This window comes from Pseudophryne corroboree, chromosome 8 (genome assembly GCF_028390025.1).
Source record: "Pseudophryne corroboree isolate aPseCor3 chromosome 8, aPseCor3.hap2, whole genome shotgun sequence".
NCBI lineage: Eukaryota > Metazoa > Chordata > Amphibia > Anura > Myobatrachidae > Pseudophryne > Pseudophryne corroboree.
The window spans coordinates 423467561-423539649 of NC_086451.1; the positions used below are offsets into that span (position 1 = coordinate 423467561).

At 45.2% G+C, this 72089-nt stretch overlaps 1 protein-coding gene across 1 annotated transcript; it reads right to left on the bottom strand.

The window, feature by feature from the left end:
* Positions 1-25274: 25274 nt before the first annotated feature.
* On the bottom strand, positions 25275-26332 carry LOC134947893 (3-galactosyl-N-acetylglucosaminide 4-alpha-L-fucosyltransferase FUT3-like). Its single transcript, XM_063935725.1, has one exon. It carries the CDS (start codon positions 26239-26241, stop codon positions 25297-25299), a length of 945 nt encoding a protein of 314 aa, XP_063791795.1. The 5' UTR covers positions 26242-26332; the 3' UTR covers positions 25275-25296.
* Positions 26333-72089: the final 45757 nt, after the last annotated feature.

A 72089-nucleotide genomic window follows, 5' to 3' on the forward strand; every position in this document is an offset into this window, starting at 1 on the left:
GAAGACCCCAGCGAGGACCCCTGGCGGCTGGAGTACGGCGAGGACCCGAGAAGACCCCAGCGTAGAGATGACGGCGCGGACCGGAGCCTGCTGCACGGAGAAAAGCGACCTGCGGCTGGAGACCAGTGAGAGGACGGCGCGGACCCGCGGCTGGAGACCAGCGAGAGGACGGCGGGGACCGGAGCAGAAGAGGACATCGCCGGCAGAAGGAATGAAGAAGCGGAGCATCGGAGGTGGCAGAAGCGCCGCAGCAGGTGGTGAGACCCTGATCGCCCTTCCGCTGCCATACTCTGCCCCTGTTGTGCCCTCCGCTGCAAAAACTCTGCTAATAGGGGACATAGTATTTAAAAAAGGGTGTAGACACCCCCAAGATCCCCTGTGTCCGATATTTAACCCCTTCCGCTGCATGAACTCTGCATTTGGGGAACATATTTACTAAGTGGGTAGGTTGCCCTTCATGAGTGCCCCGGTGAGACAATTAATAATAAAAGGGGTGGGCTCCCCTCATCACAGTACCCCCGCAAGTTTAGATAATTAGGAGTTGCGCTCCCCTCATTTGTATGTGCCCGGCTTAACCCCTTCTGCTGCAAAGACTCTGTAATCTGGGGGCAATATATTGTATTCCAGGGGAAGAGGCTCCCCACTAGTGCTGTGCCCCGCATATTTGTTTTGGGAATGTTGTAAAAGGGGGTAGACTGCCCTTATATATTTGTGAATGTATTTATCTGCTATTAAGGAATGCTGGTACTGATAGGTCTTTTTATGCAAGCTCCGCCCAGCAGTGTGAAAGCTAATGTTAATGCATTTATCTGCTATTAAGGAATGCTGGTACTGATAGTTCTTTTTATGCAAGCTCCGCCCAGCAGTGTAAAAGCTAATGTTAATGCATTTGTCTGCTATTAAGGAATGCTGGTACTGATAGTTCTTTTTATGCAAGCTCCGCCCAGCAGTGTAAAAGCTAATGTTAATGCATTTGTCTGCTATTAAGGAATGCTGGTACTGATAGTTCTTTTTATGCAAGCTCCGCCCAGCAGTGTGAAAGCTAATGTTAATGCATTTATCTGCTATTAAGGAATGCTGGTACTGATAGTTATTTTATTGCAAGCTCCGCCCAGCAGTGTGAAAGCTAATGTTAATGCATTTATCTGCTATTAAGGAATGCTGGTACTGATAGTTCTTTTATTGCAAGTTCCGCCAAGCAGTGTGAAAGCTAATGTTAATGCATTTATCTGCTATTAAGGAATGCTGGTACTGATAGTTCTTTTTATGCAAGCTCCGCCCAGCAGTGTGAAAGCTAATGTTAATGCATTTATCTGCTATTAAGGAATGCTGGTACTGATAGTTCTTTTTATGCAAGCTCCGCCCAGCAGTGTGAAAGCTAATGTTAATGCATTTATCTGCTATTAAGGAATGCTGGTACTGATAGTTCTTTTATTGCAAGTTCCGCCAAGCAGTGTGAAAGCTAATGTTAATGCATTTATCTGCTATTAAGGAATGCTGGTACTGATAGTTCTTTTTATGCAAGCTCCGCCCAGCAGTGTGAAAGCTAATGTTAATGCATTTATCTGCTATTAAGGAATGCTGGTACTGATAGTTCTTTTATTGCAAGTTCCGCCAAGCAGTGTGAAGGCTAATGTTAATGCATTTATCTGCTATTAAGGAATGCTGGTACTGATAGTTCTTTTTATGCAAGCTCCGCCCAGCAGTGTGAAAGCTAATGTTAATGCATTTATCTGCTATTAAGGAATGCTGGTACTGATAGTTATTTTTATGCAAGCTCCGCCCAGCAGTGTGAAAGCTAATGTTAATGCATTTATCTGCTATTAAGGAATGCTGGTACTGATAGTTCTTTTTATGCAAGCTCCGCCCAGCAGTGTGAAAGCTAATGTTAATGCATTTGTCTGCTATTAAGGAATGCTGGTACTGATAGTTCTTTTTTATGCAAGCTCCGCCCAGCAGTGTGAAAGCTAATGTTAATGCATTTATCTGCTATTAAGGAATGCTAGTACTGATAGTTCTTTTATTGCAAGTTCCGCCCAGCAGTGTGAAAGCTAATGTTAATGCATTTATCTGCTATTAAGGAATGCTGGTACTGATAGTTCTTTTTATGCAAGCTCCGCCCAGCAGTGTGAAAGCTAATGTTAATGCATTTATCTGCTATTAAGGAATGCTGGTACTGATAGTTCTTTTTTTTATGCAAGCTCCGCCCAGCAGTGTGAAAGCTAATGTTAATGCATTTATCCGCTACTAAGGAACGCTGGTTACCTGAGACTGTTGTTTACAAGCCATAACCAGCCTGCTTTAATTGTGCACAAGTTACCTGCTTACCTGCTACTTGTATTGATAACGCTGGTTACCTGAGACTGTCGTTTAATAGCCATAACCAGCCTGCTTTAATCGTGCACAAGTTCCTGCTTACCTGCTACCTGTATTGCTGACGCTGGTTACCTGAGACTGTCGTTTAATAGCCATAACCAGCCTGCTTTAATCGTGCACAAGTTCCTGCTTACCTGCTACCTGTATTGCTGACGCTGGTTACCTGAGACTGTTGTTTAGTAGCCATAACCAGCCTGCTTTAATTGTGCACAAGTTACCTGCTGACCTGCTACTTGTATTGCTAACGCTGGTTACCTGAGACTGTCGTTTAATAGCCATAACCAGCCGGCTTTAAACGTGCACAAGTTCCTGCTTACCTGCTACCTGTATTGCTGACGCTGGTTACCTGAGACTGTTGTTTAGTAGCCATAACCAGCCTGCTTTAATTGTGCACAAGTTCCTGCTTACCTGCTACCTGTATTGCTAACGCTGGTTACCTGAGACTGTCGTTTAATAGCCATAACCAGCCTGCTTTAATCGTGCACAAGTTCCTGCTTACCTGCTACTTGTATTGCTAACGCTGGTTACCTGAGACTGTCGTTTAATAGCCATAACCAGCCTGCTTTAATCGTGCACAAGTTCCTGCTTACCTGCTACCTGTATTGCTGACGCTGGTTACCTGAGACTGTTGTTTAGTAGCCATAACCAGCCTGCTTTAATTGTGCACAAGTTACCTGCTGACCTGCTACTTGTATTGCTAACGCTGGTTACCTAAGACTGTCGTTTAATAGCCATAACCAGCCTGCTTTAATCGTGCACAAGTTCCTGCTTACCTGCTACTTGTATTGCTGACGCTGGTTACCTGAGACTGTTGTTTAGTAGCCATAACCAGCCTGCTTTAATTGTGCACAAGTTACCTGCTTACCTGCTACTTGTATTGCTAACGCTGGTTACCTGAGACTGTCGTTTAATAGCCATAACCAGCCTGCTTTAATCGTGCACAAGTTCCTGCTTACCTGCTACCTGTATTGCTGACGCTGGTTACCTGAGACTATTATTTAGAAGCCATAACCAGCCTGCTTCAATTGTGCACCAGTTACTTGCTTACCTGCTACCTGTATTGCTAACGCTGGTTACTTGAGACTGTTATTTAGAAGCCATAACCAGCCTGCTTCAATTGTGCGCCAGTTTCCTGTTTACCTGCCACTTGTAAATTTTGTTAGGATAATAAAATGGAGTTGGATACTATATTATGTTTGTGTTGTCATTGTGTCTGAGAGGTAAAGCAGGTCTGCCGCTCTGATCACCCGAACCAGACTCACACTAGCACCCCACAATTTAGTTCAAGTTTTCGGCACCGTAAATGTCGTGTTTGTTTGTGGGTGGACATTACATAAATTTTGGCGTCACGAACAGGATCAGAGAATCGCAGGCGGGCCTGTGCTCCAGACACAATGACTTGTTTGCCAACAGAGCTGTACCCAGTTCAAGGCTTATGTTAACCGATGTATAATGTTAAAGTGTATACGTGAGGACACGTATAATTTTAGGGGGGAAGAATGTAATACCCTGAAGCTATTGCACCATGGAGATCCCCTTGTGATTTTTTTTTTGTTTACATTGTGGAACTACAAGCCCCAGAGTAGATCGTGGGCTGAACTTTATGTGACCCTGTCAGATTGGGACAGGGATTTTGCCGCCAATTCTCTGGTCCTGTCACCTCTTACCCAGCAACATAAAAAGTCTGGGAAACATGTCCCCAGCTGATTGGGTCCCCTGGGTTGTAGGGCAGAGTGACCAGGGGGTGGTCTGTTGCTGGGGCCCTGGGAGCCAGTCATAATAGAGGAGAGGGGAGGTGGAGGAGCACCAGGACCCTTAAAAGAAGCCTCACAGCACAGGAGAAGGAGACCTGGAGGAATGGGAATATGTACCTGGGGAAGTGGAGCCATGTAGTGTCCAGAGCCTGAAGACTGGAGTATGCAGCGCTGGGAGGATCGCTGCCAGAGGAGTCCTGGAGGAATGGGAAGATTACCTGGGGAAGGTGTCGCCATGTAGCCCCAGGAGCCGCCTGCCAGTGTGTGAGGACAGTCTGTGCAGAGAAGAATCCGAGGGGAGAACCAGCGACCGGAGCACCAGTGCCAGAAGAATGCCGGAGACCCTGCCTGAGGAGAAGAGCTGGCCGCGTCAGTGCCAGCGGGGATGGAGTGCGGAGAAGAGCCGCCGCTGCTGAGAGACTGGAGCGCTGGGCCGGAGGAACCGCAGCCCGTCCAGCAGAGCAGTGATGACATCCGTCCCCTGGATTCCAAGGAGCGGCAGATGAGAAGCGCGCAGGCACCGCGAAGGACGACCCCGGGAAGAAGACCCCAGCGAGGACCCCTGGCGGCTGGAGTACGGCGAGGACCCGAGAAGACCCCAGCGTAGAGATGACGGCGCGGACCGGAGCCTGCTGCACGGAGAAAAGCGACCTGCGGCTGGAGACCAGTGAGAGGACGGCGCGGACCCGCGGCTGGAGACCAGCGAGAGGACGGCGGGGACCGGAGCAGAAGAGGACATCGCCGGCAGAAGGAATGAAGAAGCGGAGCATCGGAGGTGGCAGAAGCGCCGCAGCAGGTGGTGAGACCCTGATCGCCCTTCCGCTGCCATACTCTGCCCCTGTTGTGCCCTCCGCTGCAAAAACTCTGCTAATAGGGGACATAGTATTTAAAAAAGGGTGTAGACACCCCCAAGATCCCCTGTGTCCGATATTTAACCCCTTCCGCTGCATGAACTCTGCATTTGGGGAACATATTTACTAAGTGGGTAGGTTGCCCTTCATGAGTGCCCCGGTGAGACAATTAATAATAAAAGGGGTGGGCTCCCCTCATCACAGTACCCCCGCAAGTTTAGATAATTAGGAGTTGCGCTCCCCTCATTTGTATGTGCCCGGCTTAACCCCTTCTGCTGCAAAGACTCTGTAATCTGGGGGCAATATATTGTATTCCAGGGGAAGAGGCTCCCCACTAGTGCTGTGCCCCGCATATTTGTTTTGGGAATGTTGTAAAAGGGGGTAGACTGCCCTTATATATTTGTGAATGTATTTATCTGCTATTAAGGAATGCTGGTACTGATAGGTCTTTTTATGCAAGCTCCGCCCAGCAGTGTGAAAGCTAATGTTAATGCATTTATCTGCTATTAAGGAATGCTGGTACTGATAGTTCTTTTTATGCAAGCTCCGCCCAGCAGTGTAAAAGCTAATGTTAATGCATTTGTCTGCTATTAAGGAATGCTGGTACTGATAGTTCTTTTTATGCAAGCTCCGCCCAGCAGTGTAAAAGCTAATGTTAATGCATTTGTCTGCTATTAAGGAATGCTGGTACTGATAGTTCTTTTTATGCAAGCTCCGCCCAGCAGTGTGAAAGCTAATGTTAATGCATTTATCTGCTATTAAGGAATGCTGGTACTGATAGTTATTTTATTGCAAGCTCCGCCCAGCAGTGTGAAAGCTAATGTTAATGCATTTATCTGCTATTAAGGAATGCTGGTACTGATAGTTCTTTTATTGCAAGTTCCGCCAAGCAGTGTGAAAGCTAATGTTAATGCATTTATCTGCTATTAAGGAATGCTGGTACTGATAGTTCTTTTTATGCAAGCTCCGCCCAGCAGTATGAAAGCTAATGTTAATGCATTTATCTGCTATTAAGGAATGCTGGTACTGATAGTTCTTTTTATGCAAGCTCCGCCCAGCAGTGTGAAAGCTAATGTTAATGCATTTATCTGCTATTAAGGAATGCTGGTACTGATAGTTCTTTTTATGCAAGCTCCGCCCAGCAGTGTGAAAGCTAATGTTAATGCATTTATCTGCTATTAAGGAATGCTGGTACTGATAGTTCTTTTATTGCAAGTTCCGCCCAGCAGTGTGAAAGCTAATGTTAATGCATTTATCTGCTATTAAGGAATGCTGGTACTGATAGTTCTTTTTATGCAAGCTCCGCCCAGCAGTGTGAAAGCTAATGTTAATGCATTTATCTGCTATTAAGGAATGCTGGTACTGATAGTTCTTTTATTGCAAGTTCCGCCAAGCAGTGTGAAGGCTAATGTTAATGCATTTATCTGCTATTAAGGAATGCTGGTACTGATAGTTCTTTTTATGCAAGCTCCGCCCAGCAGTGTGAAAGCTAATGTTAATGCATTTATCTGCTATTAAGGAATGCTGGTACTGATAGTTATTTTTATGCAAGCTCCGCCCAGCAGTGTGAAAGCTAATGTTAATGCATTTATCTGCTATTAAGGAATGCTGGTACTGATAGTTCTTTTTATGCAAGCTCCGCCCAGCAGTGTGAAAGCTAATGTTAATGCATTTGTCTGCTATTAAGGAATGCTGGTACTGATAGTTCTTTTTTATGCAAGCTCCGCCCAGCAGTGTGAAAGCTAATGTTAATGCATTTATCTGCTATTAAGGAATGCTGGTACTGATAGTTCTTTTATTGCAAGTTCCGCCCAGCAGTGTGAAAGCTAATGTTAATGCATTTATCTGCTATTAAGGAATGCTGGTACTGATAGTTCTTTTTATGCAAGCTCCGCCCAGCAGTGTGAAAGCTAATGTTAATGCATTTATCTGCTATTAAGGAATGCTGGTACTGATAGTTCTTTTTTTTATGCAAGCTCCGCCCAGCAGTGTGAAAGCTAATGTTAATGCATTTATCCGCTACTAAGGAGCGCTGGTTACCTGAGACTGTTGTTTACAAGCCATAACCAGCCTGCTTTAATTGTGCACAAGTTACCTGCTTACCTGCTACTTGTATTGATAACGCTGGTTACCTGAGACTGTCGTTTAATAGCCATAACCAGCCTGCTTTAATCGTGCACAAGTTCCTGCTTACCTGCTACCTTTATTGCTGACGCTGGTTACCTGAGACTGTCGTTTAATAGCCATAACCAGCCTGCTTTAATCGTGCACAAGTTCCTGCTTACCTGCTACCTGTATTGCTGACGCTGGTTACCTGAGACTGTTGTTTAGTAGCCATAACCAGCCTGCTTTAATTGTGCACAAGTTACCTGCTGACCTGCTACTTGTATTGCTAACGCTGGTTACCTGAGACTGTCGTTTAATAGCCATAACCAGCCGGCTTTAATCGTGCACAAGTTCCTGCTTACCTGCTACCTGTATTGCTGACGCTGGTTACCTGAGACTGTTGTTTAGTAGCCATAACCAGCCTGCTTTAATTGTGCACAAGTTCCTGCTTACCTGCTACCTGTATTGCTAACGCTGGTTACCTGAGACTGTCGTTTAATAGCCATAACCAGCCTGCTTTAATCGTGCACAAGTTCCTGCTTACCTGCCACTTGTATTGCTAACGCTGGTTACCTGAGACTGTCGTTTAATAGCCATAACCAGCCTGCTTTAATCGTGCACAAGTTCCTGCTTACCTGCTACCTGTATTGCTGACGCTGGTTACCTGAGACTGTTGTTTAGTAGCCATAACCAGCCTGCTTTAATTGTGCACAAGTTACCTGCTGACCTGCTACTTGTATTGCTAACGCTGGTTACCTGAGACTGTCGTTTAATAGCCATAACCAGCCTGCTTTAATCGTGCACAAGTTCCTGCTTACCTGCTACCTGTATTGCTGACGCTGGTTACCTGAGACTGTTGTTTAGTAGCCATAACCAGCCTGCTTTAATTGTGCACAAGTTACCTGCTTACCTGCTACTTGTATTGCTAACGCTGGTTACCTGAGACTGTCGTTTAATAGCCATAACCAGCCTGCTTTAATCGTGCACAAGTTCCTGCTTACCTGCTACCTGTATTGCTGACGCTGGTTACCTGAGACTATTATTTAGAAGCCATCACCAGCCTGCTTCAATTGTGCACCAGTTACTTGCTTACCTGCTACCTGTATTGCTAACGCTGGTTACTTGAGACTGTTATTTAGAAGCCATAACCAGCCTGCTTCAATTGTGCGCCAGTTTCCTGTTTACCTGCCACTTGTAAATTTTGTTAGGATAATAAAATGGAGTTGGATACTATATTATGTTTGTGTTGTCATTGTGTCTGAGAGGTAAAGCAGGTCTGCCGCTCTGATCACCCGAACCTGACTCACACTAGCACCCCACAATTTAGTTCAAGTTTTCGGCACCGTAAATGTCGTGTTTGTTTGTGGGTGGACATTACATATGGTTAAGAAATATAAGAAATACGTATAAAAATACTAAAAACAAACTTTTTTTCTTCCCCCCCCCAAAAGTATTATAATATTGACCCTTTAGAAAGTTAATAGAGGTGGAATACATATTTTAATAATCAGATGTCTAAAATGGTCAACATATGTTATTTAGGATATTTCATATTCCTATTAAGTTAATTGAAGTGAGTAAACGAATATGCAGATATGCAGTACGTGAATGTGAGACGGTCCGTATTGCTAATATTGGTGCACGTTACGAGTCCTGTGTTGGTATATATTATAATAGTGAGTGGACAGAAATTAATAATATTAAAAATATTAAAAATGCTGACTGCAGATACATGCCGGCTCGGAGTATATTACCTTCCTTAGGCCTCCATTGATACCCGTTCTATACAGTACCTGATCTTCCCAGGTGGTCCCCCTTACTGGTACTGATCAGGCCCACGCTGCTTGGCTTCCAAGATCGGATGTATTTGTGCATTTCCAGCGAGTTTTGACTGTACCGACGTTGTGCCTTAATAGGTAATCACTCTGTACTGTGTTACTAATCTATATTTAGAAAGTCTTAGATGTGATATAGTTATGTGAGTATATATGCAGTGAATTATAATGCTTCTGCAGTGAGGCTAGTGGGGTGGGTAAGGGGAGGGAGTGAGGTTTAGGTGGGGAGTGGGGGAACGGGAGGGGGGGGGGAGTGGGGGGGGGATTTGTGAGGGGGGGGTAGGGGACTTGCAGTGGGGTGAGAAATGTGGGAGAAAAATACTGGTGGGGATTACCGTACAGAGGAGAGAGACAAATCAGGAATAAATTACCGTATATTATAAAAAGGGGGCGATCTCGTAATTATCATTGAAGCCTTTTGGTTGCAGTGTCTGTAGTTCGAAAATCCAGAACATCTCTCGACGTGAGAGTTTGTTAGCAAGATCTCCTCCTCTGTCTCCTAGTTTCACCAGTTCGATGGCCTTAAAAGTCAGGGCTTCCGGGTTGGAATTATGTGCAAAAATTAAGTGTTTGGAGACCGCATGACTCTCCACCTTATTCTTAATGTTTCTCACGTGCTCTTGTATCCTTAGCTTCAAAGGTCTCTTCGTCTTTCCTATGTACTGTTTACCGCATTCGCATTCCAGAAGGTATATGACCGATTGGGTGTTGCAATTCATATAATCTTTAATTTTGTGGTCCTTCTTCTTTCCACTGTCCGTGAATGTTTTTCTGTTGGGATGTAGCTATCTGCATATGTTGCATCGTCCACATTTGTAGGAACCTACACATTTAAGCCTTGTGTGGTCATTCTCTTTGTTTGTCTTCAGCATACTAGGGGCTAGTAGATCCTTCAAGTTGCGTGATTTTTTTAAAACTATTTCGGGTTGAGGAGGGAGGATTTCTTTAAGAATGGGGTCCATAAGCAATATTCTCCAATGATTTCTAAATGATTCTCGGATACATTTCTCATGCTGGTTAAAGGTAGTTATGAATGCTGTAGAATCTTTAGTTTTCTTTCTTGTTTTATCTCCTATATAATAGCCCAGATCTGTGACTTTGTGCTTCATTTGCTAACACTGGGCGGAGTCAAAACACTGGGCGGAGTTAGTCAAATGAGTCACAGATCTGGGGAAATCTATAGGAGACTTGGAGCAGGATCAGATGTATGGGCATGGCACAGGCAGGGCTGCATACCTCCCAGCTTTCTTCAGGCAGGAGGGACACACGCACAGCAAAAAGGGGGCATGGCTAATGGGAAAGGGGGCGTGGCTTCGCGGGTGGACCCGCGATCACGAGCCACGCCCCTGTTTTCATCAGTGAGAGGGCATGCCCAGCGCTCTGTGAGCTGCTGGCATGCCCCAGCGGCGGATTATGAGTCCGGGGGGCCCAGGGCACTTGAGACAGGAACCCTATCTCATTGCTGTGCCTGCTGTGGGTTTGGGAGCGTGGCCTAATTGCGACCCTCGTGGCCACGCCCCCTTATGCAAATTCCGGAATTATTTTTTTTAATGGGATTTTGGCCCCTCAGCTAGGGGTAAATCCAGAGGGGGTGGTTGCTGCCCCCTACACACCCACACATGCAGAAGAAAGCAGGGAAGCTGCTCCCTCCCTGCTACACCACAGACCTGCCAACACGCAGCAGTGTGCTGACTGTAGCACAATGCTGCTGCTGTTACTGGGACAGAGCTACTCCAGCAGGGGGGCCCCCTAAAACTGTGGGGCCCGTGGTACGTACCCCCTGGGCCCCCCCCTTAATCCTGTTCTGCTGCCGGACTCCCCTCTTAATCCGTACCCCCTGATGCCTCCTCTCCCTCTGTCTCCACTAAATAGATGCGCACAGCGTCTATTCACCGCTGCTCTGCTAAGCAGAACAGCAAGTACAGGAGCTTCCCAACTGCCCCCCCCCACCGCGGGACACTGCGGGTGGGACAGTGGGACAGACCCGAAAAAATGGGACTGTCCCGCGAAAATCGGGATAGTTGGGAGGTATGGGGGTGTGTGAGGGGGTATGCCATACAGACAGACGGGCACCGGCTCACTGTGTACTTGACCCCCCACATCAGCATACTCAGCAGGGTCTCTCTGACGCGGAGGAGCGTCACTTTCTGGCACACTCCACGCTTCTTAGCTGCAGTTTTGTGGGGCACCTGCCGCTGTGCAGGTTCCATACTGCCTCTGTTATCTTCAGCCCCGGCAACCCCACCGCTAGCTGCAGCGCTGCCGCCAGCAGTGAGGTACGCCCAGCTCCTTCACACACTTTAGCAGGCGGGCAGCGCTGCAGAAGTCCTCGCTGCTTGCAGGCTCCGACCCCCTCCTCCCTCCAGCCGCAGCATCTCCTGGGGGCTAACCAGTCACTCCCAGTCTCCCCTTACCACAGTGCCCGGCAGCCGCGAGGTCCGCGCCGCGTGCATGCTATGACCCCCTCCTCCCTCCAGCCGCAGCATCTCCTGGGGGCTAACCAGTCACTCCCAGTCTCCCCTTACCACAGTGCCCGGCAGCCGCGCGAGGTCCGCGGTGTGTGACTGAGGAGTGGGGAGAGGGATGCGGGCAGGCAGAGGAAGCAGGACTCCAGCCTGAGAGAGTCAGCCATGCCAAGTCTCCACCAGCAGCAGATCCCAACAGGTTGGAGTGGAACAGCAGCAGCCAGCAGCAGTGACTCTGGTAAGACACATCTGTCTGTCACCACTGTTTTGTCCCTAATACCAATCTCTCCCGTGCCCTGTGTTCTGTCATGTCCCTGTCACCCCTGGCCTTGCCCTGTCACCCTTATCCTGGCCCTATCACCCCTATCCTGGCCCTGTCACCCTTATCCTGGCCCTGTCGCCCCTATCCTGGCCCTGTCACCCCTATCCTGGTCCTGCCGCCCCTACCCTGACCCTGTCACCCCTATCCTGTCCCTGTCATTTCTGTCCTGGCCCGTCACCCCTGTTCTGGCCCTGTCACCCCTGTCCTGGCCCCGTCACCCCTGTCCTGGCCCCGTCACCCCTGTTCTGACCCTGTCACCCCTGTCCTGGCCCTGTTACTGCATACCCTCCAACTACCTTTTTGGCAGGCACAGTACCCGCAGCGCCTCCAGACCCCTCCCCAATGCACCACACCTCCGCACCTTCCCCTCCACCACATGCGACACTCCACCCCTCCCCCACACTCTGTGCCTCCAGACCCCCTACACCACCAGCGGCTCCCACTCCCCCACCCCTCCACCACCCACAGCACCTCCAGACCCCCTCCACCATCCACCCCCCATATATGTCTCCCCCCACACATGCCCCCCTCCACCCACAGCATCTGCAGACACCCTCCTCCATTCGCGGCCCCCCCTCACCCACCCACGGCACCTCCGCACCTGCCCCTCCACCACCTGCAGCGCCTCCGGACCCCCTTCCCCGTCCGCCGCACCACCCGCACCTGCCTCTCCCCCACCACGGTGCCTCCGGACCCCCTACCCCACCCCAGGCACCCCCGCCCCTTCCCATCCCACAGCACCTCCGGAACCCTTCACCCATCTGCAACATCCCTGCACCTGCCCCTCCCCCGTGGCACCCCTGCCCCTCCCCCACCTGCAGTGCCTCTGGACCCCTCCCCCATCTACAGCCCCCACTCTTTTGTCTCTCCCCCACCCGCAGCACCTCCCAACCCTTCCCCATCCGGCCCCCCCCCCCGCATCTGCCCCCCCTCCACCTGCAGCATCTACAGACACCCTCCCCCATCTGCAGTCCCCCCCGCACCCGCTCATTCTGTACATTGTGCCCTGCAGGTGCTGTTCACGCCGTCGCAAGGGGCTGCGCCTCCTTCACCATCGCACGACCTTTCATTGTGCAATATTTAACCACTAACAAAGGAATGCAGATAATACTCCATATAATACAAATATTGAACCCCATATAGGCATGCAAGGGTTAAGGGGGCATAGCCCCTTGCGACGGTGTGAAGAGCGCCCGTAGGGTGCGATGAAGCACCTAGTATTCCAATAACTTTGATCTTTCAGCCTCATTGGTTCTGGTAATGGCTTTTTCCAAGAAGAATATCAGCAACAGAGAGAGTGAGGCCCTGTATCTGCAGTCAGCATTTTTAATATTTTTAATATTATTAATTTCTGTCCACTCACTATTATAATATATACCAACACAGGACTCGTAACGTGCACCAATATTAGCAATACGGACCGTCTCACATTCACGTACTGCATATCTGCATATTCGTTTACTCACTTCAATTAACTTAATAGGAATATGGAATATCCTAAATAACATATGTTGACCATTTTAGACATCTGATTATTAATATATGTATTCCACCTCTATTAACTTTCTAAAGGGTCGATGTTATAATACTTTTGGAAAAAAAGAAAAAAAGTTTGTTTTTAGTATTTTTATACATAATTCTTATATTTCTTAACCATACATCATGCTGCTGATTATTATTTGTATTATCCACCAATGGGCTTGTTTACTATTGATTCTATTCTCCAATTAAGAGGATGAGATGCTTACAATTAATGATATGATTCTGATACCTTTATTCATTTATTTTTTTCTATGTGGATTTCTGGAGTACTTGTATTTGATTCTTATGGACTCCTAGAAAATGGCCGCCGCTACATGGAAGACACAGACCTAACCCCTTCTAAAATGGCCACTGTTACTTGGACAAATTCCACATTCCCTCTATAAGTATCTAGTGATGACTAGAACAGAGAAGATCGCCGCGGGCGCATGCACAATGGATACAGGAAGTGGGGCGGAAGTGACGTATCACGTCCGCCGCACCCGGAAGTGTGGCGGAAGTCACCACAAATCGACTTTTCATGATTTACAAGCTATTTCATGACCTGCAGCTTATTTGTTTTGTTCTGCTGCTATGTGCTTCTAGCTCCTGGTAACCTGGCAATGTTGTAAATGCAATGTTGATGCTCTTTAATTGAATTACAGTTAATTAGGTCATATGACCTCCTATGATGTCACACCCCTCCCACCTAATACTATGGCTATAAATAGCCGAGTCACACTCACTCTGTCCCTACCCCTTGAAGAAGTCTCATCAGACGAAACGCGCTGCGTGACTTATACCTACCTCACTCCAAAGATAAGGAAAATTTGTCTTTTAAATACTTTTACTGTAGTTCTTAATTCATTTAGTGTTTTTAGTCCAGCTGTGCATTTATTGTTGTCCCATTTTTTATGTATGTTTTTATGCATCTTTGTGTTTAAATATTAAAATAGATTTTATTACTATGGGCGCCTGAAACTATTTATTGATACAGTGGTCGCTGTATCCCCCTCCCCCCGTATCTCATATATATATATATATATATATATATATATATACACTGCTCAAAAAAAATAAAGGGAACACTTAAACAACACAATGTAACTCCAAGTCAATCACACGTCTGTGAAATCAAACTGTCCACTTAGGAAGCAACACTGATTGACAATCAATTTCACATGCTGTTGTGCAAATGGAATAGACAACAGGTGGAAATTATAGGCAATTAGCAAGACACCCCCAATAAAGGAGTTGTTCTGCAGGTGGTGACCACAGACCACTTCTCAGCTCCTATGCTTTATGTCTGATGTTTTGGTCACTTTTGAAAGCTGGCGGTGCTTTTACTCTAGTGGTAGCATGAGACGGAGTCTACAACCCACACAAGTGGCTCAGGTTGTGCAGCTCATCCAGGATGGCACATCAATGCGAGCTGTGGCAAGAAGGTTTTCTGTGTCTGTCAGCGTAGTGTCCAGAGCATGGAGGTGCTACCAGGAGACAGGCCAGTACATCAGGAGATGTGGAGGAGGCCGTAGGAGAGCAACAACCCAGCAGCAGGACCGCTACCTCCCCTTTGTGCAAGGAGGAACAGGAGGAGCACTGCCAGAGCCCTGCAAAATGACCTCCAGCAAGCCACGAATGTGCATGTGTCTACTCAAATGATCAGAAACAGACTCCATGAGGGTGGTATGAGGGCCCGACGTCCACAGGTGGGGGTTGTGCTTACAGCCCAACACCGTGCAGGATGTTTGGCATTTGCCAGAGAACACCAAGATTGGCAAATTTGCCACTGGCGCCCTGTGCGCTACACAGATGAAAGCAGGTTCTCACTGAGCACATGTGACAGACGTGACAGAGTCTGGAGACGCCAAGGAGAACATTCTGCTGCCTGCAACATCCTCCAGCATGACCGGTTTGGCAGTGGGTCAGTAATGGTGTGGGGTGGCATTTCTTTGGGGGGCCGCACAGCCCTCCATGTGCTCGACAGAGGTAGCCTGACTGCCATTAGGTACCGAGATGAGATCCTCAGACCCCTTGTGAGACCATATGCTGGTGCGGTTGGCCCTGGGTTCCTCCTAATGCAAGACAATGCTAGACCTCATATGGCTGGAGAGTGTCAGCAGTTCCTGCAAGATGAAGGCATTGATGCTATGGACTGGCCCGCCCGTTCCCCAGACCTGAATCCAATTGAGCACATCTGGGACATCATGTCTCGCTCCATCCCCCAACGCCACATTGCACCACAGACTGTCCAGGAGTTGGCGGATGCTTTAATCCAGGTCTGGGAGGAGATCCCTCAGGAGACCATCTGCCACCTCATCAGGAGCATGCCCAGGCATTGTAGGGAGGTCATACAGGCACGTGGAGGCCATACACACTACTGAGCCTCATTTTGACTTGTTTTAAGGACATTACATCAAAGTTGGATCAGCCTGTAGTGTGTTTTTCCACTTTAATTTTGAGTGTGACTCCAAATCCAGACCTCCATGGGTTAATACATTTGATTTCCATTGATACATTTTGTGTGATTTTGTTGTCAGCACATTCAACTATGTAAAGAGCAAAGTATTTAATAAGAATATTTAATTCATTCAGATCTAGGATGTGTTGTTTAAGTGTTCCCTTTATTTTTTTGAGCAGTGTGTATGTATATATATATATATATATATATATATATATATATACACACACACAGTACACTGTCTTGGTCTTGAGAGTGGCAGATATTAGTTGTGGTGGTATTGACAATGGTCTGGTAGGGTACAAAAACATTGCAATGACATGCATATGACATTTACTGTGTGCTGAAGTAATTAGGAGACTTGTACTGCAGCCGGTGATTTTGGATGCACTAAACTGGTGATAAATGCTTACATTAACATAGAAACATAGAAACATAGAATTTGACGGCAGATAAGAACCACTTGGCCCATCTAGTCTGCCCCTTTTTTATTTTATCCTTTAGGCAATCTCAACCCTTTTTTAACCTTGATTCTTTGTAAGGATATTCATATGCCTGTCCCAAGCATGTTTAAATTGCCCTACAGTCTTAGCCTCTACCACCTCTGATGGGAGGCTATTCCACTTATCCACTACCCTTTCTGTGAAGTAATTTTTCCTTAAATTTCCCCTGAACCTCCCCCCCTCCAGTCTCAATGTATGCCCTCGAGTTCTAATGCTTCTTTTCCTTTGAAGAATGTTTCCCTCCTGAACTTTGTTAAGACCCTTTATATATTTGAAAGTTTCTATCATGTCTCCCCTTTCCCTTCTCTCCTCCAAACTATACATGTTAAGATCTTTTAGCCTTTCCGGGTAAGTTTTGTGATGTAGGCCATGCACCATTTTAGTTGCCCTTCTTTGTACACTCTCTAATGTATTTATATCCTTCTGGAGATAGGGTCTCCAGAACTGGACACAGTATTCCAGATGGGGCCTTACCAATGACCGATACAGTGGCATTATCACTTCTTTTTTCCTGCTACTGATTCCTCTCCCTATGCAACCAAGCATCTGACTTGCCTTTCTCATTGCTTTGTTGCATTGCTTTCCTGCCTTCAAGTCACTTGAAATAGTGACTCCTAAATCTCTTTCCTCCTCAGTAGTTTCCATTATAGTACCCTTGATACTATACTTAGCCTTTGGGTTTTTGAGACCCAAGTGCATGATTTTGCATTTTTTAGCATTAAACTGTAGTTGCCACGTTCTTGACCATTTCTCAAGCCTACCTAGGTCATCAATCATTTGTTTGACCCCTCCCGGTGTGTCTACCCTGTTGCATATCTTTGTATCATCTGCAAAAAGGCATATCTTCCCTTCAATACCATCTGCAATGTCACCAACAAAGATATTAAAGAGAACTGGACCAAGTACAGATCCCTGGGGTACTCCACTGGTAACATTTCCCTCCATAGATTGCACTCCATTAACTACAACTGTCTGTTTCCTATCCTGCAACCAGGTTCTTATCCATTTCACTAATTTATAATCCACCCCCAGGCTTTCAAGTTTATTTAGCAGTCTGTGATGTGGGACAGTGTCAAATGCCTTACTAAAGTCTAGATATGCTACATCTACAGCTCCCCCTTGATCTATTATTTTCATCACAGAGTCAAAAAAGTCAATAAGATTTGTTTGGCATGATCTCCCACCAGTAAATCCATGCTGTTTTGGATCCTGTAAGTTGTTTGATTTAAGATATTCCACTACTCTTTCTTTTAATAGTTTTTCCATTACTTTCCCTACTACTGATGTAAGGCTTACTGGTCTGTAGTTACTTGCTTCTTCCTTGCTTCCACTTTTGTGCAGTGGAACTACATTTGCTCTTTTCCAGTCCTCTGGAATATCACCTGTATTTAGTGACTGGTTAAATAATTCTGTTAAAGGTGTAACCAGGACATCTTTTAGCTCTTTGAGTATCCTTGGGTGTATTCCATCTGGTCCCATTGATTTATCCACTTTTAGTTTTGAAAGTTCTGTTAGGACCTTCTCCTCTGTAAATGTATTTTCATCTACCTTATTTTTATGAATGTCCTTGCAATTTAACTGTGGCCCCATCCCTTCTTCTGTAGTAAATACTGAGCAAAAATAATTATTTAGGTGATCTGCTATTGCCTTGTCTCCCTCCACCAAATGCCCACTCTCTGTCTTAAGTCTTATTATTCCTCCATTTGATTTTCTCCTTTCACTTACCAGGGAGAATGAGGGAGAGGGAAATGCCTGAATCACTCAAAGTGCTCTGTGATGGTTGCTGTGTATCCCAGAAGGGACACACAGGCTTCTAACGATCAGCTGGATAATCCTTTATGCTGCCACATGTAGGTCGCTTCTCTCTGCACTGTACAGTGTATGGGTCAGAGGCTCAGGCCAGGGGGTCGCACTGTGCTACCCTTGTTCTGGCTCCCATCAGTACGCAGATAATACTCAAATCTACCGATCCTCCCCTGATTTGTCCCTATCTGTACTGGGCCGTGTCACTGAATGCCTATTTGCCATTTCATCTTGGATGACATCTCGCCACCTCAAACTTAATATTTTAAAGACAGAGTTAATTATATTTCCACCGGCCAACAGTAGGTACCAACCTGATATCTCTATCACGGTTGAAAACTCGACAATCTACCCTACCCCACAAACTCGCTGCCTAGGTGTCATCATTGACTCTGATCTGTCCTTTGTTCCCCACATTCAATCTGTCTCAAGATCATGTTACATGCATCTAAAAAACATATCCAAAATACGACCATACCTTACACAAGACAATGCTAAAACTCTAATCTATGCTCTCATTATCTCCCGCATTGATATTTGCAACAGTCTCCTAACTGGTCTTCCCAAAACGAGACTCTCACCACTACAATCCATTCTGAATGCAGTGGCGAGGCTAATCTTCCTCGCTAGATGTTCATCGTCTGCAGATCCACTCCATCAGTCCCTCAATTGGTTACCTGTATTCTACCGTATTCAATATAAAATACTTTTACTCACACACAAGGCCATTAACCAAACTACACCAACGTACATCACTTCGCTTATCTCAGAATATCTCCCAACCCGACCTCTTCGCTTTTCACAAGATCTGCGTCTCTCATCCACACTCATTACTCACTCCCACTCACGATTGCAGGACTTTCATCGGGCTGCACCCACTCTGTGGAATGCCCTACCATGTACAATAAGACCCTCCTCTAGTCTCCAAACCTTCAAGCGTTCCCTGAAAACTCACCTCTTCAGGCAAGCGTATCAAATTCCAGAACCGCCCACATAACTTTCATAAACCTTCCTATCAAATTGCATCCACTCTGCACGGTCCACACATATCCTCACATGTCTTCTCATCCTTCCTCTCGACCCCGGTTCATCATTGCTGTAGGACCATATCGTACAGCCCACCAAGAACCTTTGCAATCTGGTGGACAATTATGCAATAGATAGCACCTATCCTTCTGTATCCATGCCTATTTCCCTATAGATTGTAAGCTTGCGAGCAGGGCCTTCCTACCTCTATGACTGTTTGTTATTACCCAGTTTTGTTATATCATTGTTTTGTTATATCGTTGTTATTTCCAATTGTAAAGCGCAATGGACTGATCAGGCTTACCGGCTTGCCGCAACCACCACTATTGCTGGCGCATTCAGTCTTCATGTTGCTGCCTGTTCGCCAGGTGTAACCAGCTCTAGGACCCGGTGGCCAAAAGTCCTGGAAGTCTCTTTCCCCCCTGATGGCGGCCCTGAAGGATTGACTGCACATAGTGACGTCTCTCTTTTTCTCTCTTTTTGTACTCCTGTGATACCCCTGGCTATGACAGGAGTCAATGGACGTTGCAATATACTGTAAATGGCTGCTACTAGGTGGAACTGTAACAGGCCAAAACAGAGACAAGCACATGCACAGTTGAGACCACGAGATGCCAAGGAGCGGAGTGCAGAGTGGGGTCAAATGCAATAGGTATGCTATGTGAGACAAGAGATTGGGCAAAGTATTATTGCAGAAGTGGGGAGGTTGACAGACCTCACTGAGTACCCAGTGATGACGTGCTGAGTGACAGCTGTAAAAATGCCAGCTGAGACAGACATTGAGTCGGACACCATAGGCAAATGAAGTGGGTGGGGGATGGTTTCCGGTTGCACAGAAACCCCCCTCCTCTTTTCAAGTGGCTCAAATTATGACAATAATACCAATAGTATATAATACGATTGCTAGAGCTGCCAACACATCATGCAGTTTAAAGGACAAAGAAGAGTTGGAACATATGCCCAGTTTGCTGTGTGTGTGTGTATCTGAGTCCTCAATCAGTGCTCTGGACCAGAGAGTAGCTACCAGGAAGAAGAGGCAGGAGCCTTACCATGAGGTGGGAGAATGTGTGCTTAGAAAATACAGTTCTGTCTCCTACTGGTTCTATTATGTTTGTGTATTTATTTATTATGGTATGTTTAACCTTTCCTGACCATTTATTAATATTATTTAAATGTATTTGATACAGCCTATACTATAGACCATCTATAGTGTTAAATATTAATACTGTATGTAATACAGTATCCAGTGTTTAAATAAATGTCCAGAGTTATTACTAGGTTCTTCTGCCACTCCCACCCTTGCTCCAATGTTCCCCAGAGTGGGAGATTGTGGACTGTATTTGGAAAACCCCTCTAGAAATCCTGCGTTTGCCACTGGACACAGTGTGTTAATACTGGGAGCTGTAGCTGAGATCCGTGGAGGCTGTGAGTAACTAAATAAGCTGTAAAAGGGAGATGTCTATACTGAGCTGTAAAGCTACTGATAATTGTTTAAAAGTAATCAAGAAATGTCCATTTAGTGGTTTTTCAGGTTTCAGTTTAAAAATGGATTTATTGATTCATCCCTCATGAAAAAAAAATTGTATACATTCCAGAGTGTCACAGTTACACCATTCTTACTATGCACAGTACATCCTTATTTCCAAAGTAAAAAGCAAATATTGCCTTCACAATTTCAGCCATAGATTGTAGCATTTAAGGCATATTATGAAAAATAAAAATATGTGTAATAAAATAATAAACCCAGTAATAGTAATAAAATAAAGCACAAAAAAAGCAACTAAAATAGTCTTTTGCATACATCTGTGTTAGAATTTTTAATAATCACAGCTTAGTTGATCATGGTCAGATTAGTTCTGTGAGCTCCAATCAGTCTCCTGGTAACCAGTCAGCTGTGTAGACTATTGTAGGTCTCATTGTGCTGGGCTTCGTTATGACTCCTAATTGCTGAAGATGGAGTTGGCTCTGACTGGTGCTGGTTTGATGTTTCAGCCTTTATAGTGAGTCTCCCTGGATATTCTGTTGTGGATTGTAATCAGTCTGATCCTGTTTTGTCTTGATGCATACTTGGATTTATGCTGTGAACTTCTCAGCAAAGTTCACCTGCCTTTATCATTTGGAAAGCCTGTTACCTGATGATATTTCTCTATGGTGAACGTGGAGTCTGTGAAAGATCTGCTAAGTATCTTACTACAGTGATCTGAGTTGTGCTTATTGAAAAGAACTGTGTGGTATTTAGTTATGAATGCTGAAAACCTGGATCTGCTTATCAATTCATATATCTACTGTGGAATTTACTTGTGCTATTGGAGAGAACTATGCAATATTTACCAATGTACAAAAAGTTATGTTACTTCTCATCAATTTTCTGTTCTGGAAGAGACTTGTATTATTTGAAGGAATTGTCCAGCAAAACATTTATTAGTGCTATTTGGAAATCTGGTGAGCATGCTCTTCAGTGAAGATTGCCCATGCTATACTGAATATCTGCAGGATCTTTTTTTTATAGTTTTAGTCGGGGCAAAGCCAGTACTTTGTGGTCCCCATTGCAACATTTTAAAAGAGACCCTGCACAAATTCTTCTACAGAGACAGCTCTTCAGCAGTTGTTCATTTTATGCCCCATAATAGTGCTCTAGTTCATTTTCTGAACCACAGTAGTACCTTAGTTAATGTTATACCTCATAGTAGTATCCTAGTTTATTTTATCAAACATAGCAGTGCCCTAGTTCACATTATGTCACATTGTACGGCTGCCAGTACACATTATGTAACACAGTACCCCCAATTATGGGGACACTATGTATATGACATACAGTGTCCCCAGTTCATACTATTCCACAGTACAGTGCCCCAGTTCATAGTATTTAACATTATAATGCCCTCCAGTTCATTGTATACATTACAATGAGCAGGTCCAGGGGCATGACTAGATATATTGTAGGCCCCAAATAAACTTTGTAAGGGCCCATATGTATCTACCAATGGTTAAAGATGTATTTAACACATATAACATTAACAGGGAAGGTGGCCCCTCTCAGCTCTGGGCCACATAGCAGCTGCACTCCCTGTACCTATGGTAGTTACACCCTTGGTTTTAGTAGTCTCTGAGGTGTTCTTTTCCCATTAAATATATGTCTGTGATCTTGAGCTTACACTGCTTGAAGGTGAAGTCCAGGCGGCCGCCAAGAACCAGAGAAATACAGTCGTTCTAGGATAGGGGACTGTTATAGATGAAGTACTTTGCAAATGGGTTCTGTAAGCTCAAGATCACAGTAGGCACTCACCAGGTCGGATTAAGCTATGGAGGGTGTGGAGGTGGGGGCGAAACCTGATACTCCTGTGCCTCTGCCTGTACTGCATACTGTCCTGTTCACATTCTGGCTTGCCTTACTCTGCTGCTGCACAAAAAGGAGAGCTAGTGATGCCAGTGTGTGTCAGCCAGGGGACTCCTGACAGCCTGGGGCTCTGGGTGCAGTATCCCCTGCTCCCCCCCCCCCCTTCCTTAATGTGGCTATGGCATATAGAGCAATGTGCAATGCATATCATGGTTATGACAGCTTCAGCAGGCAGTATATACAAGAATATAGACAAAACATTAGACAAGCGCTGTCCTAAATCTTGAAAATAGAATACAATATTGGTGTCTGTTTGATGTATAATATAATCATTTTATTCTATGTTGTAAATACAACATAAATTGAAAACACTGATTAATTATATAACCCTTTCAGACTTAATTCAAAATCCTGGGTTTTTGCATGTGAACGCACATCAACCTGGGATTTACGTGTGTCCGAAAGGAAACAAACCAAGACTAAGTTCAGGGTCACTGACCCTGCTCCTTTCCGTGGTTGAGCTGAGACCTGGGAAATTTCTGGCTTGCTAGACCCGGCAATTTCCCAGGTCTGATGTCTGAAAGGGGTATAAGAGTAAAAGGATATATAAAATATAGGGGGAATTCAATTAGCTGTGATAATCTGTTCTCACTGTAAAAATGGGGCTTTTAATGTGACTCTAGATAAGTCACTCAGTTGCCCGTGATAAATAACCAGCAATAATGCTCTTTAATTTTACCACAAATTTCATTCCACCACGTCTGAGCAGGTGACAAGCTTGGAGAATATTTCTATTTTAAGGAAACAAATGTCAAGATTTGGGGCCTGATTCAGGTTTGATTGCAAATTCTACTAAGTAGCGGTATTTACAATCCATGAGATCGCATGCTGGGGGCCGCCCATCACAGGGCAGAAGCCTCCCCCCCCTTTTATCGAGCAGAAATTCTGATCACATTGCAATTTCTGCTTGATAACAGAAATGAAGGTTGCCTCTTGCCGGCGCAGCTTAGCTGCGCCCACAGGAGGCCCGCTGCCATCTTTCCGACGTCACGCAGCTGCCGCGATCATGCCCCCGTTTGCGTCCCCACACCCCCTGTTTTTAGGCCACGCCCCACAATGCTCCGTCTGCACCTGGGAAATGGAGCATTACCATCCCCCACACCTCGTGAACGCCTCTCCGATCTGTGATCCAACCTGAGTTAGCCCCTTGGTCCAGAGCCGCTGAGACTTCCCCCTGAATGACTAATTAGGCACTTGGAAGTTTTTAATTATTTTTAATTGGCCAATAATGACATGTCATTTTGGGGTTAAAATATGCAAAATGATGGACACAAGATATGGGACAGGTATATTGGGTGCTTTATGATTGCGACAAATGTTTTTAGGCTTGCAGGTTGGAGTAATCTTTTTTTGGAAGTTTTTTGAAAGTGGCTTGAAATGACCAAAATATATAATTATACCCATTTGTATGTACCCCCAATTTAATCTGAGCACTTATTTTTCTGAAAAACACTTGATTTATATAATTTTTTTTACTGTCTTAGGAAATGCATATAACATCCATTTGATACGATTAAAATACCCCCCAAATTTTTTATTACGACCATTATAAGACTTCTGTACTGTTTTCCTATATTAGTTTGGCTGTTTTTGGGGTACAGGAAGAGTTCCCCATTTTTTCTCCTAAACTTTTCTCTGGTTTGGATGGCAAGAATTATCGCAAGTATCGTGTTATTTTGCAAGTTTGCAATTGAATAGGGGGATTCGCAGGAGTGCTCAAACCCGCAAAAAAACAAAATTTTTTTGCTCTAATTTTCTGGAGATGTCCACGAAAACTCAAATCCCCCCATAGTCTTAAGCACGCTTAAGCTAATGGTAAAGTACGTGGCAAATGATCCAATATCTGTAACAATGATACTCATATTATTGCACAGAAACCATACCAGTAGTGGAGGAATTGTCAAGTGTCAACCAATATTTACATATTAAAATTAACCATATTACCGTCCAAATTTATATAGAAGGGTTGTAAGAAAATGGGAAAATCAATTCTCTGATGGATGATCCGAGGTTTACAGTACATGGATGTTACAAGGTTTATAAAATATACTTGATAAGTGCTACCTGAGGTAGTACTTATTAAGTACATTATCTAAAACTATAGGTAGCAGCTGATTGGTTGCCATGGGCAACTTATCCACTAGCACACTTCTCCACTCTTTTCACTGCTTCATACATTTCTCCCTCTGGGGTCTGTGTACTAAGCCTTGGAGAGAGATAAAGTGGACGGAGATAAAAGGGTCTATTCATGAAGCAGTGAAAAGAGTGGAGAAGTGAGTCAGTGGGGAAGTTGCCCATGGCAACCAATCAGCATTGAGGTAACATTTATCAAGTGCATTCTATAACAATATAAGTAGCAGCTGATTGGTTGCCAAATTCTCTACTAACTCACTTCTCCACTCTTTTCACTGCTTCATGAATAGACCTCAAAGTACCAGCCAATCAGCTCCTAACTGCCATGTTACAGGCTTTGTTTGAAAAATGATAGCTAGGAGCTGGTTGGTTAGTCCTTTATCCTCTCTCCAATGCTTAGTACATAGACCCCTCTTCTTTCTGTTTCTGCACTCCATTAACCTCATACTGTAGTCTTTGTTTATGAGTTCAGTAGCCTGGTCATAACCCGTGGTGTGAATTTTGTATGTTTTCCTTGTGCTTGCGTGGTTTTCTGCAGGTGGTCCGGTTTCTTCCACACTCCAAAAACATACTGGTAAGGTACTTGGGTTCTGACACAATTATCCTAGTGTATACAGGACATGTGTACATGTGATAGGGAAATAATAATAATAATAATAATAATAATAATAATAATCTATCTACAGATAACACAACATTCCTAACATTTAGTTATCTGGATCAAAAACATCACAACTCTAGAACTAGACATCTTTCAGATACCACTTGGCCACACTTTGAATGACCTGATACACTGAATTTTGCCTTACTACCTCACAAGTTTTGCAGAAAGGATATGAAGGCCCTCTCCCTGATCTTGCACGGTACTGAGATCTCCAGTTGAAATACCTCCTATATTTCTCATCATCCTTGTCTAGCATGAGAAGGTACTCTGCCAGCTCCTTGGGACTTGAGAAATCATCAACATGAATAAAGGCATCTCCAGGGACAAAACGCTCATAGTTCTTGCGAGATGTCCCCAACACCACTGGTACTGCCCATTGTCCAAATGCATTTGACCAGAGTTTCTCAGTGATGTAATCCTTGTATATCGAATTCTCAAAGGCCAAATAGAATTTGTACTTAGATATAGTTGTATGGAAATTGTCCCAGCTCAGTTTCATGTGTCTGGCCCCATAAACATCAATGGGAATGTGTTTCTTTAGCTCCTCATAATAAGCGATGCGACGGACTCCAGGGTACCATTTGCTAACTACCCAGGACACTAGTTTGGATTTTGTAGGAATTGTGAAGCTTTGACGCTCTTTTAATGTCTCAATGCCACCATATGGGACGAATATATCTGAATCCTTACGGAATGTCATAGTCAAGTTGAACAAATTATCCAGCATGTCCAAGTTTTTAATGATCAGTGGGGGCTCCAAATTGTACCACACCCAAAGTTGGAAATGAGGTCTTGGCTGTTGCGGCAGTGACTTTTTGTCATACATAATGTCCGCATGATGTAAGATGACTGCATCAGCCGCACTATAAAGACTTCTATCTACTGACAGCTTGCACCCGCTTATCCCATAGTCTTTGTAGCACCTGTCTAATGGAGACACATACCCCCAAGGCCATTTCCAAATCAGAACAAGAGTCTCCTTCTCTTCTTTTGCTGGGTAAGTTGTCGCTCTCACTGTTGTCATGTTTTGTGTAGTCAACTGTTCCTGTGGCTTTGAGAACCTTGGTGTGGTTTGTGAACGCTGCCATGCGAAGGACAGAAGGAACAAAATAAAAAATGGGACAGGTATGAATAGATACTTTTTGTTCATCTTTTGTCTGCAAAAAAGGAGAGACAGTTTTATTTTATATTTTCAAAGTCCATGGCTACAATGGAAATAAGTAAACATTTTGCAAGCTGGCTATTTATTAAAGTTCATCTATCCTCTACTACAAGTAATGCAACAAGAGGCTTGTTATGGGCAAAAAAGTTATGGTAAAATGGGAAAACAGCTGTATCTATGTGTTTCATTAAAGTGTGTCAGAAAACGAGTTTTGTGGTAAGAACTTACCTTTGTTAAAACTCTTTCTGCGAGGTACACTGGGCTCCACAAGGATTGGACAATGGGGTGTAGAGTAGGATCTTGATCCGAGGCACCAACAGGCTCAAAGCTTTGACTGTTCCCAGAATGCACAGCGCCACCTCCTATATCACCCCGCCTCCCAGCACAGGAGCTCAGTTTTTAGTTAACCAGCACAATGCAGTAGCCGGAAAAGAGACGACAACTGTTAGTAGCCACATACACCACACTCTCACGACAAGAGAAGTGTCAGCGGCTAATGCCATACCAACCCAAAGAAGCTAAGTGCATCAGGGTGGACGCCTTGTGTAGCCCAGTGTACCTCGCAGAAAGAGTTTTAACAAAGGTAAGTTCTTACCATAAAACTCGTTTTCTGCTGCGGGGTACACTGGGCTCCACAAGGATTGGACAATGGGGATGTCCTAAAGCAGTTCCTTATGGAAGGGGATGCACTGTAGCGGGCACAAGAACCCGGCGTCCAAAGGAAGCACCCTGGGAAGCGGCAGTATCGAAGGCATAGAACCTTATGAACGTGTTCCCGACAGACCACGTAGCCGCCTTGCACAATTGTTCAAGGGTCGCACCACGTTGGGCCGCCCAAGAAGGTCCAACAGACCGAGTAGAATGGGCCTTAATGTGAACAGAAGCAGAGAGACCAGCCTTCACATAAGCATGTGCAATCGCCATTCTAATCCATCTGGCCAGGGTCTGCTTGTGAGCAGGCCAGCCACGTTTGTGAAATCCAAACAAAACAAAGAGAGAATAAGATTTTCGGATAGAAGCAGTTCTCTTCACATAGATACTGTTAGGTTCCTGGTGCTCAGAACAAGGGAGATGTTGCGTAGTGAGTCCTGAGCACCAGAACGTGACGCTGAAATAAGGTGTGGTGTGGAAATAGCCCCTAGCACCCTACCTCCATTGTTTCACCCGTGTGGTCAGTTCACGCCTGAGTGACTATGGTTTCTTGGGCCCACGGCAGCCGCGTTTGAAGGGCGGATTAGGTCTGCCCAACTCCGATGCCCCCAGGTCTTAGATTGAGACAAGGCGTGAACCGAGACAGGATAATAACAAGGGGACCTCTAGCTAAAGTAAACAGAAGGCTAGGGGCTACTAACAACCCTAAAACTAAATATATGTGCGGCCCACCGCCAAAGGAAAAGAACAACCAAGGAAATGCTGTCCACTCGCCGACACAATACTGTTGTGTACCGGCGGTGACAGCATAAGCAGAAACCTCTGCAAAACACCAGTAACAAATTATAACCAAAAAATACTGCGGCCTAGGCCGACAGACGCGGCAAAGCCGCTACTCACGGAACCGGTACAAATACTGGCAAACGGACTGGAACCCCCAAAGTAGCCGACACAGACTCTCAGAATCGGAGGACAGGCAGAATCCCAAACGACAGACCGGTGGACACCAAGAAGCCAGACACTCGCCCAGGCACAGACAAAGCCACAGGACTCCTGGACAGGAACGCTTCACGGCAGGACACAGGATCAGACACTGGAATCGACACTCAGGAACCGACACTCAGGAACCGACACTTAAAGCAGCTAGGCAGATACTACTAGACAGGAGCTCAGGAACTGGCAGAGACTAGCTCAGAACTCAAGAACTCTGGAACTCAGGAAATATCACCAGCGTCTGTGAATTGCACTGAGCCAGAATATAACAGAGAGTCTTAATTAATTATGTCGTGCAGCTGCCCTGCTGCACAACTGAGAGGTGCAATCAACAGACAGGTGAGGCTGAACACATGGTACAAGCTGCAATCACACAGACTCACCACCGGCAGCAAACAAGAGTCTTCTCAAACCAGAGCAACGGGAAATCCTGGCCTGCAAGACAACTATAAACATAGAATAGGAATGAACCACTACCTGTGGTTCATAACAGTACCCTCTCCTTAAGGGTGAGCTCCGAACACCCCATGACACCCACGGGGAACATAAACAGAAGTATTAACATAAAATAAATAACCAAAATGCAAAACAGGAATGAGCCACAGCCGTGGCTCATAACATTACCCCCCCCTTGAGGAGGGGTCAAAGGACCCCAAAATTCAGGTTATCCAAAACAAGGTATACATTAATAAACCTGACACTGGAATAAACAAAGATAAGAAACAGAAACAAGCTGTGGCAACAGCTTGTAACGGTGCCCCCCTCTTGACGGTGGCCACTGGACACAAGACAAGGAAAAAAAAAAATCTTTTTTTTTTTATATCTCAAGGCAAGAGTCAATAATATTTATTTTTCTTCTTTTTACCCTGTGCTTGCTTGGCGACACCAGGAAAGGAAGAAACCTCTGGCTCAAAAAATTCTTCAAAACATATAGGTCGAGCAATCAGATGCTTCTTCCGTCTCCTACCAGAGTGCCCCGGCATATAAGAAACCTCATCAGTTTCGGAATCTGAGAACAGACCATAGATTGGTTCCATTCCCCTAGGTACCGAAACTTTTGAAGATTTCCTGTAGGGAGAAAACAGGAAAGCACATCCAGTAGCAATGGTAATAGGCTGTGATCTTTGTGCCGAGTTTACAGTATATGGTGGACTCTCAGCATATAAGACGGGTGACCTAGAGGAACCTGAACCAATTTCTTTGGAACCATATCTCTTAATAACTGCATCACTGAATGCCGGGGGATCCTGAAGAATGGGATCTTCAGCTTTCATTAGGCTGGTCGCCCACTCAAAAGGCTCTCCTCTAAAGGAATATATCAGATAGAGCACTAGGTTCTCTGAAGTGATGCCCAGAAATGGTCTAGACAACAAAATGGTGTAATAGTGTTTGTAAAGCGCCAGAAATTGGACTAAGTCCCCATCAAAGATTATAGATGTTGAGATATCAACAGAGTCAGGATCTGCTTCCTTCCCATCTGACTGACTAGAGTGCTTTGCTAGGACCTGGTCACTATTGACCTTACTCGAGGCTGAGACTTTCTGAACCCCACCTGGGGCAGTGACTTTCTGAACCCCACCCGGGGCAGTGACTATCTGAACCCCACCCGGGGCAGTGACTATCTGAACCCCACCCGGGGCAGTGACCTTCTGAACCCCACCCGGGGCAGTGACTTTCTGAACCCCACCCGGGGCAGTGGCCTTCGGGAACCCCGCTGGGGCAGTGGCCTTCGGGAACCCCGCTGGGGCAGTGGCCTTCGGGAACCCCGCTGGGGTCAGCACCTCGGATTCTTTTACTGGGACCGGGCCGTCGGCCTCCCTTTCTGGGGCCGAGCCGTCGGCCTCCCTCTCTGAGTTGATAATTATCGAAACTTCTCCCGGGACTATGACTTCCGGGACTTTTGCTGAAGCTATAACCTTCAGAACCTCCACTAACGCTATGCCTCTTAAGTTCTTTCCTGGGGAAGCGACCTCTAGACCCTTCTTTGGGGCTGCGTCTCTCGAGACCCCACTTGGGGATATTACTTCAAAGATCCCTTCTGGGGTTTTGCTTCTCGAGTTCCCTTCTAGAACTATGGTTTTAGACACCTTCTCTGGAGTTGCGCTTTTCAAGTCTCTACCTGGGGTAACAGCTTCTGAGACCCCTTCTGGTATTGACACCTGAGCTATAATATTTGATGTCCCTCTATAACCTAGAGCATCGGGTACTGCTCCAGGACTCTGGGCATCGGGTACCACTCCAGGACCCTGGGCACTGGGTACCGTTCCAGGACCCTGGGCACTGGGTACCACTCCAGGACCCTGGGCACTGGGTACCGCTCCAGGACCCTGGGCACCGGATACCGCTCCAGGACCCTGGGCATTGGGCACCACTCCAGGACCCTGGGCATTGGGCACCACTCCAGGACCCTGGGCATCGGGCACCACTCCAGGACCCTGGGCATCGGGCACCACTCCAGGACCCTGGGCATCGGGCACCACTCCAGGACCCTGGGCATCGGGCACCACTCCAGGACCCTGGGCATCGGGCACCACTCCAGGACCCTGGGCATCGGGCACCACTCCAGGGGCTTGCAACTCTGCTTCAACAGGAAAATCAAAGGGGAGAGAAACATTCTCCTTTGGTTCCTGAATCTATAATGGGGCTCCCTAGCCCAAGGACCCCAATTATAGGACAGAGTGCTTTTTAGTGTGGGTTGTGTGACAAGTACCTCTGCCACAGTAGAGACAGGAGTAGGTCTTGTATCCTGACTAAACTTGGCCAGTGGGCAGGACTTGTCGCCACACTTTGGCTTGCACAACTCACAGGTCTGCAGATAGTGGCCTAAACCCCCACAATATAGGCATAAATCTAAGTTTCTGCGATGCAGACGCTCCTCTTCTGAGAGCCTGGGCCGCAGAAAACTTTCAAACTTTTTCTCTCTAATTATACCTGAGGATTCACTTGTCACCATACTGTGAGCAAGAGTCTCTTTATAGGATGAACTCTCAACAACTTCTGGCAAAATAAGCAAAATTTTGGTCAGAAGGTTTTGCAGTTGCTTTAAGGATTGCTGCAAAACTTCCAGCCGATCTGGTTTCAAAGCACTGAAAGCAGAGTTCAGGGCTGAGAGAGATTCTTGCAGGGCTTGCATAGTAGGCATAGGAGGATTTCAAACTAGACAAGACAAGACTAGACACAATTCTAGACACGATTCTAAGACAAGATTCTAGACAAGATTCTTAGACAAGATTCTTAGACAAGATTCCAGACATGATTCTAAGACAAGATTCTAAGACAAGATTCTAAGACAAGATTCTAGACAAGATTCTAAACAAGACAAGACTGGACTGGATTTTTAAACTAGACAAGACTAGACTGGACTGGATTTTTAAACACCGGACTGGATTCTGCACACTGAATTCTAGACAGGACTGGATTCTAAACACCGGACTGGATTCTGCACACTGAATTCTAGACAGGACTGGATTCTAGACAAGACACTGGACCAAAAAAGAAAAAACTACTATTTAGCTTTGTTTCTTTTTTGTTGTATGGCTGGTGATAATGTTAGGTTCCTGGTGCTCAGAACAAGGGAGATGTTGCGTAGTGAGTCCTGAGCACCAGAACGTGACGCAGAAATAAGGTGTGGTGTGGAAATAGCCCCTAGCACCCTACCTCCATTGTTTCACCCGTGTGGTCAGTTCACGCCTGAGTGACTATGGTTTCTTGGGCTCACGGCAGCCGCGTTTGAAGGGCGGATTAGGTCTGCCCAACTCCGATGCCCCCAGGTCTTAGATTGAGACAAGGCATGAACCGAGACAGGATAATAACAAGGGGACCTCTAGCTAAAGTAAACAGAAGGCTAGGGGCTACTAACAACCCTAAAACTAAATATATGTGCGGCCTGCCGCCAAAGGAAAAGAACAACCAAGGAAATGCTGTCCACTCGCCGACACAATACTGTGGTGTACCGGCGGTGACAGCATAAGCAGAAACCTCTGCAAAACACCAGTAACAAATTATAACCAAAGAATACTGCGGCCTAGGCCGACAGACGCGGCAAAGCCGCTACTCACGGAACCGGTACAAATACTGGCAAACGGACTGGAACCCCCAAAGTAGCCGACACAGACTCTCAGAACCGGAGGACAGGCAGAATCCCAAACGACAGACCGGTGGACACCAAGAAGCCAGACACTCGCCCAGGCACAGACAAAGCCACAGGACTCCTGGACAGGAAGGCTTCACGTCAGGACACAGGATCAGACACTGGAATCGACACTCAGGAACCGACACTCAGGAACCGACACTCAAAGCAGCTAGGCAGACACTGCTAGACAGGAGCTCAGGAACTGGCAGAGACTAGCTCAGAACTCAAGAACTCTGGAACTCAGGAAATATCACCAGCGTCTGTGAATTGCACTGAGCCAGAATATAACAGAGAGTCTTAATTAATTATGTCGTGCAGCTGCCCTGCTGCACAACTGAGAGGTGCAATCAACAGACAGGTGAGGCTGAACACATGGGAACAAGCTGCAATCACACAGACTCACCACCGGCAGCAAACAAGAGTCTTCTCAAACCAGAGCAACGGGAAATCTTTGCCTGCAAGACAACTATAAACATAGAATAGGAATGAACCACTACCTGTGGTTTATAACAGTACCCTCTCCTTAAGGGTGAGCTCCGAACACCCCATGACACCCACGGGGAACATAAACAGAAGTATTAACATAAAATAAATAACCAAAATGCAAAACAGGAATGAGCCACAGCCGTGGCTCATAACAGAGACGGAGAGCCCGTACCACATCCAAAGTCCACTCTTTGGGAGACAAATCAGGAGAGACAAAGGCCGGAACCACAATCTCCTGATTAAGGTGAAACGAAGAAACCACCTTAGGTAAATATCCGGGATGAGTCCTAAGAACCGCCCGATCATGGTGAAAAATCAGATATGGGGAACTACAAGACAAGGCACCCAGATCCGATACTGTTCTAGCAGAGGCAATAGCCAGCAAGAACACCACCTTAAGGGAAAGCCACTTAAGGTCAGCTGAACCAAGGGGTTCAAACGGAGGCTTCTGCAACGCCTCCAAAACCACCGACAAGTCCCAAGGAGCCACAGGCGGGACATAGGGAGGTTGGATAAGCAAAACACCCTGAGTGAAAGTATGAACATCAGGCAAAGTCGCAATTTTTCTCTGAAACCACACCGACAAGGCAGAAATATGAACCTTTAGGGAGGCCAGATGCAGGCCCAACTGTAGGCCTTGCTGCAAAAAAGCCAAAAGCTTGGCTGTACTAAACTTGGAAGCGTCATAATTATTAGATACGCATCAAACAAAGTAGGAATGCCAGACCCTATGGTAAATCCGAGCAGAAGCCAGTTTCCGGGCCCGCAACATAGTTTTAATGACCTCTTCAGAAAAACCCTTAGCCCTCAAGACGGAAGCTTCAAGAGCCACATCGTCAAAGACAGCCGGGCTAGGTCCTGGTAGACACAGGGGCTCTGAACGAGGAGGTCTGGGCATTGTGGAAGTAGTATTGGACGCTCTGACGATAGGCCCTGCAGGTCTGAGAACCAGTGCCGTCTGGGCCACGCTGGAGCTATGAGAAGCAGATTTCCTTTTTCTTGCTTGAACTTCTGAATTACCCTGGGCAGGAGTGACACCGGAGGGAACACATACGGCAGCCAAAACCTCCACGGCACCGCCAGCGCATCCACGAATGCTGCTTGAGGATCCCTTGTCCTTGCTCCGAAGACCGGAACCTTGTGATTGTGTCGAGACGCCATCAGATCCACGTCTGGAAGACCCCACTTTTCAACGAGGAGTTGAAACACTTCTGGATGGAGGCCCCACTCGCCGGCATGCACGTCCTGATGACTGAGAAAGTCCGCTTCCCAATTCAGGACTCCCGGAATGAATATTGCTGATATGGCCGGTAGATGGCGTTCCGCCCAACGTAGAATCCGTGAGACTTCCTTCATTGCCAAACGGCTTTGAGTGCCGCCTTGATGATTTATGTAAGCCACTGTGGTGGCGTTGTCCGACTGTACTTGAACAGGACGATTCTGAATTAAATGCTGGGCCAGGTTCAACGCATTGAAGACCGCCCGCAATTCCAGAATGTTGATCGAGAGGAGAGATTCCTCCTTGGTCCACCGACCCTGAAGGGAGTGTTGCACCAGCACCGCGCCCCAACCTCTTAGACTGGCATCTGTCGTCAACAGGACTCAGTTGGATATCCAGAAGGGACGACCCCTGCACAATTGTAGGTCCCGGAGCCAACAGTGTAGCGACAGACGGACCTCCGGAGTCAAGAAGATCATTTGAGATCTGATCCGGTGAGGCAGGCCATCCCACTTGGCTAGAATCAGCCTCTGGAGGGGGCGAGAATGGAATTGAGCATACTCCACCATGTCGAATGCTGATACCATTAGGCCCAGCACCTGCATTGCCGAATGTATCGACACTTGCGGACTAGAAAGGAAGCAAAGAATCCTGTCCTGAATCTTCAGGACTTTCTCCTGAGACAAGAACAACCTCTGGTTGTGAGTGTCCAACAACGCTCCCAGGTGCACCATGCTCTGAGCAGGGACCAGGGAGGATTTCTTCCAGTTAATGAGCCACCCGTGGGCTTGTAGAAACCAGACCGTCATATCCAGATGATGCAGGAGAAGATCTGGGGAATTTGCCAGGATTAACAAGTCGTCCAGATACGGCAGTATCCTGACCCCTTGACGGCAGAGTACCACCGTCATCACCGCCATAACTTTGGTGAAGACTCGCGGAGCCGTTGTTAAACCAAAAGGTAACGCTCGAAACTGGTAATGTAGGTTGCCGATAGCGAACCTCAGGTATTGTTGATGTGACACTGCTATAGGAATATGCAGGTAAGCATCCTGTATGTCCAGGGAGACCATGTAGTCCCCAGGTTCCAAGGCCAGAACTGTAGAGCGAAGGGTTTGCATACGGAACTTGGAAACCTTCACAAACCTGTTCAATGCCTTGAGGTTGAGAATGGGCCGGGAGGATCCATTCGGTTTCGGGACTAGAAACAGCGGAGAATAGTACCCCCGGCCCCTCTGAGCAAGAGGCACCTGTACGACGACTCCTGTATCCAGAAGGTTCTGTACCACCGAATGTAGAGCTTTTGCCTTTGTCTGGTCCAAAGGGACGTCTGTCTGGCAAAATCGATGAGGGGGTCGGTATTTGAAGGCTATGGCGTAACCTCGAGTGATGACTTCCCATACCCAGGCATCTGAAGTGGTCTTCAACCATTCCTGGGTATACCCTAGAAGCCGGCCCCTCACCCTGGGATCCCCCAGGGGGAGGCCCGCCCCGTCATGTGGCAGGCTTATCAGTCTTGGCATCTGGCTGACGGGCAGCCTAGGCTCTTTTGGCCTTCGGCTTACCAGGTTTGGAAGTGCGGGCCTGCTTATGGTACGCCTGACCTTTTGCTTTACCTGAAGGACGAAAGGGGCGAAAGGACGTACCTTTAGCCTTCGACACAGAAGGAGCGGTATTAGGCAGACAGGCAGTTTTGGCAGTAGCCAAGTCAGCCACAATCTTATTTAAGTCCTCCCCAAACAGAATATCTCCCTTGAAAGGGAGTACCTCCAGGGTTTTTCTAGAGTCCAGATCCACAGACGAGGATCTCAGCCACAATATCCGGCGAGCCAGGACTGATGTAGTAGAGGACTTGGCTGCTAGGATACCGGCATCAAAAGCCGCCTCTTTAATATATCGAGAAGCTGTGACAATATATGACAAGCATTGTCTAGCACCCGTGAGGGTGTAAATCGCTTTCAGACAACCCTCCACACGTTTATCCGTAGGCTCTTTTAGAGACGTGACGGTTGTGACAGGTAGAGCTGAGGAAACCACCATCCTAGCCACATGTGAGTCCACTGGAGGAGGCGTTTCCCAATTTTTAGACAGCTCTGGCGCGAGGGGATAGCGAGCCAGCATCTTCTTTTGAGGCACAAACTTCGTACCCGGGTTTTCCCAGGGTTCCTGACGTATATCCACTAGGTGGTCAGAGTGAGGTAACTTGCTTAACCACCTTCTGACGCTTGAACCTATCTGGTTTCTTAGGAGGGACGGATGGCTCGGGATCATCCGTAATCTGCAGAATTAACTTAATAGCCTCCAAAAGATCAGGAACATCCACATGTGAACTACCCTCCCCATCAGCCGTATCTGAGTCAGAACCTGAGGGGTCAGTATGTGTGCCGTCTTCATCAGACGAGGTGTCAGTGACAGCAGTGGATTGTGAGGAGATAAGCGCTCGCTTAGAGGACCTCTTGGACTTAGGCGAGCGTTGGTCAGACTTTTTAGTAGTCAAGGACTGGTCCAACTTCTTTAATTAAGCAGATAAATCGTCCGCCCATGGCGGGTTAGCTGCAGGGACCACATACGGTTGTACCGGCATTGGGGGTCCCATAGGGGGAGTTAGTTTATGAACTAGCGTAGTCAGAAGTGTGGAAAAAGCGGCCCACGGTGGGTCAGTATGTGCCTCCGTTGCCACAGTCCCACTGGGGGGCAAGGAGCCCCCAGAACCAGAGCCCACAGCTGCTATATTCTCCTCATATGGCCCCGTGGCGTCAGCAACACCGGCAGTGTGTTCAGCCCCAGAACCGTTACCCTCAGAAGCAGACATGATATAACTTGCAGTATGAGGTTAACACAGTACAATTATCAGCAGCACTATACCTCTAAACCCAAACCCCTGCGCAGTGTAGTCAGCACTAGCAGAGATAAAGGAGAGATATGGTGACTAAATCACAGAGAAAAATACGTAATACAGTATATCTTTGTGAAAATCTTATATTAGATAATACCTGACGCACCAAGCCCCCTCAGGTTATGGAATATAGGGATAGCAGGTTGAGTGAAAGACACGAAATGGACACCACTCAGTTATCAAATACACACACAGAAAGTCACAGTTTGTACAATGCAGAGGTTATTACTGACAATAATACTGCACTGGACTAGCTTACACAGCTATATAACAATAGATATAACACTACACAGTAAGAACTGGATGTATATCACAGGATAATTGTACTATAAAACCGTGACTAAATGCACTCTTTCTTAACTAATACTGACTAAAAAGGCAGGTAGAATACTTAAGTGTCATGTAAAGGCACAGCACTGACAACCAGGCGGCATTACATAGGAGGATTTGCCCAAGCAGTCCCAGAAATAGTGAGCTGAGGGATAATGGCGCTGCAGACACTGACAGGGAGTGAGGAAAAGACAGATATGCAGCTCCAGGGCGGGAACACTTGCTAGAAATGGCGCCCTGGGGCTGGGGGAGGGGCTTCAGGTATAAGCCTTATCCCCTCTGCTGGCAAAACCACTGAGTACTGTGTGCGATATAAGAATTGGTTTAGAGAGAAAACCTGACCTGCGCCCATGCCCTGGTGATCTAGTGGGATCGCCTGTACCGCTACAGTGGCCAGCGCGCGCGGCCCGCCTCCCACTGACCGTGCCGGATCGCGATAAAGACCGGGTCCCGCAAGCGGGACCCACTTACCACCTCCCGAAGCGCGGCCACGTGATCCTGGAGAGCCCCAGCCGTGTGTGTCTAACGTGAAGAAATCCGGAGCCCCTGCTGTAGGTACCCGGCAACCAGGGCTCGGGAGTGTACAGCGCCGCTGGGGAGAGCTGGAGCTGCAGCAGTGAATGTCACAAGACATTTACCACCGCTGCTGCCCTTGAAGTCTTCACTTTTTACCTCATAAAAAGCTTTTCTTAGGGCTGCTTGGAGAAGCCCCTCTGTTCAGTGCCAGCTTACTGCAGCACCAACTTACAAAACTGAGCTCCTGTGCTGGGAGGCGGGGTGATATAGGAGGCGGCGCTGTGCATTCTGGGAACAGTCAAAGCTTTAAGCCTGTTGGTGCCTCGGATCAAGATCCTACTCTACACCACATAGTCCAATCCTTGTGGATCCCAGTGTACCCTGCAGCAGAAATTTTTTTATAAGGGCAGATTTTGCTGTTCTGTTCATTTCATCTCATAATGGTTTCATAGTCTGAGTCTCTTGATGGGCTCTTAAGTTACTAATTTAGAAAACAGAGGACCGATTAAACAATAAACAATAAGCACCAAGGATGAGCCCAACATTATAATATATTGTCTTTATTCATGTGATTTGATCAGCACTGAGAAAAGTCCAATACTATACATGAAGGCATGATGCCTACTGACGCGTTTCATTGATATCTTGACTTCCAAAGAGGTATACACTGATATTATTCATACTGTATGCATAATTGGAAAATCAGCTTCTATAGTACATATTCCGTATTTCACTCAAGTGGAGCTCCATCTGAGGACATTAATACATATTATATGGACATTTTGTAATTTGGTTTTAATATTTTTAATTAAATATTGATCTTGTATTTGTGTGTTTAGTGCATACTACTGATCAAACATATTTGTGCCCTTTTTGTGAATCCTTATACTATAGGCATCAATTAAACTACTAAAAAGCTAATTTTTCTCACCCAAAATAACAACAACTAAGGGGGAGCTGTACTAAGCAGTGATAAGAGTGAAGTAGTGAGCCAGTGGAGAAGTTGATCATGGCAACCAATCAGCTGCTCTGTATAATTTTATAGTATGCAAATTATAAATGTCACTTCATTGCTGATTGGTTGCCTTGAGCAACTTCTCCACTGGCTCACTTCTCCACTCTTTTCACCGCTTAGTACATCTCCCCCTAAATTAATTAAACACTGTCATAAAGGGCATAATCTATGTATCATTACAGCTATCACATACGTGTATTTAACGTTATGTACATATTAAGACCTGCTTTGAACTTTAATCTTTTTATTGTGCTCCCTCTTCTAATAAATGAATATCTGGCCGGTGACAGACATTATGGGGTATATTTACTAAAGTGCAGGTTTTTAGAAGTAGAGATGTTGCCCATAGCAACAAATCAGATTCTACTTATAATTTATTTAGCACCTTCTAGAAGATAATAGCTAGAATCTGATTGGTTGCTATGGGCAACGGCTCCATTTCTAAAAACCCTTAATTTGGTAAATATACTCACTTGTCTCAGAAAAACAGCAGTATGGGGGTGATTCCGAGTTGTTCGCTCGCTAGCTGCTTTTAGCAGCATTGCACACGCTAAGCCGCCGCCCTCTGGGAGGGTATCTTAGCTTAGCAGAATAGCGAACGAAAGATTAGCAGAATTGCGAATAGAAATTTCTTAGCAGTTTCTGAGTAGCTCCAGACCTACTCACAAATAGCGATCAGTTCAGTCAGTTTCGTTCCTGGTTTGACGTCACACACACGCCCAGCGTTTGCCCAGCCACTCCCCCGTTTCTCCAGACACTCCCGCGTTTTTCCCTGACACACCTGCGTTTTTCCGCACACTCCCAGAAAACGGCCAGTTTCCGCCCAGAAACACACACTTCCTGTCAATCACACTCCGATCACTTCAACGATGAAAAATCTTCGTTCGGATGTGAGTAAATCTACTAAGTTTTGAGCTAAAATACTAACCACATGCGCACTGCGAGCCATGCGCATGCGCATTTTTGCCTTAATCGCTCCGTTGCGAAAATCGCCAACAAGCGAACAACTCGGAATGACCCCCTATGAGCGGCAGCATGTAGGAGGAAAGTGACACAGTAAGGAGCTCACTTCTCCAGGCGTAATACATCTGCCCTGAGCTGCAAGAGGAGTAAAAAGTGACAATTAAGCAGCCATTTTGAGAGCAGTACTAGACCAGACATTTAAAAGCCAAGCTCACAGATAGTTGAAGGAGTGCCCACTGAGAGGAGAAGGGGCTGCGCTGTGTAGTGCCATCTGTCAGGGCGGCCCGGTGTTGTGAGGTGGCAGTGTAAGGGTAGGATGGGAGGGAAAGCAGAGCTGTGCCACTGAAGTTACCTCAGTCCCAGCAGCCTCTGGCGGCCAGTGAGACCCGGCAGTTTCCGAGTGTCGGAACAGGGCAGCCTGTGGTGGAATCTTCTCAGGCAGGGGTTGAGACTGATTTCCCCATCCAACAGATGGGCCATGGGTGGAACAGACAGCCCAACTGAAGGGAGTGCCAAGACAGAGGAAGGTGAGTCCTCCTTGAAAGACTGTCACCTCAGGAGAGCCAGAGCAATTGACAGGGAGATCTGTGCTGCCCTCAGTAACCCTGTCTTTACATAATGCACTACACCACCGCTGAAGCCTCAGTTACATAAAGAGACTAGCCCTACAGAGTTCAGTTTAACCCTCACAATAGTACAGAGCTTAGTCTACCTAATTGCAGCACATTATCCTATCCAAAAGCTAGCTGCCCAACTGTGTGAACTCTACCAGTCAGACCCTCCTAGACCATACTTGCCTACCTGACCCTCTCCATGAGGGAGAAAATGCTCTGTTCCTGGACTTTCCTGGTAATGTATGATTGCCATCACCTGTGGTGAAACACCTTTCTTATCAATTAACTAGCTCACCACAGGTGATGGCAATCATACATTACCAGAAAAGTCCAGGAACAGAGCATTTTCTCCCTCATGGAGAGGGTCAGGTAGGCAAGTATGTCCTAGACAGATGTCACTTAAAACATGAAAGTAAACTGGAAAGCTAATAGGTAAACTGGAAAGCTCATCAGACAGGAGGAACGTTCGGCCAGTTTATAAAGCAGATTCAGACAACAACATTGGCAGAGTTAGCAAAGACAATTTAATAAAGTCCCTTTTATTGTTAGTAAATCCGGCTGGCTACACTAAAGAGGAGTATAAACAGTGCAAAGAAAATGAAAAAGTGCTTTCACAACTGCAAGAGGTAAAAATAGTGCAGGAATGCAGTTATAAAGAGGATCTTTGTTGCTGATACTCTAATGTAAATTACTAAACAAAGTTAAGCGTATAAGAACAAGCAGAGTTGGCCCTAACCAAAATGATGCCCTAGGAAAGATTTTGGCTGGTGCCCCCTAGCACCACCGCTAGTTCCACCTCTGACCCTGCATCCCTTTCCCAGCACCATCACCCCTCACCTATAGCAGTCCTTATTTTGGTGTTCCCACCCCCTATATTTTAAACAGGAACATTGCGCACATCTGGCACACAGCCCAAAAAGGTGTTTGTTTTTACTGGCAAGGGGCATGGCAACACAATAGTGCCCCCAGTTCAAATTCTACTACACAGTAGTGCAACTTTATTCACAATTTATCATGTGATAGTGTCCCTAATTCATGTTACATCACACAGTGGTACCACTTTACCTTATATTCTTTGCTCCTCACAGTAGTGTCCCTTATTCACATTACATCACACTGAATTGCTCATTATGCACATTACACCACACCATATTGCTCTTTATTCACACTAGACCACATGTAGTGCCATTTTTATATGTTACGCCATACAGTAGAGCATCTTATACACATAATGCCACACATTAGTAATGCATTTATACACATAATACCACACAGAAATGCTCCTTACATATATGACACACATTATTAATGTCCTTATAAGCATAATGTGACTTACACATTATGCCAACCTTTATTAATACCCTTATACACATAATGTCCCTTACACATATGCCGCACATTATTAATGCATTTATACACATGACACACTTATTGCCCCTTACACATATGCCGAACACTAGTACACAACCAACCCACTCAACCCACAACCAACCCACAAACACAGCACTCACATGGCCGCTAACACTGTGACCTCTGCCTCTACTTGGATACAGATGTCCTCATAAATCTTGCCTCAGTGCGCCATGCAGCAGGAGATGTCTGGCGTACGTCAGCTGGCAACTCTGCTAATGGCAAGTGCCTATTTTTGATGAAAATGCATCTTATTTGCATTGCTATGTGGCTAGGATGCACATGCAGCTTCTGCTGATTAAAATGATATGCTGCATGCCTATATACTGTGTGCGACTGTGGCTGTATCTGCATACAAAATGCTACACACAGAATATAGGCATGCCGCATATCATTTTAATCAGCTGAAGCTGCTTGTGCCCCTAGGCATGCCAAATGCCCTAGGCAGTTGCCTAGTTTGCCTATGCCTAGGGCCGGCTCTGAGAACAAGAAGGAGTTTATGTGTCAGTTAGTGCAGAGTAAGGGATCCTGTGATAGAGCACTGGAGGTCAGCAACTACATAATGTTAATTACTTTATATATACAGCAAGAAGCTGAATATCACTCCACAGAAGTGCACCACCTTTATAGAGATCAGCTGGACTGAGTTATCTTGATGAATACAGCCTATAACATGGCAGTTAGGAGCTGATTGACGGGTACTTGTGTCTGTGCAAACATTGGATTTCTACGTAAACCATCAGATTTGCACACAATCAGACCCTTATTTAGTTACATATCTATATTACTGCACTGCACTGGTACTGTATAATAGGATCTCTAGCAGCCAGGAGGTGAATATTACAGCAGTGTTTAAAAGAAAGACCAAACAACCACCTTAGTATTATATCTTTTTTGCTATGTGGATTTATCCACTGGGACATCAACACAATTGCTAACTACTAACAGGTATGGGTTGTTAGGTTGACTCCACTTAGGTCGACAGTCATTAGGTCAACAGAGTCACTAGGTTGACATGGTCATTAGGTCGAATTTACTAGGTCGACAGGTCAAAAGGTCTACATGAGTTTTTTAAAACTTTTTTTGGTGTTTTTTTCGTAAAGTGACAAGAAACCCCAATTAGTGCACCGTGTCCCCTCACATGGCTCGCTCCACTCGCCATGCTTCGTGCGAGGTGCCTCGCTGCACTTGGCACAGGTTACTATTCCCAATCGTAGTCCACGTGGATCGTAAAGTATGAATACGTAAAAAAAAAATGAAAAAAATGTGAAAAATTCATGTTGACCTTTTTCCATGTCGACCTAGTACATGTCGACCTAATGACCATGTTGACCTAGCGACCCTGTCAACCTAATGCATCTTGACCAATAGTGGTTAGCCTAATGACTGTTGACCTAAGTGGTGTCGACCTAATGACCGTATCCCATACTAATAGCTTCTACTAATAAAGTGTTGGACTCCGTGAACTGAATCAATCTACAATAGCCAAGTCATAAATGGACTAAATACAGAATTGATTCCTACGTATGGACTAGTAATAGCATTGCTATAATTAACTAATTAATTACTACCCTAATTAAGTTGATATATGGTTGCCACATATGGCAGTTACAGTGTATTTTAATTGTGTTTTCAAATGTATTATTCAATTGTTACCTGGATCCAGCTTTTCTTTGTTCTGTTGGTATTTTGTAGTGAGGGTTCCAGTAATAGGATGCATGGGTGATTTGCTTTGATGTACGGGCGAGGAGGTGGGAGAGGACAGAGTGCTACCATTCTCAGCCTTTCACACAGTGTAGCTCCATTAATCAGGAAGGAAGGAGACTATCTATGGGATACATATGATATCCCGGCAGACGGGATTCCTGGCGTTGGTATTTCACCGATTGTCGGTATTCCAGCGTCGGTCTCCTAAACGCCGGGATCCTGACAACCGGTTTATTGACTGCATCCCGAATCTATTTAGGTGCACTGATAAACATATTCTGCCAGCATGGAGATGCACTGTGCAGGTTACAGGTTAAGGTAACTCACTGACACCTTCCCCTACGAGACTGAGGTAAATTAAGAGATGTGGGTAGAGGGAGGCAATTAAGCATAACACAAAGTGATGCCTCTAAAACAGCAGTAATGGACTATAGGCCCCAAATGTATTAAGCCTTAAAAAGTGATAAAGTGGAGCCGGATAAATTGTGGTAAAGTACCAACCAACCAGGTCCTGTCATTTTTTAAACACATCCCCTGTAATACGGCAATTATAAAGCTGATTCACTGGTACTTTACACTGTTTATCACTCTCCACTTTATCACTTTTTAAGGCTTAATACATTTGGGCTGCTCTCCCTTACTTTCCATTACCTGGTCCGGTCCATGGTAGTGTAGGGGGTATACCCTAATTGTGGAGTCAAGGCTACAGTGCCTACAGAAAAAATCTGAAGAAACAGGATGATGCTGTGTACTGCACAGGGGGACACCATATGCCGGGGCACCATATGCTGGGGCAGATGCGATCGCTCCTCACCCACTTCAGCCCAGTACTCGTCAGCGTATTCTGGGCTGGGAAGAGAGGCTGCAGACGCTGACAGGTAAGAAGTACCATGTGTGTGAGGGCGGTGGACCTAGGTCCAGGTAATTAGTACCCATTCCCCACTCTTGGTGTCCTTATAGATTACACAGTTATTACTTCTGCAATCTCCTCCTACCTGGCCTCCCTCAAAAATGCCTCTCTCCACTTCAATCTATCCTCAGTGCTGCTGCCCATCTCATCTTCCTCACCAAACGTACTACATCCACATCCCCTCTCTTGCAGAACCTTTGCTGGTTACCCTTCCCATTCAGAATCCAATTCAAGCTTCCCACACTTACCTACAAAGCCCTCACCCACTCCTCTCCCTCTTACATCTGGGAACCGGTCTGAAGATCGACAGTGTCTAGGTCGACAATGTTTAGGTCGACCACTATGTCGACAGTCACTAGGTCGACATGGATGGAAGGTCGACAGGGTTTCTAGGTCGACATGTGCTAGGTCGACAGGTCTAAAGGTCGACATGAGTTTTTCACATTTTTATTTTTTTTAATTTTTTCATACTTAACGATCCACGTGGACTACGATTGGAACGGTAAAGTGTGCCGAGCGAAGCGAAGGCACCATGCCCGAAGCATGGCGAGCGAAGTGAGCCATTCGAGGGGACGTGGTAAACTAATTTGGGATCCCGGTCACTTTACGAAGAAAACGACAAAAAAAAAAAAAAAATCCTCATGTCGACCTTTAGACCTGTCGACCTAGCACATGTCGACCTAGAAACCCTGTCGACCTTCCATCCATGTCGACCTAGTGACTGTCGACCTATAGTGGTCGACCTAAACATTGTCGACCTAGATACTGTCGATAAAACGAACCACACCCCTTACATCTCTGACCTTATCTTTCTTTACACTCTCACCCGTCCTCTTCGCTCTGCTAATGCACCCTGACTCTCCTGCCAAGTGATTACCTCTTCCACTCCTACCTACAAGATTTTCCACATGCTGCTCCGTATCTTTGGAATGCTCTACCCCTCCCCCTCAGACTCTTCACCTCTCTACAAAACTTCAAACGGGCTTTCAAGATCCACTTCTTCACCAAACCCAGCCAACTCTCCTCCTAACCCTCTTGTCTATGCTCACTGTCTACCCTGTCTGTGTCACTCTGGTCAGTTTGCCCATCACCTTTTAGATTGTAAGCTCGCAAGAGCAGGGACTTCTTTCCTCATGTGCCTTTTCTTACTTACACTATCTTATACTCCATACTCCCTTTGATGGCATCTAACCCCGGGTTTTCTATACCTGTCCTATATTGTCTTGTACTGTAAGTGCGGTTTTCTTGTTTGCTCATTTGATTATGTACTGTGTACTGGGAGCTGCGGATCCCTTGTGGCGCCATATAAATAAAGGATAATAATAATAATAATAATAAAAAATAATAATAATACTATGGGTTGGTACATCTCCCTTCCTACCTCCCGTATTGGGACAATGGGGGCCATTCAGACCCTGCCACTAATGCAAACAGCGTGCGTGCATTGACCGCATCATGGATGCGCGGGCACACATTGCGGTAGCATCCCCGATGGATAGGATCACAATGTGATTTACAGTAACGGCTGTCAGTGGTGGTTGTGTGTGTGGGATGGGGGGGCGGTGTTCCTAACACGGGCTGGCCGGGACCATTTTCAGGTGGCTCCGTGACATCACACGCAGCCACTCCAATAACAAAAAAGGCATCTGACTGCCTGACAGGGTTCAACCTTAGTCCCGATGCGTCCGCAATCTAACTGCGGATGCATCGGGTAGCGGCCTCACATATGTTGGGCGGGCTTGCCCTGTGCTGGGCAGCCCCTAACATTTGAGGGGATGAACACAGATCTGGCTGCAGAATCAAATTCCCATAGAAAGGGAAAAGGAAGGAGAAACCAGGTATATTTGAGGTGCACTCAATCCAATTATCAATTGTTTGATGTAGTCATTGTAAACAAAAATGTATATCCACAGCAATATGTTGAATAAAGGCTTGAATGTCCGTAAATCTTGATTACTATTAAAAGATTATTGATATTATCCTGGGACTTAAATATGTCCTTTATTCATTTTTGAGTAAAGTATTAAAATCCAAAAGAAAACTAAATGTGATAAAGAATAAACAAATCGGCCCTCATTCCGAATTGTTCGCTCGCTAGCTGCTTTTAGCAGCATTGCACACTCTAGGCCGCCGCCCTTTGGGAGTGTATCTAAGCATAGCAGAATTGCGAACGAAAGATTAGCAGAATTGCGAATAGAAATTTCTTAGCAGTTTCTGAGTAGCTCCAGACTTACTCCTACACTGCGATCAGTTCAGTCAGTTTCGTTCCTGGTTTGACGTCACAAACACACCCAGCGTTCGCCCAGACACTCCCCCGTTTCTTCAGACACTCCCACGTTTTTCCCAGAAACGCCAGCGTTTTTTCGCACACACCCCCGTAAAATGGCCAGTTTCCGCCCAGAAACACCCACTTCCTTTCAATCACATTACGATCACCAGAACAAAGAAAAATCTTCGTTAGGCCGTGAGTAAATTACCAAACTTTTGTGCAGATTTACTTGGCGCAGACGCACTGCGAACATTGCGCATGCGCAGTTTGCGACTAATCGCTCCGTTGAGAAAAAATATAACGAGCCAACAACTCGGAATGACCCCCATTGTGAATAAAGATTTAAAAACAAGCACATGTGTCAATCCCTTTATATATTTTTTGTGTTTTATATAAATGTACATAAACATGCAAGTATAAATATACTGCACAGTATCAGTGCTACTATATTGAGAGATCAAAAAAGAGAGATTTTCTTCTCTGTGTGCACTGGAGCTATATACCATATATCACAGAGGGAAGAGATATGAGCTTGTTGATAGGTCACAAATTAATTAGATGGAATAGTTTCCCAATAATTACATGTGGTAACAAAACATCTCTGCATCAACCCACAAGGCTGTAAAATGTAGAGAGTTCTGTGTGGAATAATACGTTACCACATGAATGAAATAATATTGCTAATTATGTGACTTTTCTATTGTATCAGAGAACACCACGCTATGTAGTCAGATCAGCAATATTCCATGCGTTGCCTAGGTATAGGAAGAGCTAGTGATGTCATAAAACACTTCAAAAAAGATATACATGCAGCTGTCTCACAGTTATGTATATATGTAGATTAATATACTGTATGGGATTATATCTATTCAGTGTATCACGGCAGACATAAATATATGCTGCCCGCGTTGGAAATATCTATTTGCTAGTACAAGTGGATACTGAGTGTGCATGCACAGATTTTTTTTTATTAATCTTAGGCCTTTGGCCATTTGTTTTTGGGTGTTCATATTCTTGGTGAGAGGGTATATTTACAGAAGGAGTATCATTTGGCTGAATTGAGAATAAAACTTTGTCTACATTTCAAGTTGAACATTGAATTGAGTCCGTCAAAGAATATACCATGAATTTTCTCTTTATGGACTGTACTTGGACAATTATGTGCATCTAGCGCACTCTGGTTCCATTCTTTTCTCTTCACACATCTACTGTTCCCGCTGACTGGGGTTCTACTGTGAGGTGCTGCTTCAACATTTAAGCGCGTGATAAAGGTTTTTTCTCTGTATTATATATAAATATATATATATATATATATATATATATATATATATATACATACACCAAGGATATGGGTCTAGTTCCATCGTGTCCATACTGGTAAGTCTAAACCTGTATAAGTAAACTAAATATGTTGGTATGATGTTAGTATACATATACCAATGGTTGTTATGCCAGCCTAATTTATCTATTATTCCTGTTCTCTTGCGGTAAGTATATTCATTATTCAGCTGACATGTAGTTAGAAAGATGGTGAATGTTCATGGACCATAGTTATGTTATTTTATTAGCATATATCTGTCATACAATTAGAAGGCCCATCGTATATATCTTATTCTATCCCTTTAATGGATATAATCCTGGTCCTTTTATGGTAAGTATATCCACTTTTGAACTGATGTTATATAATTGATTTATATATGTCATATCATTGGAAAGCCAATTATATTTCTTACTGTATCCCTTTATTAAATGTAATCCTGGTCCACATGTACACTTAAATACTGATGTGTTGGTAAATGAGTACAATGAATCTATTATAATCTCTTGTAATTTACATAAGTTTTTTGGGGTCCTTGGTTATAGTGCAGTCCTGACACTTAGGTGTAAATTTACTAAGGTGGGAGATTTTTAGAACTGGTGATGTTGCCCATGGCAACCAATCAGATTCTACTTACCATTTATCTAGCTGCTTCTAGCAGATAATAGATATAATCTGATTGGTTGCTATGGGCAACATCACCAGTTCTAAAAATCTCCCACCTTAGTAAATTTACCCCCTTGTGAGAGTGACCTACTACATCTAATGTACATATGACACTGGCAGGGATTCATTGTGTCATGCATGAAAGGAAACAAATGTATAAATAATAACAATCCCCAGAGCATAAAGGAAGAAACATTTGTATCATTAGCTGAATTGTACTGGTACATGTGAAAGATTATTTAAGGTGCACAAATTGGGCTGCAAGTACAAATTCAAGCTTTTAGTTGGATTATAGTATAAATCTGCTGGATAAGCAGCAACATCTTCAGCTACAAAGTGACACAAGCATAACACTGGGAGGGATTTATTGTGTCATGTACTAAAGGAAGTAAGTGTATCATTAATACCACTCAGAGCATATAGGAAGAAATATAATCAAATATACTACTAGCTGAATATAGACAACAGAGCCCAGTAATGATATACATGTACATAATCACATGACTACTGATAGCCCCAAGAAGTAATCATTGTCCAGATACAATTGACCCAAAAACAATGCACACAAGATGATATAAACAATTAAGTTTAATCATAAATATATTTGATGGTGTAGTTAAATACAGTGATCTTAGAGAATTATTACCACATGCCTTTTATTATAGGAATACTATACCATAGAAGCATGTCATAATAGTACAGAAAAGAGATATACTCAAGTGAACTATAAGTTACTGAAAACATCTACTCCATTCCACCTGTGAAGAGGGTGTTTTTTTCCCCAATAAGAGGAATATTAGAGACATTATGGAATCAGAGATGACACACTGCCTAGTTTTATTTTTTTCACACAGACAAATCTTTGTCAGAAAATCTTTTTCTTATCACATGTTTCTATTCTTTATTAATTTTATATACTTCGCTTTGTATGACCTCAAATACAGGACCTTAAATACAGGTCATAATGATACAACATATGGGGTTACCAATAAAAGAAGTTTGTTCCACGTGGGTATTGGTATTCATCAATAATTTGGAAACATAGAAATAAAGGTAATGATTTATGAATAACTATACAGTATTTATGTGAATGGGATTGAGTGCACCCAGACAAAAACTGATTCCTGTTTGTCTATGATCTGCCTTTCGTCCCCAGTATAGTAAGAAAATGTGGTGAACCTGCACCAGTCAGGTTATCTTGATAATAGGTTGAAAACCAAATCGGACAGTATGATGGAGCCAAACGGCAATCCCTAAAGAAGTCCACTTGGTGGTGCACCCTGAGTCAGAGGTGAGTACTGTATATCATGAAATGGACAGAAAGAAACCCACTACCCACTACCAGTTATTTAACCCTGATCAGCGGACCCTCATTTACATGTACCACCGGAAGTGAACAAGCCCGATGACGGGTAAAACATGTCTTCCCTTGCTACGAGATCCTACTTATCATTGATTCATCTTTTGAGCCTCAACGCTGCTGACACACCCTGTAGGGGGGTAATGTATGGTAACATGACTAAATTGTCATCATCCAAGAACTGCACGATTCAAAGTGACAATTTCCACCAGACAATAGGGAACAATCTTCTACTTTTTTGTTGTTCATACCTATATAGGAATGTTTCACACCATGTAGGGTGATTATAACTCATCTTTGCACAAGGTTTTAACTGCTTTTTTTCAGTACATACTGCTCAGAGCAGGGCTTTTGTTAATCAGGCAGAGGCGATCGCAGGACTAAGACAGCTGTCGGCTGTCTGGCATGCACTAGCGCACTGCAGTGCCGATGCATGCGCAGTTCAGACCTGATCGCTGCTGTGTGAACACTCACAGCAGCGATCAGGTCTGAATTAGCCCCTTTATCTTGTAATTATCTACTGTATGAAATTTTGCTTCTTTTTCTTCATGCACTTATTCAGTAGAGTCTCATCTATGATACAAGGGGTAAACCCAATAATTGGGTATCAATCAAATACCACCTGCCTAATGTAGACAGCAGATCCACTGTCGATATTTGTTCTTTTTTTTCATTGTGTCTCTTATTACTTCTAATACCTTCAAGGGTCCATTTTTTGAACCAAAATTTTTCTTCTAGGTGAACTCTCATTAGTGGTTCTCCATTAAGCTCATTTTTTCTACTACTAAACCTCACTGCACATGCCCGATCTCGTCTAATCTTGGAAGCCAAATAGTGGTGGACTGGGTTAGTAATTAGAAGGGAGACCTCTAAGGAATACAAAGTGTTGTAGAGCCTTATGAACCAACATTGTTGCGGGATTTGAACCAAATACTAACAGCATAATCACCACTTATCTTCCTTCCCCCTAATTTTGGCAACTCTAAGCCATTTTACACTACAGGGGGGTACTCACGGAGCGATCGCTGCTTAAAATCTAAGCAATCTGACTAGATTGCTTAGATTTTAAGCACGATCGCTCCGTGTGTAGCCCCCTCAGCGATAGCGATGCGCAGCCCTGCGCATCGCTATCGCTGCTGCTAGATTGGCCTGCATGCAGGCCAATCTAGCGGGTCGCTCACTTCACCCGCTGGGTGAAGTGAGCGGCCCCCCCGTCTCCCCCCGCACGCTCAGCACAGATTGCGCTGTGCTGAGCGCCGGGAGAGATGTGTGCTGAGCGGTTCGCTCAGCACACATCTCTCTGACATCGGCCAGTGAGTACTGGCCTTACTGCATGATACCAATTGGTACAAAAAACGGATTAATGCGGAATACTCATATGGCATTATTCAAGACTGGTATTTAGGTTTCTCCAAATATTGTTTTATTGCTTGATCTAATTCTGGTCTCATCAATACAGATTGTCTGTACTGGTCACAGTGAAACAGATGTAGTACTGCCTGTGTCTACATCTCCTCAATTTATTATATTGACCAGAACATACCACACTTTTTAGCATATTTATTTATTTTGTCATCCTCACGTTAACACTTCTTTGTCTGTGGAATACAAATTTATTTTAATAATTAACACATTAAAGTTGATATTATATTTTCTCTCAGTACTCCATGGTATCTACCAATTGATAAGAGTGTGCCCACACAAGAGTCTTCTTTCTCTCTGCCCATTTCATGATGTTCCCAGTATAGTTCATATAGTATATATACCCTTTGGGGTATATTCAATAAGAGTCGGATCCATTCCAACATGCATTTGATGGAATGGATCTAACAAGCCCTATTCAATGAGTGGCCAAATCCGACTGTCAGATATGAGCCAAATCTGACTGTCGGATTTGGCCGTTCCCGGTGTCCCATCCTGAATGACTGTGCTGGAGTGTGAGGATGCGCAGTGGGGCACTGTTTCAGCAGTCTGTTGACATTTTTATTCCTCTGCAGTTTTTACCTGCTGGGTCCTCTTTCAGGCTGTTCTCCCATTCTGATACAGGCACTTAAGTATGTTTGTCAGCACACCAGCTTTTAGGTAATGAAGGCATGCTGCTGCTGCGTCGTGAGGCCTGCTGGCACATCTATCCCCCTCATATGCTGATTTACCACAGTAGTTGGAGCTCTGGGAGGCACCCATCTGATAGGTGCGTGGATCCGCTGGCCATCAACTGTGTTTTGACGATCCGGGGATCCGAGCTGGCTGGGCTGCCCTTAATCAGTTGAGGCAAGTGCAGAGTGGCTGCTTCTGGAAGATCGCGTCAGCTGCTGTGTGAGAGCAGCTCCGGGACTGCTACTCTTGGTTAGTTACTGCTCTCCCTCCCTGGGAGCCTAACTTGCCCGCTGTTTGTGCTGCCCTTACCTGGACAGACTACCCCTCCTCTCTACTGATATTTAAATACCTGCTACCCGACAGGTTTGGCTCATTCTGACACTGCCAATTCAACTTTTGACATTGTCGGAAACCGGGCTAAAACCTGTCAGGTTTGGCCGCTCTTCCGATAATACACGTGGTTCGGTGGCTGAAGCCGCCCATCGGCATGTATTTCAACAGCTTTCTGACAAGTTGGGAATTCCCGCCTTGTCGGAAAAAGGCCCCCTATTGAATAGGTCGGAACCCCTTCCGACCACAATCAGTGAGAAACTGCCGTCTTTCTGACAAGAAGACAGTTTCTGACCCTTATTGAATATGCCCCATAATGCCCCCAATAGTGGCAGATACACATAATGTCCCCAGTATAATGCCAGATACACATAATGCCATCAGTATAGTGTCAGAAACACAAAATGCTGCAAGTATAGGGCCAGTTACACATAATGTTCCAGTATAGTGCCAGATACACATAATGCCTTCAGTATACAGACAGATACACATACTGCCCTGAATTGTGCCAGGTACACATAATGCCCCAATAGTGGCAGATACACATAATGCCCCCAGTAGTACTGCTCACCACTACCCCTGCTGGGCTTGGCTGGGCTCTGCTGCTGGCCTGTGTGTCCAAGGGGAAGAGAGCACAGCATGCACCTCTCCTGATCCTTAGTCTGGTCTCCCATCTCCAGCGGCGGCCATCTCAAATATGGCACCGGTTCATGAGCTAATTAAAGCTTGTGGTCCAGCAGCCAATCAGGAGCTGCTGCTGATGGTCCATAAGCTCTGATTGGCTAATAGCCAGCACCACATTAGAAATAACCAGCCACCCTTAAAAACACAGCACCCTGCGTGGCTGCTTTAGATGAATGTGCCTGGAGCCGGCTCTACCGTGCATGTTAAACAGGCTGCTCTATTGCAGTGGTAGCATAGGAACGTAGAATGTAATGGCAGATAAGAACCACTTGGCTTATCTAATATGTTCCTTTTTAAAAATATTTTTACCTCAAACCCTGTTTGATCCTTATTTCTTTGTAAGCATATCCTTATGTCTATCTGTGCATGTTTAAATTGCTATACCGTCTTAGCCTCTACCACTGCTGATGGGAGGCTATTCCATTTGTCCACTACTCTTTCTGTGAAGTAATTTATCCTCAAATATGCCCTGAATCTACCTCCCTCCAGTTTACTGCATGTACTCGTGTTGTAATACTTCTCTTCCTTTGAAGAATGTCTCCCTCATGTACTTTGTTAAAACCCTTCATATATTTGAAAGTTTCTATCATGTAATGCCCTTCTGGTTCCTCAGGCAGCCAGGTTTTATTTTTGGGCATATCCAACTTTGTATTTGCAAGAACACTGGAGGTCCACACATATTTTTGTTAGGATTAGCCAATAAATCTGTCAAAGAAGGATTCTGTTCAATAATAGCAAATGTCTTATAAAAACTAGTCTAATCTGACTTGATTTATTTAATTTAGTAACAAATGGGATTGCTGTCTATACAGTTCTTTCTAATTTTCACTTCTAGCATAGACTTCCTGTATAAGCATCTTGTAATAGTTACTCAGAATAATATCTAGCTCTAAAGTTCTCCAACATTTCACAAGCATTAATTTCAAATGCTTCTTCCTTTGTCCTAATCTTTATTTTCTAAACTACTGTACTTTTTTTTTTTTTTTTGGGGGGGGGGGGGGGGGGGGATGTTTTAGATCTACACTCTGTGGTGCGCATTATTAAAGGGTCAATACAAAGCATTATTATAAATAATAATAATATTATTGTAAATAGTAATAATAATATATAGTTAAATGAAAATAATCTTTGCACCCACCATTGACTGGGTGACATACTGTACAAAAAGTTGGCCATGCATTTATTAAAAGTGTGAGTGAACTTTTCCTTATAATGTTTTTGTGTTTAAAAACAAAAAATGAAGAAATTAAGTTGTGGGTCAACAGTTGCAACTCTAATAATAAAAATGTCATCTATAAAATGTCCATAGAGTACCGGGGGGTGGGGGGGGTGGGGGGGGGGATTTAGACCTGATTGCTGCTGTGCATTTTTGCACAGTGGGCGATCAGGTACTAACTGTGCGTCAGACAACAACAAAGGGCATCGCCGGTTAACGATGGGATGGTGCAAAAAATCTGATTGCACGGGGGTTTGCAAGGTGATAGACAGGAGGAAGCCATTTGTGGGTGGTAACTAACCATTTATTGGGAGTGTCTGGAAAAATGCAGGTGTTCCAAAGTGTTTTCAGGGAGGGTGTCTGACGACAGCTTTGGCCCCGATCAGACTGTTGTGATTGCACTGTAGGAGAAAGTCCTGGGCTGCGCAGAGACTGCACAAAGTGAATTATTATTATTATTATCCTTTATTTATATGGCGCCACAAGGGTTCCGCAGCGCCCAATTACAGAATACATAAACAAATAATCTAAACAGGAAAACAGCAAGTTACAGTTGATGACAATATAGGACAAGTACAGGGTAAATAAACATAGTTGCATCAGCAGATGACACTGGAATAAGTATCAGGTGGCAGAAGACTGCTGGATGTGGTGCAGTTGAAGATTATTAAAGTAAGAAAGGATAAGCACATGAGGGAAGAGGGCCCTGCTCGTGAGAGCTTACATTCTAAAGGGGAGGGGTAGACAGACAGGGGTGACACAGATGGGGTACATAGAGAGCGTAGAACAGAGGGTTAGGATGAGATTTGGCTGGGTTTGGTGAAAAAGTGGGTCTTGAGAGATCGTTTGAAGTTTTGTAGAGAGGTGGAGAGTCTGAGGGGGAGAGGTAGGGAATTCCAAAGAAGTGGTGCAGCACGTGAAAAATCTTGGAGGTAGGAGTGGGAGGAAGTAATCCGTAGGCAGGAGAGTTGGCGTGCATTAACAGAGCGAAGAGGACAGGTGGGAGTGTAAAGGGAGATAAGGTCAGAGATGTAGATGGGAGAGGAGTGGGTGAGGGCTTTGTAAGCGAGTGTGAGAAGCTTGTAATGGATTCTGAAAGGGAAGGGAAGCCAGTGAAGGTCTAGTAAGAGAGGAGAGGTGGACGTAGTGCGTTTGGTGAGGAAGATGAGCCGGGCAGCAGCATTGAGGATAGATTGGAGTGGAGAGAGGTATTTGTCAGGAATGCCAGTCAGGAGCAGATTACAGTATTCCAGTCTGGAGATGACCAGTGAGTGGATAAGAGTCTTAGTAGCATCCTGGGTCAGAAAGGGTCTGACCCTGGAAATATTTTTTAGATAAAAATGGCAGGTTTGTGAGAGGTGCTGAATGTGTGGTTTGAAGGAGAGGGAGGAGTCAAGGATTACTCCAAGACAGCGGACTTGGGGGCTAGAGGAGATAGTAGTGCCATCAATAGATAATGAGATTGTAGGAGGTGAGGTTATGCGGGAGGGAGGAAAGATGATCAGCTCTGTCTTAGACATGTTAAGTCTAAGAAAGCGCTGGGACATCCAGGAAGAGGTAGCAGAGAGACAGTTGGAGATACGAGTGAGGAGAGCAGGGGAGAGGTCTGGAGAGGAAAGATAGATTTGGGTGTCATCAGCATAGAGATGATATTGGAAACCAAAAGAACTAATGAGCTTACCTAGTGAGGACGTTTTTAGCCACTCGTCATACACATGCAATCGCACACTTGTACTGCAAATTTACACTCCCCCTAGAGGCGGCGACTATCTGAATGCAAGACGGCAAAGTTATCAGCACAGCAATCAGTTCTGAATCACCCCCCAGGTTTGCTCTGAATGGGTTGTTCCAAATATAATCCTTGCCAAACTGACACATGTACAAATTAGCAAAATTCGGACAGCATACCTGAAGCCCAAGACCATCTCAGCTATCTTAATAGCATTATGAATCAAATCTAAAATAATTATGAGTCAATATAAAATAGAATAAGACCATGTCATAGCTCAAAAGATACTCACATTGGTTAAAGTCCTGTTTAACTGCCTCCCCTCCCTCCTCATGGGGAATATGTACTCACAAACCCTGAACATCAACTGAACGAAAAACCAAACGAGTCCTTGCAAGATAATGTCTCAGTTTTCTGAAAGAAATGCACGATGTCTCTGATGTGGCAACTCAGAGAAACAGTGTGATTCTGTAACAAGTGATCGAGATAGCGAGACAAGTTAGAAGTTAGAAGACTAACCCCAGAGATATTAAGAAGCCAGGGAGGTGAAGGGAGGTGAAGTAAATAATTTGTGTTTATTGGGAAGGTGCTGTAATGAAACTCTGATAACACACCCATGCCTGAGGCTCTCTCTGTTCCAGTTGACACTTTTTCATTGGATCTTTACTTAACTTAAGGATTCATTTCACATTAGAGCATTGTTAATATAATTACTATGGTTTAGAATTGCTACACCACTTCCTTGATAGGAAGATAATCCTCTTTTGTTTTATATATTGATTGTTTCAATATTCCTCATGAATGGATACAGTGGCGTAAGTTCACCCCAGTCACCCATAGGCATGATAAATGTTGGTGCCCCCGTACATATATATACACACACACCATATGTAGCTATCCGGCATTCAGGGTAAACAGTAGCAGCGTGCTCAGGTGCTTTTCCCAATAGTAATATAGATACACAAGCTAAGTGGATGGCACTCCAAGTCAGTCATCACTATAAAATAGACATCAGCATACCTTTATTGCACAACCACAGTACTCCCTCACCCACCAGTGGGTCCCTATGGAGATGCTTTGGCGCAGTGGTGTGCCAATATATATATATATATATATATATATATATATAGGTATGTGATGGTCCGGCACTCTTTGGTAGACAGGTAGCTTGGTCCGGTGCCCGTGCTGACGTTTTCACGTGTAAGTAGTAGGGTGGATGCCCGGCACTCTGGACTCAGTGAATGTGGTAAATGATAAGCCCTCCGGTACTTGACAGTACCGGAGGGCTTATCATTTACCACATTCACTGAGTCCAGAGTGCCGGGCATCCACCCTACTATATATATATATATATATATATACATATATATCCAGTACAGGCAGCTGCATGAGCTGGCTGAAAGCACGGCACTCCAGGATTTAATTCAAGGCTTTTTTTTTTTATAGAAAATGAATAAATGGTACAAGCATAATATATTTGTTATGTAGCTCACAGTCTTTGTGGAATCCTTAACAATGGACTAGCTCTCTCTCCTCAGCCCTGATGACGAGGTCCGCAGAGGCCCGGAAACGTTGGCATTAATGAGGATTCCACGAAGACTGTGAGCTCAGCTACATAACAAATATATTATGCTTGTACCATTTATTCATTTTCTATAAAAAAGCTATGAATTAAATCCTGGAGTGCCGTGCTTTCAGCCAGCTCATGCAGCTGCCTGTACTGGATCTATGCAATTACAGTAAAGGCACCCAGGTAGAAGTCATTCTATATCTCAGAGTGCCGGATTTCTTGGACATATATATATATATATATAACACACAAACGCCTTTCACTTAAAACCACACACACACGCCTCTCTCTCACACAAACTCCTCTTTCACTTAAAAACACACAAACACCTCTTTCACTTAAACACAAACGCGCGCCTCTCACTTACACATGCCTCTTTCTCACACACACATACACGCCTCCTTCACTTAAAAACACACAAATGCCTTACACACACACACACACACACACACGAATCTTTCACTTAAACACACACACGACTCACACACCTCTCTCACACACACATGCCTCTCACTTACACACACTCACGCCTCTCACAAGCTTCCTTCACTTAAACACACACACACACACACACACACACACACACACACACACACACACACACACACACCTCACTTACACACACACACACCTCACTTACACACACACGACTCACACACCTCTCTCACACACACATGCCTCTCACTTACACACACTCACGCCTCTCACAAGCTTCCTTCACTTAAACACACACACACACACACACACACACACACACACACACCTCTCTCTCACACACACACACACACCTCTCACAAGCTTCCTTCACTTAAACACACACACCTCACTTACACACACACACACACACACACACACACACACACACACCTCTCTCACACACACACACGCCTCTCACAAGCTTCCTTCACTTAGACACACACCTCACTTACACACACACACACACACACACAGACACACACACACACACACACAAACACACACACACACACACACACACGCACACACACACACGCGCACACACGCACACACACACACACCCCTCACTTACACACATGCCTCTCACTTACAAAAGCCTCCTTCACTTACACACACACACACACACACACACACACACACACACACACACACACCTCTCACTTACAAAAGCCTCCACGTAAACACACACACACACACACACACACACCTCTCTCACACACACACACGCCTCTCACAAGCTTCCTTCACTTAGACACACACCTCACTTACACACACACACACACACACACACACACACACACACACACACACACACACACGCGCACACACGCACACACACACACACACACACCCCTCACTTACACACATGCCTCTCACTTACAAAAGCCTCCTTCACTTAAACACACACACCTCACTTACACACACACACACACACACACACACACACACACACACCTCTCACACACACACACACACACACACACACACACACACACACACCTCTCACACACACACACACACACACACACACACACACACACACACACACACACACACACACACCTCTCACAAGCTTCCTTCACTTAAACACACACACACCTCACTTACACACACACACACACACATTCACAAACATATAGGATACCACTGAGTCAGCGCTGAATGGAGGTCAAGATCGATAGTATTCTTATAATCTCTTACTCTTTAGTCCAATAGACCGGAAAAGGAAAGAGAAACATGGAACATAGTGCAGTACCTTAAGTTAAAAGGTTTTAATTCACACAATTTACACCACACATTAACATAAAATATCCTGGATAACACTGCTTAGTTATCATTAAAATTACAGCCTATGCTGTTGGGCATTCATTGGTGGACTCAATCCGACATAGATACAGGTAGTGGGTAATTACCAGAACAAGGTAGAAACTGGCAAAGTACAGTTCCACAGGCGTGCCGACGTCAGGCCTTTCCAGCTGCAGCAGGAGAGTCTATCTGGTGTCAGTTCAGCCCTCTTGGTCTGGCATTGATGGTACCACGTCCTCCTCTGGTCGGTAAAGTCCACTGGTGCCCCACTATGTTCCATATTTCTCTTTCCTTTTCCGGTCTATTGGACTAAAGAGTAAGAGATTATAAGAATACGATCGATCTTGACCTCCATACAGCGCTGACTCAGTGGTATCCTATATGTTTGTGAATGTCTGTGTGATTTGAGGGTGGAGGAACCTCGTTAGTGATACCCGAATAGCAGCTGTAGACAGCGCACTGATATCCAATTAATTCTTGTTACACACACACACATGCCTCTCACTTACAAAAGCCTCCACGTAAACACACACACCTCACTTACACACACACACACACACACACACACACACACACACCTCTCTCACACACACACACACACACACACACACACACACACACACACACACACACACACACACACACACACACCTCTCACAAGCTTCCTTCACTTAAACACACACACACCTCACTTACACACACACACACACACACACACACACACACACACACACCTCTCACTTACAAAAGCCTCCACGTAAACACACACACCTCACTTACACACACACACACACACACACACACACACACACACACACACACACACACACACACACACACACACACACACGCCTCTCACAAGCTTCCTTCACTTAGACACACACACACCTCACACACACACACACACACACACACACACACACACACACACACACACACACATACACACCTCACTTACACACATGCCTCTCACTTACAAAAGCCTCCTTCACTTACACACACACACACACACACACACACACACACACACACACACACACACACACACACACATCACTTAAAAACATGCACACATTTATTAAATACCCCCCAGCATCCCCCCTCTCACTACTAACACCCCCTAGAGCAGCTTGAGGCAAGTGCTGCCAGTGCCTACCTGCTGCTAGCCCAACGGAGGAACAGAGATGAACAGAGAGCTTCACTGAGGGAGAAGATGCGCTCTGTCTGGAGCTCCCCCTAGCTGTAGCCAGAGTCTGCTCTGTATATACAACGAGGAGGCGCTTCCATGTCACTGGCACAGCTCCTCCACAGCGAACGATTTAGGCTGCAGAAGATAATGGAGGAGATGTACCCCCTGGAGGTCAGAAACCCGGCGGCAGCTGACTCCACTGCCTCCCAAAGTTCCGCCACTGAATGGATATCAGAATTTTATGATATAACTTTTAAATTATATCTGATAAAAATGTTATGCTAATTAGAAATGACAAGTATATATTATTCAATCAAATTCATAGATATGTAATCTGGGATGCTCCGCAACAAAGATTTATATTATTCACACAGCACAAATAACCTGGTATCGACCCAGCATATTGCCCAGGTCGACACGGGTTGGTGTGCAGTGTGAAAGCACCATGGTGGAATTCCCGAGTCACCTGAGTTGGTAATTCTACCTGAGAATAAAGCAGTTATTCCCGGGTTGAATACCGTGTCAGTGGCAGCGTAAACGGGTTCCCAGGTTGATGCGACCTGGGATCCATTCACTACAATAGGGAGAGGCGGCGTGGAGATGCGCTCATCCCCCAGTGCCACATCCGCCTCCGCTGGCGGCTCCGTCCCCCGCCACTATGGCAACCCGCCCGGCATATTGCCGGGTCAGGAAAGCCTGTTGTAGCGTCCAATGCCGGATCCCACCTGGGAAGGACCCGTTTCCAATTCCGGGGCGGGATCCGGCCTTTCCTAATGCATGGGCATAGTGATGACCATCGGTTACTCTGCTACTGTTGGTTGATGGTTTTTCACCATCAATAAGAAACTATGGCGGGGCTGGCACTCACAATTGGGGATCAATCACAAATGTGTACCATAGATGATCGTCCATCGATGATGAAAACACCATCACCATCATGTCACCATCACCATCGATGTTTGCAAACCATGCAGGGTCTATGGCCTACATGGGTGTTTTTAGAGTATAATTTCATTACAAAAGAGATATGGAAGATACTTAATAAATATTGGAATTTATTACAGATGAATCCAATTTGAAATAATATTTTGCCTTTAAAAAACAAGAAATGTATTAAAGAAAGCAAGAAATGTAATGACAATTTAGCACCCAGTATGCTAAAACAGGCACCCCAGGTGGAGAAGGACATGTGGAGCAACTAACCAAAGGTCTCTGTGGCCACTGTAACATATATCAATATACACATCTTATAACACAATCATGAAATCCATACATTATACTCAATGATTCAATAAATTGCATAGCTACTTGGGTCATATATGGTAAAATCAAGCACCCTCCTCAAAAAATGATTCAGGAACATGTGAGGAACATTAGAAGCAAACTAGATAACCCCTCTGTTCCTAGGTATTTTTTTTTAAGTCATCATCAAACACTAACTACATGGGGACCTATGTGTCCATATACTATATGAAACACTAACTACATGGTGACCTAAGTGTCCATATACTGCATGAAACACTAACTACATGGTGACCTAAGTGTCCATATACTATATGAAACACTAACTACATGGTGACCTAAGTGTCCATATACTATATGAAAAACTAACTACATGGTGACCTAAGTGTCCATATACTATATGAAACACTAACTACATGGTGACCTAAGTGTCCATATACTGCATGAAACACTAACTACATGGTGACCTAAGTGTCCATATACTATATGAAAAACTAACTACATGGTGACCTAAGTGTCCATATACTATATGAAAAACTAACTACATGGTGAGCTAAGTGTCCATATACCATATGAAAAACTAACTACATGGCGACTTAAGTGTCCATATACTATATGAAACACTAACTACAGTATATGGTGACCTAAGTGTCCATATACTATATGAAAAACTAACTACATGGTGACCTAAGTGCCATATACTATATGAAACACTAACTACATGGTGACCTAAGTGTCCATATACTGCATGAAACACTAACTACATGGTGACCTAAGTGTCCATATGCTATATGAAACACTAACTACATGGTGACCTAAGTGTCCATATACTATATGAAACACTAACTACATGGTGACCTAAGTGTCCATATACTGCATGAAACACTAACTACATGGTGACCTAAGTGTCCATATACTATATGAAAAACTAACTACATGGTGACCTAAGTGTCCATATACTATATGAAAAACGAACTACATGGTGAGCTAAGTGTCCATATACCATATGAAAAACTAACTACATGGCGACTTAAGTGTCCATATACTATATGAAACACTAACTACAGTATATGGTGACCTAAGTGTCCATATACTATATGAAAAACTAACTACATGGTGACCTAAGTGCCATATACTATATGAAACACTAACTACATGGTGACCTAAGTGTCCATATACTGCATGAAACACTAACTACATGGTGACCTAAGTGTCCATATGCTATATGAAACACTAACTACATGGTGACCTAAGTGTCCATATACTGCATGAAACACTAACTACATGGTGACCTAAGTGTCCATATACTGCATGAAACACTAACTACATGGTGACATAAGTGTCCATGTACTATATGAAACACTAATTTTTATCTCCTTAGCTATCTTCTAATATGTCTCTGGAATTAATCTGTCATTATGATTTCTGTATATGGGAATTTATGTACCTGAGGGCGCTTAATATACCTGTTTGGGATCCATTTATGATTGCCCATAATATAAGTGATTATTGCTAGACATTCATTTTTTGAAATGACATCTCCTATATAATAGCCCAGTTCTGTGACTCTGTGCCTGTGTGTATAACGCTGGGCGTGTCTAGGAGCTCTCATTGGGTTAGTGTCAGGTCTATCACACCTAGTCCACAGCTGATTGGGCGAGAAATGCCCTCCCACACAGGTTACATCCAATGGGAGGCTCTGCCCTTTGCCTGCTGTGTTTTCACAGAGCAGGATTAGCTATGGGACTGATGGAGCTGCAGCTCCAGCCCCACACCCCAAAATAGGCCCACTACATCTGCAGCAACACACCCTCCAACACTTTACACATAAAAATGTATACAAATTCGAAAAGGGACTGTACCTGCCAAAAAGGTACAGCTGGAGGCAGGGCCGGACTGGGACTGAAAATAGGCCCTGGCATTTTTGAAGCACACAGGCCCACCTCTGTGACTCCTCCCCTCACTATTCCTGACTCCTCCCACTTATTAGTCTATGCTCTTACAAATATAATTAATATTCTAACAACATACAAGCCTACATCATTCTCTATTAAAATACACACAACCAGTGGTTGAAGTGGAAATTTTTAAGTGGGGGTATAGAAATTTGAAGTTTGTAATTAAGCGTGCGCCGAAGGCGCGCGCACTCCGGAAAAGGGGGCATGGCCACTCAAAAGGGGGCGTGGCCTTCAGTGTAGTTTACCACACCATACACCCCTTATACGCATTATGCACCACAATAGTAGGACCCCTTATACTATCTAGTACTGGTGCCTCTTTCACATTATACCACACAGTATGAGCCAAAATTCACATTATAGCACCCGGTATGAGCTGAAATTTACATTATAGCACCCGGTATGAGCCGAAATTTACATTATATGCCCCCAATAGTGCAGTGCCAGATCCACAATTGCCCCCACAGTGCCAGGTATACAAATGCCCCCACAGTGCCAGATCCACAATTGCCCCCACAGTGCCAGGTATACAAATGTCCCCACAGTGCCAGGTATACAAATGCCCCACAGTGCCAGGTATACAAATGTCCCACAGTGCCAGGTATACAAATGCCCCCACAGTGCCAGATCCACAAATGCCCCCACAGTGCCAGATCCACAAATGCCCCCACAGTGCCAGATCCACAAATGCCCCCACAGTGCCAGATCCACAATTGCCCCCACAGTGTCAGGTAATACCTGACAGGTATACAAATGCCCCCCACAGTGCAAGGTAAACAATTGCCCCCACAGTGCCAGGTATACAAATGCCCCACAGTGCCAGCCAATTGCCCCCACAGTGCCAGGTATACAATTGCCCCCACAGCAGCCAGTGCTGCAGCTGCTTACCGCTGCTGCACTGCTGCTCCTCCTCCTCTGGGCTCCGGCTGTGAGGGACGGGTGAGTCAGGAGAGGAGAGCGCCCGCCAGCGCGGCTGTGTCTGGCGTGGCGGCGTATAGCAGACTTCGTTCAAACCAGCCGCCGGTTCATGAGCGAATCAGAACTCGCGGACCGGCGGCTTCTGATTGGCTGCCGGTCCGCGAGCTCTGATTGGCTCACGAACCGGCGGCTGGTTTGAACGAAGTCCGCTATACGCCGCCGCGCCAGACACAGCCGCGCTGGCGGGCGCTCTCCTGACAGCTGAGACACGCTGCCGCCGGACTGAGCGGCAGCGTGTCTCAGTGAGCGCTGGACCGGCCCACGTGGCCATCGGCCCTTCTGGCATTTGCCAGAAGTGCCAGATGGCCAGTCCGGCCCTGGCTGGAGGGTATGCCACTGCATCTGCAGCTGTCTCTGCGCTGCAGATAGGGAAAAAAAATCCTTTTACTGCAGCGTCCTATGTCCTGCTGCTAGTCCGCCTGCCCCCTCCAGCATCAACAATCCCCACTCCCTAGCCACAGCGCAGGTGGAACAAAAGCTGATGTGGCCACCGGCATAGAGGTGTATGAAAGCGGCGCAGCAGAAGGCTTTCATAGCCCTCCCTGCGTCACATACTCTATGAGCCCCAGAGCCTCCTCTTTACCAGTGACGCTTACACATGTAACGCCCCCCTGTACCAGTGACCATACACAAGTAACACCCCCTGTAGCAGTGACGCTTACACACGTAACGCCCCCTGTACCATTGCTTCTTACACGTAACGCCCCCTGTACCAGTGACGCTTACACACGTAACGCCCCCCTGTACCAGTGATGCTTACACATGTAACGCCCCCCCCCCCCCCGTACCAGGAGCGCTTACACACGTAATGACCCCCTGTACCAGTGATCCTTACACATGTAACACTCCCTGTACCAGTGACGCTTACACATGTAACGCCCCCTGTAGCAGTGACGCTTACACAAGTAACGCCCCCTGTACCAGTGACGCTTACACATGTAACGCCCCCTGTACCAGTGGCGCTTACACACGTAACGCCCTCCTGTACCAGTGACGCTTACAAACGTAACGCCCCTCTGTACCAGTGACACTTACACACGTAACGCCCCCCTGTTCCAGTGATGCTTACACATGTAATGTCCCCTGTAGCAGTGGCGCTTACACACGTAACGCCCTCTGTACCAGTGACGCTTACACACGTAACACCCTCTGTACCAGTGCCGCTTAGACACGTAATGCCCTCTGTACCAGTGATGCTTAGACACGTAACGCCCCCCTGTACCACTGCCGCTTAGACACCTAACGCCCCCCTGTACCAGTGCCGCTTGGACACGTAATGCCCCCTGTTCCAGTAATACTTACACACGTAACGCCCCCATGTACCAGTGATGCGTACACACGTAACGCCCCCTAAACTACAGCTCCCAGCAGCTCTTAGCGCCAAAGCATCCCGGCCCTTAGGGCTGCTGGGAGCTGTAGTTTATTGAGTGCATCTTCTTTCCTGTAATGCGGCGCGTTGGGACACTGGCGCTAACAATACTGACTGGCTGCTTGGCTGCTGTGCGAGTCTCTGGGAGAGCCACTGCTAAAGGGAGGACAGCAGCATAACTGCTTCCAGGAGGAGAAGCAGGATAAGCATTACCCGCCCCTCCCTCACTCACAGTACCTCCGGGCCCCATCCGCAGCACCCCCACACACCCCCTCCTGCACCCGCGGTAGCTCCAGACCCCCCTCCCCCACCCGCACAACCCCGCACCCGCCCCTCCCCCCACCACCGCATTCGCCCCTCTCCCACCCCGGGCACCCCCGCAACTGCTCCTCCCCCACCCGCGGTGGCTCCGGACTCCCAGCTGCGGCACCATGCACCAGACCCTCCCCCACCTGCAGCACCACAGCAACTGCCTCTCCCCCTCCCGTGGCACCCCCGAATCTAATCCGCGTCTCCCCCAACCAAAGCACCTACTAGGTGATTCATCAGGCCCTGCATGCGCTGTTCACACCGTTGCAAGGGGCTTCGACCCTTTAACCATTGCACGCCCTTTGTCCGTGCAATATTTAACCACTCACACAATTATGATTGGAGGTAATACTCCATATAATAAAAATATTGCACGCCACAATGGTGTGCAAAGGTTAAGGGATTGTAGCCCCTTAAGACGGTGCGAAGAGCGCCCGTAGGGTGCGATGAATCACCTAGTAATTCATAATTATCTTGGTTAAAGTTGCATTATATTTTGAAACCACAAGATGGCACTTGTAAATGTGGGGACATCAGTAATAATCGTGTCCCATATATCTGCCTGTCTTCTCTCACTACGATGATTGATTGGTTGAAACTAAAAACGTTCTTATTTCAAAGATATTTGAATTATCATGATTCACCCTAGATTAAATTTTATCATATATAATATTATACACAGACATATAAAACTTGCAACTTCTGAAGTGCCCAGAGTAGCAGTGTGAGTTGTCTTGGTAAAAGCTCCATGAACTTGTACATTTACATGTCAGCTAACAGGCTCAGGACCTATATCTGGCATGCCAATATGTGATGCTATTAATGTCCCTACCAATAGAGGGTTTACCTCAAGCTGGGGATCAGTATGAGATCCCGACGCACGGGATTCTGGTGATTGAAATACCGATGCCGGGATCCCGCTGATTAAAAAGCCGGCAGGGGTGACTAAGGGGCGTTCTCCCTGTCAAAGTCAGAAAAATGTTTCTATACACATTGCCATATTTGCACCTCACCCTGGTACGCGCTGCGCATGCGTGCGCTTTCCCGTGAAGGCGCATACCCGCTACTGTGTGCACTCGCTCGCACTCGGTATGCGTATTTACGGTAAAGAGTATGTAGTCGTAGCGTGCGACTCATTCGTTACACATTTTTATAAATAATGTATTTTATAGATCATGGTCCCTTTGATAGATTCTGAAAGTTTGGTTAATATAGAATGTCCCTGAACGGAGGGATCCCTCTTTGTATTGTGCGAAGGGTCTAACAGGAGTCATACAGTGGTGTTTGGTACCCATCGGAAGAGTATTTAAATAGCAATATTCCGGTGTTGGTTTGGAGCGGATTAATCGCTCGTGCGAATAGTTATGGACATAAGAAGTTATGTCCATTTATTATTATTTGTTCTTACTTAGTCATGCACCTGAACAGTGGAGACAGGTATCAGTGGGTCTCAAATGGCTCTTTGACCTCAGAGATCCCCCAAACAATAGTTTGCATGTTGGGAGGGCCTCATAACTTTACATGCATAAGGTAAGCACCGGAATAGTAATTGAAGATCAATTGTACTCCAAATCAGTATCTTTCCCGCAGACGGAGTACAATAGTCTTTAATTACACTGAGCTTTGAGACTCAATGAGGAGGGCCAACACCTGTGTTTACGAAATGGGGCTGGATTTGTATACAGAAGAATGATTGCTGAGATGTCATTGTCTCAACTGAAAGTGGACATCATGAATATAGAACAAAACCCAAACAGGATTCTGTTTTGTATTCGTCAAACAATAGCTCTCCAGAAGACAGGAATGTGTTGGTCATCACCCATTGTGTTGCATAACCAAGGCCACTGATACAACACAGCCCACCTGTATGAATCAACCTATGACCTTTGTTATAATGCGAAGCCGAATTCCTGCGTCCAATGGACAATGAGATTGTAGGGACCATTGGATTGCATTGTGTGAGTAGCATAAAAGACGGGCCTGTGGCATCCAGCTGGCACTTCTCATCAAACGGTTCTCATTGCTGATAATCGGGAAGCTGGCTGTCCAGAAGCGCTTGCGATCGTTACCCTTGTGCGTAAGTTTCTCTCCGTAATCATTGTCTTTCTGTGAGCCATTTCTCTCATCTCTCTCCCTATCTCTCTCTCTCTCTCTCTCTCCGTCTCTCTCCATCTCTCTCTCTCTCTCTCCGTCTCTCTCTCTCTCTCCCTTCTCTTTTCTCTCGTATTTTCCCTTGATTAGTATTGTATTGTATTGTATTTCTTGTATAGTTATTTGGTTAGGAAGTCTCTGTTATATTGTAGTGTATCATTTGTACTGTGATTCTTTTTGCAAGTATAATAGTCATAATACAGATAATAGGCTTTGGACCCTAAACAAGTATCTGTGTATTTTCTCATAGTGTTAAGTGTTCACAGAGCGTCGGTGACGCTCAAGCAGCTTTGTAGTTAATCAGGTTACACCAGGTTGTACTTACACATTGTCTCTACATAAAGGTATACTGTGTATCTCATTGTTAAAGGTATAGATATCAAGGTATAGCGTTGTGAGCGTCTGCGCCGCTGGTGATCTCCTCGTGGTCTCGAGCGTCTGCTACGCCATAGCGAATCATTACGTTAGTCAACAGCCAATAGCGTGCCTGCCTGTGATCTCTGGGCCGTGAGCGAACGTGACGCTTGAGCGTCTCGCCTACGGCTAAGCGATCGTTACGCAACTAGCGTACCCTTACGGTACTTCTTAAGTAAACAGCGTACAGTGTTCTTAGACCTCATAAAGGGTTGTTTATACGATAAAAGAATTTAGCATTGTCAATTGGGGGCCGTCCAGTCCTTCACATATCTGCACTAGGTAGATCAGCAGACATTATCCCTCAGCAAAGGGCGGGAGGTTGTCTCGCAGTGCTGACGGGATAAGCGTCTGCTTTGCTTAGATAAAGAGTGCTGAAGGAATCCGGGAACCGGAGGTAAGAACAAAACGCTTGTGTTTTTTTTAAAACTGTTTATTTTTCTTCTGTCTTGCGTATATACGCACGCATACATATATATATCTGCATTTCTTTTCCATCTGTGTATTTCATTTTTCGTATATCACTATCCTGTTTGCCAGTTTTATAGTTGAAAGAAAAGTGCTAAAAGAGACTTGCTGTTATTTCATAGTTTAAGAATAGAGGTAATAGTTAAAAGTGTAAGACAAACACACAGGTTTGCCTGGGAGATAAGGCAAAGCCAGTGGGGTACGCGGTAGATGATCAGGGATCGTTTACATTGATAAAAGTATATTGTGTTACGGTGGATCTTTGTTTTGCGTACACGTGTCTCTAACAAAGACTAGCGTACGCAATCCAAAGGCCGACGCACGCAGCGTTCATTACGCAACGTAGCGTCCGGTTACGCCCACGTAGCTCAAGTCACGATAAGCGATAATTAGCGCAAAGCGGTAGATAACGCGACGCGGTAAATAACGCAAGTCTATTTTTGGAAATCTGAAATTTAGTTTAACAGATCCTGCTCCTAATTGGTAACACAGCTGGGCTAAAGAAAATTTCTGCGCAGAAATAGATATAGAAACGAAAGTGTACATGTGTTGAGTGAGTGTGTTTTTATTACATAAGTTTATATAACTTAGAGGTTGAACCAAAAAGAAATCGGGTAGGACATACGTGTAAGTGACATATACGGTGGCTAAGGAGGCATCCTTGGTTAAATAAAATATGAGCATTAGAGTATAGCGGACCAGTATACAAGACCAGGAGGTCAGACCAGGAGGTCGTACAGAACAAGACCAGGAGGTCATAAGGAGACAAAGAAGGTCCGCTATAAAGGTACAAGAAGCACAACCCCGGGGGTTGGTGCTAAAACCCATATAGGCCATTGGAAGCTCTGGCTGAAGGAATTCGCAGCCGCAATTTTCGATTCCATTGATCTCTCAGTACATAACAGGTAGTGCTTATGTACTGAACGATTGTACCGCACGTAATTGTGTGCAGTAGTTAGTAATCTGACCTAATACCATTAGAGTAAAGTGGTCACAAACGCTATTTGTACATTCTGACGTGATTTGTGTAATTTTTTATTTTTAAAGGGAAGTTCGCTGGTCACTCAGGAACTATCTAACAACCCCACCTTTACTGGAAAGAGTAAGTGTCCTGCGGGTAACCCTCATATGTTCCAGTAAACAGAAGGTTTTTTGGTAGGGCCCTGTATCGAGTACGCCAGCACCATATCGGTGTGATCAGGTCGTATTGGTCGAGGTGGGCGAGTGAGTGGGGTACTCGGTAAACCGCCACCGCCGGCCTATTTTGAATAATTTGGTTTGCTGTAAGGGTTCGCTGAAGACCGTGATATAAAGATCAAAGGAGTAGTAAGCAACACCTGCAGATTATGGGGGCCAGTTGTTCAGGTAGGGGGCGATCAACCTCGGTTCGGGTTGATTCAGAAGACCGTCCAGTAGGATCGGCCAGGTACATAATGTGTGAGAAACATGGAAGCCACACAGAAGTTTTATGTGATGAATGGGAAAGAATGACTGTACATGATGGGGAGAAGTTCCCAAATATAGACAGCTTTAGCCCAAAAGTGTTACAAAATTTAAGGAGGAGGATATGTCTCATTGAACCAACAAAGAGACGAAGTAAACATTATGATTATTTGCAGTTATGGCAACAGGAAGGTGAATTACAAAGAGAGTCAATTGACTTTTCTGACTCTTATCTTGAGAAGAGAGACATGGCATCAGGGAGGATTGTGGTTGCGGAGAAAAGCACAAGGTTGAACAATAAAAACGCTCTTAGCAACTGTAGTATAGATCATAAGAATAAGTGTAATAAATGTAACAATGATTATTGTAATGTTGTTGAATGTACAACTATTAACCTATGCAAGTTGCACCCCATGTCAAACTTTCCCCAGGAATACAAACAAGAAAGTGAGCCCAGAACAATGTCGGCACCTCTTCCAGAAGCCATCCTACAAGACATCCAGGTGGACACGATCAAATCGGTAAAGGCAATAATCAAACCCCCTAACGGAGGGTCAGGTGAGGTCGTGTCCACAGGTACGTACAATGTTTTATATCACGCACAAACAAATGTACCCCATATTGTAAGACCAAAACAAGGTGATGTAGCTGAGTTCGATCCGGTCAGGGTGATTGCAGTCCCCAATGGGAAGACTGGCGATCAGGGAACCATTCCCGTCAAGGACAGTGCAATGCGCCATCCCTGGTCCCGGACAGAATTGAGATCAATCATATCTGATTACCCAGATCCTAGGAAAGATCTAACTGTATGATCAAAGATTCACAGAAGGTATATCAACTCCCTAGACAACGACATAATCATGGTATCCAAGGAATCAGGTAGGTACAGGGAAAGCGGTTGATGGTGATGAGCATCCAAGCGTTTGAGGAGGCATCAAATCAGCCAAGACCCCAGTTCACTGACACTTGGAGAAAGCCAAGGATCTGTTACCATTGTAGAAGAGAAGGGCATTATGCCAACAACTGTAATAACCCACATAAAGTTAGACCCCCTAGGCCAAGAAATGAGCAAAATTACAACACACACCATTATAATCAGAGATCAGATAGGAGGAATTTTGAGCCACACACATGATAGGTAGTCAAGAAAGATGAGCATACGACGGATGGTAAGCCTGAGGTAACGGTTAACAAAGTGGGAGGTCATTCACTGAAGACACAGGAATGACCAGGTGAAAAGTTGTAAATGTATTTGTGAAAAATGTTTTTTTTTCTCTCTCTCTCTATCCCCATCTCTGACGAGTAGTGGTAAGAATTCACACATTG

What these genes read in the sequence shown, in the direction of transcription:
- LOC134947893 (XM_063935725.1), bottom strand. Translation starts at nt 26,241, where the DNA reads ATGACAACAGTGAGAGCGACAACTTACCCAGCAAAAGAAGAGAAGGAG.